At 34.0% G+C, this 72,089-nt stretch overlaps 5 protein-coding genes and 2 long non-coding RNA genes across 7 annotated transcripts in view; 3 read left to right on the forward strand and 4 right to left on the reverse strand.

Annotated features, from left to right (window-relative positions):
- Positions 1 to 1,241, forward strand: part of LOC111411194 — a 5,406-nt gene extending 4,165 nt beyond the window's left edge. Inside the window, exons 3-4 of the long non-coding RNA XR_002705830.1 lie at positions 626 to 676; positions 924 to 1,241. This is a non-coding gene — a long non-coding RNA (uncharacterized LOC111411194). The remainder of the gene's footprint in view (positions 1 to 625; positions 677 to 923) is intronic.
- A 3,469-nt stretch (positions 1,242 to 4,710) lies between these two features.
- On the reverse strand, positions 4,711 to 6,774 carry LOC111411205 (ectonucleotide pyrophosphatase/phosphodiesterase family member 1-like). The gene has a single exon (XM_023041760.1). It carries the CDS (start codon positions 6,472 to 6,474, stop codon positions 4,996 to 4,998), a length of 1,479 nt encoding a protein of 492 aa, XP_022897528.1. The 5' UTR covers positions 6,475 to 6,774; the 3' UTR covers positions 4,711 to 4,995.
- A 10,592-nt stretch (positions 6,775 to 17,366) lies between these two features.
- Positions 17,367 to 18,449, forward strand: LOC111372452 (enhanced ethylene response protein 5-like). The gene is made up of 4 exons (XM_022994807.1): positions 17,367 to 17,381; positions 17,640 to 17,773; positions 17,853 to 17,952; positions 18,062 to 18,449. Exons 1-4 carry the CDS (start codon positions 17,367 to 17,369, stop codon positions 18,434 to 18,436), a joined length of 624 nt encoding a protein of 207 aa, XP_022850575.1. The 3' UTR covers positions 18,437 to 18,449.
- A 3,340-nt stretch (positions 18,450 to 21,789) lies between these two features.
- Positions 21,790 to 23,291, forward strand: LOC111372463. The gene is made up of 2 exons (XM_022994816.1): positions 21,790 to 22,003; positions 22,048 to 23,291. Exons 1-2 carry the CDS (start codon positions 21,790 to 21,792, stop codon positions 23,289 to 23,291), a joined length of 1,458 nt encoding a protein of 485 aa, XP_022850584.1.
- Positions 23,292 to 24,671: 1,380 nt separating this feature from the next.
- On the reverse strand, positions 24,672 to 28,950 carry LOC111411215 (glutamate-rich WD repeat-containing protein 1). The gene is made up of 12 exons (XM_023041773.1): positions 28,782 to 28,950; positions 28,505 to 28,668; positions 28,047 to 28,125; positions 27,508 to 27,687; positions 27,309 to 27,407; positions 26,462 to 26,630; positions 26,256 to 26,362; positions 26,032 to 26,171; positions 25,877 to 25,949; positions 25,353 to 25,468; positions 25,137 to 25,254; positions 24,672 to 25,051 (listed from the first exon to the last, which is right to left on the reverse strand). The coding sequence occupies exons 1-12, from the start codon at positions 28,827 to 28,829 to the stop codon at positions 24,920 to 24,922; spliced, it is 1,425 nt and encodes a 474-aa protein (XP_022897541.1). The 5' UTR covers positions 28,830 to 28,950; the 3' UTR covers positions 24,672 to 24,919.
- Positions 28,951 to 47,719: 18,769 nt separating this feature from the next.
- On the reverse strand, positions 47,720 to 51,311 carry LOC111411226 (IQ domain-containing protein IQM1-like). Its single transcript, XM_023041782.1, has 9 exons — positions 51,021 to 51,311; positions 50,246 to 50,730; positions 50,045 to 50,159; positions 49,842 to 49,907; positions 49,604 to 49,692; positions 49,290 to 49,377; positions 48,945 to 49,175; positions 48,737 to 48,838; positions 47,720 to 48,636 (listed from the first exon to the last, which is right to left on the reverse strand). Exons 2-9 carry the CDS (start codon positions 50,572 to 50,574, stop codon positions 48,199 to 48,201), a joined length of 1,458 nt encoding a protein of 485 aa, XP_022897550.1. The 5' UTR covers positions 50,575 to 50,730; positions 51,021 to 51,311; the 3' UTR covers positions 47,720 to 48,198.
- An 8,814-nt stretch (positions 51,312 to 60,125) lies between these two features.
- LOC111411234 lies at positions 60,126 to 62,199 on the reverse strand. Its single transcript, XR_002705831.1, has 2 exons — positions 61,673 to 62,199; positions 60,126 to 61,512 (listed from the first exon to the last, which is right to left on the reverse strand). It is a non-coding gene; the product is annotated as an uncharacterized LOC111411234 (long non-coding RNA).
- Between the last annotated feature and the right edge of the window lie 9,890 nt (positions 62,200 to 72,089).

Here is a 72,089-nt window from a genome sequence, read left to right on the forward strand (position 1 = left end):
TAAAAGCTATGCCAAAAGGGTACGTATCATCATTGTTATTTTTTCGTTTTTGGTGGAACTTAGAATTTGATATATTTGAGTAAAGTAATGTTTCTATTCAACATCAATTTGTGTCATTGAAAGATGGATTCAATTAAACGGGTCTTAGATTCTTAACATTTAATGGAACACATCATTTAAGCCTTGTTTGGCCCCCATTAATATTGATTATAATGTGGAGAATAGTATTTTCTTGAAAAATGGATGATTGTAAAAGAATGAAAAATTTTTGATTTACGTGTAATTTTATTTTATTGAAAATTGTGTGATTGAAAATAAGAGAGAAAAAAGTAAATTTAATTTGATGAGATTTAATGGGGGCCAAACTGGGGTTTGATTCGGTCTCACATCATTGGTTATACGGTTTCAGTTTACATATTTGATCGGATGAAAATTATAGTGTACCTTATGTTTACTACCAGAATGGAGTGTTTAGGAAGAGGCATATGAGAACGAGCTTGCTTATCTTAAGAAAAATGTTGTTCCATTCTCCCTGAAATATTAGTAATTATATTTGAATGAAAGAATGTGAATATGTGATGATTAGAATTTCATATTCCCATTTTAATGGACTTTCCTACTTCAGGTTGATGCTGGAAATTGCTGAAATATTACACTGATTTATCCTATTGAACCCGTGAGTTTGGACATTTATCTGTTGTTAATTTGCTCACATTTACTTGTCAAAGCTATAAGTTAGATAAATGTGGGTTTTCATTTCACAAAGAAAGAAATGTCTAATGGATGTTGCACTAAATAAGCGTCCAACAATTTACATCTATTTTATTCTCGGATAAAAGTGGGCTGTAAAGTTGGTTGGCTATTTTCCTTTCCAACTCCATGATTCTTTCTTTTAATTAATATATATTCTTGGGTTTGAGCAGGGCCTGCGAGCACATTGTTCTTGTTCACTACAGAGATATTGGGGCGGTGAGCCTTCCTGAGCCTAATTATGGAGAAAGTACATAAACTGATTTCACTTACCAGTACATTTATTCTTTTTCCCTTTTTCAGTTTCTTTTTCTTTCTGTAGTCTATAGTAATTGAAATGCCCCTATGACACACATCCATACAGTTCTGTTTTGAATTTATAATTTTCTATTGTTTTGTTTTCTACTTAGTAGAACTCACCGCTTTTCACAATAGGTTGCAGTGACTTAACTGACAGCTTTAAGCAAAATTGCTATTCTGTTTGAATTAAATTTGGGGGTGAGTTGATTTTCTTAAGAGCCTGATTTAAATATTTAATTTTCAGAGTGGAGTGATTGGTGTTTCTAGATTCCCAGGATAGTGTATTAAAAAAATGTTGAACCCCAACCTCGAGGGCCCACCGTCCCGTCCTTGGAGTATCGTAAGAGAAGTAAATCGCGGGACGTACCCCAGTAGGCTAGGGAACAAGTGCTTGCCCGTACACTGGTGCCCACAAAGAATTCAATTCCATATCTCAGAAATCGAATTCTCACACTACGACTGTCAGCAAGACTGAGATTATCTCACTCCTGTCCTTTGCACCATTGGATTATGCCCCGAGGGGCTCTTAGGATAGTGTATATTTCACTTCTTTCCTTGTCAATGTGATGATCTTAATGGCAAAAGATAACGAGGATGAATTGCACTTATAAAGCAACATCGAGCAACTGTGCGGCTAATAAATTAAAGTTTGATGACTAATATGAATCAAGCTTATAAATTAGAGTTTGATGACCAATATTGAACCACTTGATTCTTCTCCAACTGCTCCTCTAAAGTTTAAACTAACGTAATTAGGTTCCTAACATGAACAACTTTAATCTAAACAAATAATTAGCTAAAATGTGCCGAGCAGGAGCAATTAACTCTTCATTTAAGCTCCTAAAACACACATCCTAATATAAAAGAAAAATCATTAAAACATTGTTTATATTAGTTAAGAATACATTTATAACGAAATGTTCAATGCAATTAATTCCAAATGTTCATATGAAAAATCGTAAATATACGAAATAGACGACAAGTAAGTTTATTCAAACTAACACTAACTCATGAATATCTTTCACGTTTACGAATGAATTTTTCTAAAATTTACATATATTTATTTTCAACATTAACCAATTAACGTTAAAAATATTATTCTTTCTAAATTTAGGCCATCATCAAACTTTCTGACTACTTCAAAATTTATCTAAAAATCTATCTCAAAGCTTCCATATTGTAAAAAATATTATTCTTCTCACTGCAGTGTATCAAACAAAAATGGATATGTCACATTGCTTCTTCACAATTATCACTCCTTCATTAAACCATAACATCCGTCTGGTAACTTATATAATAATTTCTTCTTTTAAATTTGTATAAATGCTTTATTGATATACCACTTATATTTTTTTATATGTATACACATAGATGCTTTCTAGATCTTTTGTCAATTACTGGAGATACGAACTAGGTGATATAGTACGATTAACTGCATACAATATATAATTGTCATAATACGATTAGAAAGAATCGATGGAAAAAAAATATCGGGCTAATGGATGTGAGTAATTTTTCGACCATCATAACTTATGGGATGATTATATTGTGGAATTTGAATATAATGAAAATTTCACATTCAATATGAGGATATTTGATCATTCTAGATCAGAGATTACATCACTCCGATATTGAAGAAGAGGACGAGGACGCTTCACATATGGATAATCCCGCATTCGAAGTAACACTAACATTCAATCACAACAATCATCGGAAAATTGTAGGTGTTATCTTTAATACATCATTCTATATTTACTTCTTTCACATAATTTTGATTTTAACATTAGTAAATCATTCATCTATGTTTTCTACTCTATACCAAGAAGGTTTGTAAGACACCATCTGCCAAAACATGTGTGCAGTGTTCAAACCCATGACTCTTTACATCATAACTGGGATATCACCATAAATTCAAGATCAAACGGTGTAATACAACATCTTACTGTTGGCTGGGCAGATTTTCTGAGAGAAAAAAAGAACTACAAATTAGCGATGATTGTGTTTTTGAACTATTAAATAGCGAATCTTCAATGTTTATTAGCTAGTTAAAAAAAAAAAATACCAATGGAAGTTTAACACGCCTATAAAACTTTTTTACTTAACTATATTCGCGCACAAAAAAAATGTTTGATTTTTATGTTCATTCATTTCACTTTCTCTAGCAGTTAACTGTCTCAAAAATGTTTTCATAGAAATTACACTTTTTCCTCTCTTTACGATTCAAAAATACCGCAACTTTTCTAACTAAAACATGACATTCATCTTCTTCCAAACTATTCCACTACATTACACCAATATATATATATAGTTACACCTATACATTTGTCGAATATATCCATCAACAACCATCGCATTCTTATATTTCATATTCACCCACTAACGTGCAACTCACGTTTCCTTACTAGTAGAGATAAAAATCCGAACCGAGAACAAGAAGTTTCTATTTTTTTTTCCCCATGTTTGATTTTGCTAAAAATTAAATTTTTAATAAATCTTGATAAAGTAAAACAAAATATGTGATTTGAAAATTGATAAAAATTGTAAATTTATCATTTTTATTATTAAAATTAATTATTTACTTTGACTTTATAACATTTTTAACTAAAATAATAGGGACTAAGATGAAAATGTAAAAACTTTGACCCCAGCTTCAGTAGATACTTCAGAAACTTAGTTGAGATACTTCAAGAGCTTAGTCGTATTATGATTTCATTTGTACTCTACAAGGTCACCTCCAGTGCTACACCAACTTTTGCACAATTTTGCACCAAATTTTACATCAAATCTTGTACCAAATTAAAATTCATCTCCAACCATTACACCAAAATTTACACCAAATGAACAGTATTTAACTATTTTCTTCCCTTTTTTATTCTTAATAATTTATTTATTTGAAATATTATTCATATAATTACTTTATAAATACATAAAGTACTAAATAAATAATTACGTTAAATTACGAAAAAAATTAAATTCATTAATAAATATAAAAAAAAAACATAGTACAATTAATAAAAAATTACAACAATGAAAATATTAAATCATGCCATTAAAAAAAAGTGCAATGCATTTCGAATTAGGATATTACGATATTACGAAGTAGAAATGTTGTTGAAATTTAATTCTGGGAATTCATATTGTTTTCTTTAAATAAAATTAGATTATCGTATGTATGTCGTCGTTTAATATATTTCGTTTTAACTTTAAGAAATAATCGTGTTTGTTATATTAATTTTTTTCTTCTTTTAATTAATTCATTAATTATTATTTTTTATATTTAAAATTTATTATAAATGCAAATAGTAATATTAATAATTTATTGAATTAAAAAATTTATAGCACAAATAACAAAAATACCCTTAATCAATTTGTTTGGAAAATGAAAAACAAGGGCAAAAATGATATTATACACTTTGCACCATTTGCACCAAAATGGTGCAAAGTTTGGTGCTACATTCGAGGAAATTTGAACTAAAATTTGGTGCATTTTGGTGAAATGGTGCATACATTGGAAACGGCCTAAGTACTTTATAATATATTTCAATGAAGTGATAAGAAACGAATGTACTATAATTGCAAGAGAAGTATGACAGAGATACGAGGAATGAAGTCAAGAAGAACCTAGTTGAGGCAATCACAAGACAAACTGATCAAATCATGGAACCTTTAAAATATTCTTAAATTTGACTACGAATATGATGTTCAATTAAAAATGTACAATATTTCTATTTGGAGACTGGTTCATTCTTTCATATAAAGCACGTGTACAAAATAAGTCGAAAGTAAGCAACAAGTTAACGAACCAGTATTCCTCCTCGTGTTTGCATAGTCAAAATGTAATCTGCAAAACCCCCCATTGTATCAATATGGAGATATATCAGCAATTACCTCACCAGATGGTTTCACTCAATATCCAATTCAGTTTGGTATCTCAGTGTCAAAGTTTCAATGGCTAGGCAAAAGAATAGATTGTGAAAATGATGCTGTCCCATTGTTAGGAGCTCCTGTAATGTTGAGGATGGATGTAACCAAGTTATATATCTGAACATTCTCGAAAGAAGGGACCTTTCTCCCCCGAGCAAATTGAGGTCCATGACCAATAAAAATGGACCTCATGGAGAAAATTGCATTGTCATATCCATGCGATCCTCCACATTCTTGCCTTTTGGATCTCTTCTGTTCTACCTTAAAACCTTCTTCGATTAAGCCTATAATTGGTGGGATTCGATCGCTGTTTGAATAATGCAGTCGACTAGGAAGCTCCTCCTTTAGGTAAACTCTCAAATACTGACCATTATCTACTTTCCCCGACTTCAAGCCCTCGTTCATCTTGGCCACAATATCGTTTGGTTGAGAACCGGGTGGTGGACGAATTGCAAGCAATGGACTGTAAGATTGCACCCACTCCTTCGGAATCTCAATCCATTGAGCCAAATCATCCAGAAAGATTAACTTTTTATCACAGGTACCAACCATCCCATGATCACCAACCATGATGATATTCACATCCTCAAAAACACCTTTCGATTCTAAACCACGAATTAATCTGCCGATCATCTTATCGATTCTAGCAACTGCCTCAGTAATCTGAGGATCATCAGGCCCAACCTTATGACCCTGACGATCAGGATCTTCAAAGTATAACGTCATAAACACAGGAATCTCACTATCAGGCAAATCGAAGTACTTCAAAATAGTATCAACTCTCTCTTCAAAAGGCACAGAACTATTATAATACATGCAATAATCCTTGGGACAATTCCAAGAACCTTTTTTTACCTCAGAACCGGGCCAGAAATAAGTCGAAGCCTTCAAGCCATGATTCGTGACTGTCTCCCACATCGGCTCTCCCAGCCACCAGTTGGGATCATGACTGGCCATAGTGAAGGCACCACCTGTGTCTGGATCGAGAAAATAATTGTTGATTATTCCATGATAAGCAGGATACAAACCCGTGACAATTGAGTAATGGTTCGGAAAGGTCAGCGATGGAAACACTGGAATCAAGCCCAACTCGGCTTCGGTACCATTTACAATCAATCTGTTGATATTTGGAGTGTGGGTCTTGAATTGGTACCCGAATCGAAAACCATCTGATGATATTAACAAAACAACTGGGTGCTTGAGCTTTGTGAGTGGCCTTGAGACTTGATCAAGGGATTGAGAAGTTGCTGATGGTGATGATGAAGCCAAAGAGGAGAAGAATAAAAAGGCAAAGGCAAAAGCAGCGGAGAGAGCAATGCCTGTGGAAAGAATTAGACAAATGAATAGAACCTTATTGGTCGATTCTTCGGATGACGGGGAGATCAAGGAGGAAGATTCCGTGTCGAAGGGCAAAAGAGCAGCGGTTGAATTTGGTAACTCGTCTTCCTCTTTGGATGGAATTGGTGCAGGCTTTAAATTAGATATTGAATCTGAAGTCATGACAAATTTGCTAACACCCAGAACACCCTTTTAATCAAGATTCTTGGATCAGGTTATTTTCGTGCGAAAACATGAAAATTCAAGTAGAATTCATAAGTGTTTGCAGATACGAAGAATCTGAATCCAGGGTTTTTAAGATTTAATCTTTTTGTTCTCTCCCTGTCCTCTCTGTGACTGGGGGAGAGAGGATGAGATAGAAAAGGGTAAACCGGTAGCTGATAGGTAGCTGTTGGGGAAGGTAAGTGGTGGAGTCAAAACGAAGGGTATATGGCCGAAATTATTCTCGTATGTAGGCTGGTTGTCTTAAATTGAACGAAACATCAGCGGTTATACCTACAGTCTGTCAACGAAAAGTAACGTGAATAGAGAAGGACAATTTATCTTCCAAAACAATTTGATGAATGTGGGCGGGATGATCGCATTGAGTTAATTGTTCCAATAATCACTATAATTTCGATTACTTGCTCAAATTTAAAATATTGAGTTTTGACCATTAAACTCATACAAATATTGAATGTTACTCAATGACATAATATCCATTTCAAACATCTAACGAAATTGGTGACGTTACTAATGGAATGAAAATGTGGCGCTCCATCACGCCATTACCATATTGTCGTGTAAGAAAGTGTCTTTCATTACTAACTTTAAAAACGTCTTCGATTGGTTATTTTACTTTGAAAATGCCTTCTATTACTCCCTAAAACTTTGAGGTGATCAAATTTTGGTCACTAAATTTATAAAAATGACGTTGGTCTATTGTTCGCTAAAAAATGTATACCGCAAGTGCACGTGTCACGTACAAGTAATAAAGTTGACAACCGAGTTCAAGTTGTCAATCTCATGAGAAATGAGTACTCTATCATCCAATAGTATCTTATGTTAGTGATCTTTCATTATTTTAGTAGAATTTTAAGTAGTTTTCATCATTTGCAAAATTCAAATTTATTGTGTTTCATTGTTAAAATTAAAATTAATTATTGTGCAATTGAGTAATCAATTCATGTGAGATCGACAATTTGGACTTGTTTGTTTACTTTATTACTTGTACGCGATACGTGCACTTGCGGTACACATTTTTTAGCAAACACTTCATTTTTACAATTTTAGTGACCAAAATTTGACCACCTTAAAATTTAGTTAGCAATCGAAGACACAAACATAAGGTGATTAATGGGACAATTAACTCGATTGCATTCATTCTGTTATTTTATTGAGTAATTCCATTTTCTTTGGTGACTATTTTATTTCTCTTTTCTGATTTTGCTGCTGTTGTTACTTTTGGCAATTATAGCTACACATATGGACACTTGCTTTTCATGATCAGAACTAATATCTATTTTACTATTCGATAGCTAAAAATTCAATGCTTAAATATAAGTTTGAGATGTCGAAGTAGACAACTCATCATCACTATGATATTTCACATTAGAATTCTTATAGTGATGGTTTCATAAGACAAAGAATCTCAAACTACAACACTCAATCATCCTCATTAATTTAGGAAAAATTAGGTTCACTGTCTAATCTTTCGATTAATGTTGGTTTTTCTAATAAAGCACCATCACAGCTTCAACGTAATTTTTAGGCTCCACTAAATAAAGACAAAGGGTGTTAGGATTCCCCCTATCATATATAGTCGGAATATAAGGGTGCATGCTCTTTCCCGTTTTTTGGTCATTTTCTGTTTTCGGTTTTTCAAAACAGTGAAAACGCGTTCTCTTCCCTGTTTTCGAAAACACATTTTCGAAAACACAAAAAAAAAAAAAAAAATTGTGAAAAAAAAACAAAACGACCAAAATGTCGTTTTGGCTGTTTTCTGTACAAAACTCGAAAAAAAAAAAAAAATTGTGAAAAAAACACAAAACGACCAAAATGTCGTTTTGGCTGTTTTCTGTACAAAACTCGAAAAAAAAAAAAAAATTGTGAAAAAAACACAAAACGACCAAAATGTCGTTTTGGCTGTTTTCTGTACAAAACTCGAAAAAAAAAAAAAAATTGTGAAAAAAACACAAAACGACCAAAATGTCGTTTTGGCTGTTTTCTGTACAAAACTCGAGAAAAATACAAAACACGGAAAACACATTTTGAAACACAAAACCAAATCTCATCACTTTCTTCCAACCATTCTCTGCCTTCTATCTCTCCTGGACGTCGGCTGTGGATGATCGACTCCGGCTATGGATGGTCGCACACTTCAATTGGTGACGAAGGAGATGCACCGGCGCCAACTTGGGGACGCGACGCTGCTGTGAACGCAGTGTGGGGACCCATTCATCGAGACCCAAGGGAGGCGACACTGCTGTGGTTTGGGCCCATCTCTGTCGGCAGTCGAAGAGAGGGAAGCTGCAGTTCATCGCGATGGGGATTTGACGGCGATAGGTCACCTGCAAATTTGTCCAAAATCTGCCTTCTCTCTCTTTTGGGCATTTTTTTGTTTTTTGGATCTGGGAGGCAATGGGTGTTGATGGTGGCGGTGGCGGTATTAATGTAATGGTGTGGTTGATGGTTGGTGGCGGCAGTGGTGTTGATTTTGGTCGATGGTAATGGTGTGGTTGTATTTGCCGGCGGTGGTTGACGGTGATGGACCTGGTGGTAAACACATTTTCCAAAATTTCAAAGAATTTCATAGTGAACATATTTTCCATTTTTCTGTTTTTAGAAGCGTTTCTCAAAATGTTAAAAAAAAAAAGGTATTTTCAACAATTTCAAAATACACACTCAAAACACAAAACTAAAACAGGAAGATAACACACCCTAAATGAATACAAAGGAGAGAGCGTAAATCTGACCTCTAATCAAAAGCATAAAAGATAAAACAATAAATGAGAAGAGACTAGCCCTCTACAAATAGAAATAATGAAATAATAAAGTCTAAAGACGTACGAACATAGAAAAGTCATATCTATCCATCTATTCAAGGACAAAGTTGCCAAGGCAAGTCAGGAGTCAGGATAATATCGTCTTTGCATCTCTTTGTTGTGAGTTAGCAACCTAGTTTTCCCTCATATTAGATGTGAAAAATTGTGTTATGGTCGAAGGAAATTAAATGCCTAATATGTCTGAGAGTAGCCTAGATAGACCACGTTCCTCCATCATGAGTGGTGCAACGATCGGCTAGAGAGGAGTTCACCTACATTTTTAAGCCCAAAAGTCCAAGTCGACGACAAGAATGAAATGCAGCTCCACCTCGTGATATGGCAATCACTATAAGATGAGAAGAATGCATGAATACAAAGTTCAGACTAATATCATGATATCCTCATCGTTAACAAAGTCATCTTGACGCACCATATGCTTGATTAAACTTTAATAGATTGAATTGCTTATTTATGTCTTACAGCTTGAAATTCCATCTTAAGAAATCATAATCCAAACTTTTATGTATGAAATTAGCAATTTTAATATTTACCCTGTTTGAGTTCTCTATTCTTTTAAAAAATAAACTTGAATTGATTTTCAATTATACATTTTCAATAAAATAAATTCAAACATACTCTTCGTAACAGCTCAATTCAGTGTAGAATTTGACCACAATTGTTCCCCGTTTGAGCCCCATATTTAACAAAGCATGAGTTTTATAATAATTTTTTTTTTTTTAAGATTGTATGATTAAAGTACAAAAAAGTTTTAAATTTACATGCTAATTATTTATTTGAAGAATGTCTAATTAAAAATGAATTCGAAAAAGAGAAAAAAAATGTATTTTGAGATTATGGAGCTCAATGGTGAAATATTCAAGAGGAGGCTCCGTTCTTCCTTTATTTGGAGATAATGGAGTTCCAATGGGAAGTGCCCTTTTCGAACAAATTTCGTCGTCAGATAAAATGCAATTGCACACGGTTCACGAATGGAATTAGGCTTTATGAGAAACGATGTTGTATAACTACTTCGTCTTTACAAAGAGGCTACTGATACTATTACTCCATGTATTAAGTTAGCCATCAGAAAGCGCCACGTGGAATATTCACTAATGTCATCAGAAGAGTCAACCCAAAACATACAAAGAGACGAAGTAATAAGATTACAAATTGGCTCCAGAAGTCGAAGTCCTTGTTCTGGCCGATGTGCCATTTAACCAGATGGGTACTGAAGCCCTAACGAAAGGTTTGTACCGAAATCCTCATATTCACAACTAGCCAAGGTTCTAAAAGATGAAGTCGAAGTCCTTATTATGGTCAAGGTGCCATTTAACCAGATGGGTACCGAAGCCCTAACGAAGGGTTTGTGCCGAAGTCCAAAGAGGCAAAAGAGGTTGCCACGTTTGCTAACTTGAGAGGAAATCCTCCCAATGGTCACTGAACTTTGCAGAAAATCTCCTAGGAGGTCACCGAACTTTAATACATCCCTGAATGGTCATTGAACTTTTTCGAAGTCCCACAAGAGGTCAACGAACTTCAAAACATTCCTGAATGGTTACTGAACTTTGCAAAAAGTTCCTGGCAGGTCACTAAACTAGTTATGTATGGGGTTCCAATTCACAACGTTGAATGACCTCTCTAGAGGATTTCGGCAAAGTTCAATGACCATTTAGGGATGTTTTAAAGTTCGGTGACTTCTTGGAGGACTTTGGCAAAGTTTAATGACTATTTAGGGACGTATTGAAGTTCGGTGACCTCTTAGGGGATTTTTTGCAAAGTGCAGTGACCATTGGGAGGATATCCTCGCTAACTTGACGAATATCTTTGTGAAAGACTAATTAAACCTCTAATTTATCTTACGTCAGGAATATCAACCTAGAGGTATAGGGCAGCTGGCTTTCTATCAATGTAATAAATGTATGTATTAGAAGGATGTGATGTATAAAAGAAGGGGGTAGGGGCACGTGATTTGGATTCAATGGCCACTACGCCTTCCCCAAACTCTATATATAACCTCCTCTTAGAAAAAGGTGGGAGAAGGAAAAAAAGGATAGAAACAACACGTATAGAAGGAGAGGGAAAAAAAACCCCTGGAAAGAAGAATAAGTAACAGGTACAAAAATTTTTGGCACATTTTTGGAGAGGAAAATAAATATAACTCCATATGTCTCTTGCCGTTTGATTGTGTTCCTATCTTGCTCCCTTTTATCATTTAATTGCAAAAGTTGTAATGGTGTTTGGGTGAGATTATCACTATTTGTGTGAGAGCTTTTCGGTCACTTCGCCGGCTTTGAACTGCTTAGTCTCGCATCAAATAAGCATCTCCTGTATCCATTCTATCATCCGATCAAATCAACGATCCAAACGCATTGAAATTTGCCCACATGGACGCAAGTGGGCTTGGTATCTATTGGTGTCATTTTCGAATGTCAAAAGATTGGCGCTATCTATGGAAAGCTTGGAATAGCTATATAGCAAGCACCCTGTAGGGTAGGGCCTTCGAACAAAAGGCGACGTTCTTGAAAAAGAACAATACGGGGAATAACCGAGGTGCTGAAAGAAGCGACTCAAAAGAAACTTTGCTAAATCCTTGAGCAAAGGAAAACAACCCCAGAAACAAAGCCAAAGAGAGGTTATCTGTCGAGGAGGGGCAGCCATGATTTTGACAAAGGAAGAAATTATACATAGACAAATTAAAGAACTCTTTGGTGAGAAAGCGTCCTCGGAAAGTACCCCAATAATCCAGGAGCTGTTGCCAGCTGCCCTCGCAGTTCACCACCGAAGAAGTCGCTCGAGGAGCAAGCCCAGGCTAACGCAAAGCTCGCCAGGAGTTGGCCACCATCACCGTAAACGTGAGGACGATCTCCCGACAAGACGTTGCAATGCAAGAACTGCTAGAGCATATGCAAGGTCAAATGGCTAACTCCTCACAAAACAAGGAAGTCGTTCCACTAGAAAGAAGGTGGATGCGGACACAGTTGCCGACTACGCCACCAACCAAATGATAGGGAAGACTGTCGTTCTATCAGAATACAATAGGACAATCGCGCCAAGGAGGTTGGCCAGTGTCTTTGACAGGCTTGGTCCTAAAAGAAACAGACAGAACCGACCCCGCATTTTGCCCACTCAGGCCAGACTCCCTCCTATCTCCTTCAACCCTCCATCAATGCGAAATCAGCATAGACAACCTCGGTCGGGAGCCGCAGCTAGGCTCGACCATAGATACATGCATCCCTTGCATAGAAATAGGCATGAAAGACGAGCTGCACTAACTCGAATAAGGGCCAATCAAGATTAACAACACGAGGAGAAAAGGTATAAGCTCAGGGAGATGTCTACTTAAAGACCGGCCATTTGAGTTGAAGTCCTCTTACGAAAAGAGGCGCTAAGACATATAACTATCGGGCGGGGCCCATGACCCCAGAAAACATGAGACAACCTTCGCAGTAAATCAGTGAACCAAGGGCACAAGCCCTACAGAAAAATGATTTCCTATCTTTTCCATCCCATCCAAAAGATGTAGACGGACATAAGTCTTAAGAACTACCCCTATGAGTAAGACAAAAGGCCTCGCTAAAAAGATGAGCTCGCATTTTGGCCATCTCAGACTGGCTTCTCTTGCGAAAAGAGGCACTAATGCATATAATTACCGAAGCGGGCCCTATAACGTCAGCCAATAAAAACTGACCACACAACAACAGCGACGAAAAAGTGCGATCTACTGTCTCCTCTAATCAAAGCAGCTCAGGCATAAGTTTCATAGAATTATGTTACCTACGGAAGCTTTGGATCAAAAGGTGAAGGCCGACCTTCGTGTTAATAGGCTAAATACTTTAGCCCCATCCAAAAAGGAAAAAAGAGGAACATCAGAATAGGTCAAAGAGGGCATAGCCCTACCCTATCTCAAACTAAACCAAATACTTGTAAAAGAAGTCTGTTCAAAGAAGAAGTGAAGATGAAACTACCTTGATAAAACTGCCCACGTGTAGAAAATGATAAGGGAAGACCCCATAAGGGACCACCCCCAAAATACGTAGATCCTGTTTGACTAACTGAAAAGGAGGACTATGCACGAGTCGTCAGCTCATCTTCGCGAAATCGAAAGATATGCGGTTACAAGTGTTAAGACGTCGGCTTGGGCAACAAGATCGACCCTCTTGCCTTCGAGAAATATATATACACAACAAGCCAAAGAGCTTCGAAAAATAGGGACCTCTGTTCTCGTCATAAAATAATAACCTCGGGCAAAAGGGACCTCGGCTCCTTTCCTCGGAGATTCAACGAAACATTAGAAGTAGACAGCTTTGACACTTAACTTCAACTCCTTTATCAACAAAAACTTATGGGAAACGACACCATATAACTACTTCGTCTTTACAAAGATGCTACTGATATTGTTACTCCCTGTATTATGTTAACCATCAGAAAGCGCTATGTGGAATATCCACTGATGTCATTAGAAGGTCAACTCGAAACATATGACGAGACGAAGCAATAAGATTACAAATTGGATTCAGAAGTTGAAGTCATTGTTCTGACCGAGGTGTCATTTAACCAGATGGGTATTAAAGCCCTAACTAAGGATCTGTGTTCAAATCCTTATGTTCACAACCAGTTAAGGTTCTAAAAAATGAAGCCAAAGTCCTTGTTGTGGCCGAGGTGCAATTTAACCATTTGGGTACCGAAGCCCTAACGAAGGTTCTGTAACAAAGTCTGAAGAGGCGAAGAGTCTGCCACCTTTACTAACCTGACGAATATATTTGTGAAAGACTGATTATACGTCTATTTTATCTTATGTCAAGAATATCAGCCTAGAGGCATATGACAGTTGGCTTTCTATCAATATAATAAAATGATATATAAGAAGGATATGATATATAAAAGAATGGGGTAAGGGCACGTGGTTTGGAACCAACAATTACCACGTCTTCCCCAAACTCTATATATGATCTCTCCTTAAAAAGAGAGGGGGGAGGATAAAAACAACACGAATAGAGAAAAAAGAGATAACCTAGAAAGAAGAATAAGTGTTGGGTACATAAATTTTTGGCACGTTTTTTAAGAGGAAAATAAATACAACTTCATACGTCTTGTCATTTAATTGTGTTCCTATCTTGCTCCTTTTTATCATTTACTTGTAAAAGTTTAATAGTCTTTGGGTGAGATTATCACTATCCGTGAGAGCGTTTCAATCACTTTGAACTGCTTGAGTCTCACGTCGAATAAGCATCTCCACCGTCCGATGAGATCAATGATCCAAACAGCACCGAAATTTGTCCACTGAACGCGAGTGGACCCGGCAAACTGTTGACATCATTTTCGAATGTCAATAGATACCCAGGCAATCATTTGCAGCGGTGCAACGGCAACATGGCGGCCTATATGAGCATGGGAGAAGCCCACCGGCGAATCGCCGAGTACCTAAACGGCTTCTCAGGACGGAAAATCTCTCAGCCGCCTCCTCTCCATCTCCTCCTCCCTCCAATTTCTCGCTGACGCCCTCAACACCTTCCAGCTATTCATTCGATCTCAAGAAATTTCGGTAATTGAGTTTGATTATCGGGATTATGAAAAAGGGCTCATGTCTATACTCGTTAGTTAATTATTAGGTGTAAATCTTGATGCTTTGAAAACGAGAATCAAGTGCTGCTCAATGTATTTGTGTTAATATCGAACCTAGTTCGTTGGGATTTTCCCATTCGAGAAGACAACAGCGTTTCAGGAGCAATTTGTGAACCAACCATGGCAAATTCTGTTCTACATTATATAGCAAAAGAACCAAGCTTTCTGTTCTATTATTCTGTCTTGGCTATATGTTAGCTGTCAACTAGTGATTTTACTGGATAAAAGTTTACATCTTTTCCATAATATAATGCGGTTGTGATTTCCTACATCTATACATTTTTCCCTAGTATGTGATGGTATGGTATCTTCTTGTTAAAAAGTCTTTGGTTAATTTGTATGGGTTGATACAATTAGTTAAAGGTCCAGTTGGAAGGTATGAGTTGAAAGGTGGAAGTAATTAGAAAAGTCATGGCTTATATTGTTAAAATCTGGGATCTACTTTGAAATTGAGAATTTTGTCTGCAGACTGTAAATCTATCAAGAAGAAATAAAAGAAATGAAGGAGAAATGTGGGTACTAAACCCATGTTATTAGGCACCCATCCATACTACGAAATATGCATAATACATAAGTGAAAAGTGAGCGGCTGTGGCAGGTCTTTGAAGGGGTGGCTGTGTGTTGGGTGGACGGGGGGTGTTGTGGAAGGGATGGGCAGGAGATGGCTGGGTTGCAGGTAAGTAGGGTCTGTGAGGAAGTTGACCTTTGTGTTTTGGGTAATTCTTCTTTTTCCATATTTATGTTCTTTTACTTATTTAAAGATTATATAGTGTTTGGATATTAATATCCTTTCCATTTTCATCATGTGAGGCTCATATGACTAGTTAATTGAATTTTTGGACAGTTCGTGTCAATAGGAATCAGGGGAACTAAAATGAAAGGATCCAAGAAGTGAAGGTTTGGGACAAAACTGCGAAAGGTGATAAAGGTTGAGGACAAATGGTTGCAATTTCCCTTTTAAATATGATTGGGGCAGGACATGGATGCTAATTTCCATTGGCAGTTCCTTTCTGTGTTATTTGAATCCCCTTGTCCAAAGCCAATAAATTCGAGAGCCTGTTAGTTTACTTTAGTTTAAGGAAAGATTTTCTACATAACCTGGCCATCCCACGGTGCATAATTTTCTCACGTATTCTAAATCCAAATCAGAATATCTGATCACTTTAGCATTTGCAGCTGTTCTACATCTCAAATCTGCTCCTTCACATCTTGCTACATAATATCCGTAGACCACCTCTTTACCTTATTTATGTGGTCTCTTGTTGTTTCCAAGTGTTATGGTGGGGAACCCTAAATGCTGTTGGGTCAATAATTACTTGTATTACAGTGGGACATATAATCTCTTGACCTGAATGCTTCTTGTGGTTGGCTTTAGATTATTAAATAATTCAGGAAAGCAAAAGTTCAGGAAAATGCACATACATAAACACTCACTCTCATATTTACATCACGTATATACAATATAAAATATCCAATTTGTGTTTGAGAGAAATGCATAATGTATAGAAGAACACTTGCAAAATATAGTAAAACTATGAAATCAGACATAAACAAAATCAGCTAATTCTGACTTTCCCATAATATAAGCAAGTGGGCATCTAAGTGTTAGTTGGCTTCCCCGTGCCAGTGGCAATTATTGAAGAAAAGGAGAGAGGTATGACTAATAGGTTTTTTGTCGTAGTGCGTGTTTATTGAAATTTAGGATGTGCAGTGAGAGGAGGTGGAAAACAGGAAGAGAACTTACTGATTGTTCTGGAGTAAACTTCTATTTTCTTTACTATGCCACGATTATGCGGACCTTTGAAGTTTATTTCTTGTGGCAATATTCATTTTTGTCTTAAACCAAGTCAATGCTTCAGAGGGGCCTGTGTACCTTACCTGAGGTTTTTGTGTCCTTCACCTTTTATTCTGAACATTTGCACAAGTAGTAAGACAAAACTGGAATTGTATAACTAGTTTTGGAGCAAGTTTAAGCACTGTTAGAATGAAAAATGAATTGGTGTAATTTAGCCCCCGTTTTGCCCCCATTAAATATAATTTTATTTTTCTCTCTCTTTATTTCAACCACACTATCTTTTATAAAATATTATTACAGTAAATCGAAAACTTTTCTTCTTTTTCAACCACCAATTCTCCAAAAAATACTATTCTACAAATTAAAATCTGAAATAATGGTGAGGGCCAAACAGGGGCTTAATAAGCTGTTGTAGTTTTTTAGTATATGCTTTTTCATGTCATTGAGTGAAACTATTCGAGTCTTTTTCCCTGAGTCATATTACTCTTTGGTCCATTGGATAATTGATTGTATTTGGAAGCTGACTTGTACGTTTAAGAATTTCCAATCAAATTTCTATTCATTATTTTTCTGTCTTTGAGAACTACAAACACACATGTAATGTGTTTATTTCGATGGAGCTTATTGCTGTAATAATTTGATATTGTATTGCCAATTTTACTTATTACTCTTGTGAGGATGGTGACCTCTATTCATTCATATTCTTTTAATTTTCTTTCGAGCAATTTTGTCACTAAAGAAACTGACTTGTGAGGGATAAAAGGTATACTGTATGCACCATTAAATATGTATATCTTTTTTCACATACATGTGCGATAAGCTTGGCATTTACCTTTTCTGAATTATGGCTTTTCACTTTCCCTTAACTTTGGTATTCATATCAATAGGCTGCTAACAGAATTATTAGACAATTGGAGAGCTCTCAGTATGCAGACATTCTAGCTCCTGCATTCCGTGCTTCGCTGAGTTATCGGCTAAGAAATTTGGTCGAGTCTTACCTGGCCTTTGAAAAAGCTGCCAAGTATGTATCTTTAGATTGAATTTGCTGCAAATGTGAATTTTTCCCAAATAGTTTAAGCCTTAATGGTGGAGAATTACAGTGCTTTTATTCTGGAATTCCGAAATTGGGAATCAGCATGGGCTTTGGAAGCCTTATGCGTGATTGCATATGAAATTAGGATTCTAACCGAGCAGCTAAGAGTTATATTTTTCCCCCACTTTTTCCTTTTGAGTAAGTTTTGCAAGTGCATGTGTAATGCTGCACTGAAATGGGCATTAAATGGACTGATTTATGTTGTTGTAATTGAAGGCTGATAAAGAGCTGGCTTCAATAAGGAAAACCCCGGAGAAATTGAAAAGTGCTGGCTCTTTCCTCATGAAAGTGTTTGGTGTTCTTGCTGGAAAAGGACCAAGGCGCATTGGAGCTTTATATGTTACGTGCCAGCTGTTTAAGATTTATTTCAAGCTCGGGACAGTCCATTTATGTCGCAGTGTGATAAGAAGCATTGAAACAGCTAGGATTTTCGACTTTGAGGAGTTTCCTGTAAGGGATAAGGTCACCTACATGTATTATACTGGTCGTTTAGAGGTGTATAATGAGAACTTTCCGGCTGCTGACCATAAATTATCTTATGCATTAAGTTATTACAGTCCTCTGAAGGAAGCAAATATAAGGTTTGGTTAGGTTCTGCTTTTAATTTTTGCTTAATATTGTAGACATAAAAAAAGAAAAAGAAATTTCGTCATACAAATTTCTTTTGAAAACCTGAATCTAGATTAAAAGTTTGAGAAAATAATCATTTACGAGTGCTATTATTTGTTTAACCTACCACTGCTTTTTACATCTATATACTTATGGTCAAATGTACTTATGAGAAGTTGCTTATCTGGTAAAATAAGTTAAATACAGTAAAATTACCAATTTTTATTTATTTTAATTTTTTGACATAAGACTGTCGAGATGTTTTGATGATTTTGGAAAATAAAACTAAAGCAAGGGGGGGTTTTTTTTTTTTTATTTATTTATCAAATTTTATTTAAAAATAGTTTTATAGTATGAAAAGATGATAAAACTCAATATTCAGTTGTTTTCTTATTTACTCGTTGTTATTGTTTGAATAGGAATTTTATATTAGTATAATAATATATTAAATTTTTTTTTGTATTTTCTAAAATTTATTAATGCTTGAATTCAACTGTTGGATAATTTCCCAATGTTATTTCTGAACTTTAAACATCTAAAGTTATTTATGTTAATTAGTTACACCTAAGTGCCTCGACATTGCAGTGTAAATTGATTTTTGTTATTTAAGAGTGATTTTTTAGACTTCATCAGACAAGATATTATGGATGCAGCCGTAAAATCTCCCAACTGGGTTGAGGAGCTCCTCTCGTAAGGACCCAAGGAGTCAAAATGCGTGGATCGATTTGCAGTCAAATTCAATTCAAACCCATTAGAGCATTTTCAAAAGACTCTAATTATAAAGAGCATTTTATGTATAATAGAGAACATCTTTAAATTTAAAGAGTAATTTTTTTTTTATATACTCCAACAAGATCTCTATTTTGATTTTTTATTTTATTTTTTCCAAGGAACATTTAATAATTTCTTCACATATTTTATTTAAATATAATTTTTTTTATATATTAATGACCAATCAATTTAAATATAATTTGAAAAATTTAAATTATAGAGTATTGAAATTTGTAATGTATTAAATACAATCATTGTACTTTAAGAATAGAGAGTAAGCGACTCTCTAAATTTGAAGAGTCAAACATACTCTCTACTCTAAAAAGTTAAAAGGGTAATTAGCGCAAAACGTCACTACTTTTCAGTTTCATTGTGGAAAACGTCCACATCTTTCATTTTTTGACATTTTTGCCCTCAAATCAACATTTCGTTGCGATGAAGGTCCTTCCATCCAAGTTCCATCCATTTTGCCGTTAATTAAGAGAGAGAGAGAGCCATTTTTTGTCCAGTCAGCAGGGGTAAAACCGTCTCACCTATCAAAACCCCTCATTTTCTTCCTTCTTCACACTTCACAGCTCGAACGGTTCCCTTCGACTGTCTCTCGCTTCTTCAAGAATTTCCATTTATCTTCTATTTCAACAATTATTGCTCCATTCTCCTCTCGTATGGTCGCATACCAGCAGCCGGCATAGTGGAAGCTCGCATTGGGAGTTTGTCCAGCGAGCGACGTCAAGTAAGAATCATTACTTGTTAGTATTTTCATTTTCCATTTCGTATTGTAGTGCTTTGCATGATTAAGTGTACGTGTAGGGTTTTGATAGTGTTTGTTGTTGTTACGCATGCCTTCAAGGAACATGTTTCTTCCATATTTGAGAAACCCCGGCGACGAACGACCCAGATATGGTATGTAGTTCATCCCCTATTTTTTGTGTGAATTTCTCTTATTCCAGTGTGCATTCACAAAATTTTGGATTGGAATCCCCCAATTTATTTCTGTTTTCTGTCACTCGTATTTCCCTTTGGCATGCATTCGTATCTATTTTTGATTGATTTTTTTTTTTTTGATGTTGAGGTTGAGTTATGTCACTCTAATTATTTTCAGTGAGCTATAAAATTTTAGTGGAATGTTGTTAGTGTTGTATTTCCTGCTTTTCTGTTTTTGATGTATTACTGCCATAGAAAATATCCATGTTTCAGTGTTGAGGTTGAGTCTGTCAATGTCCACGTGGTTGTTAACATTATACGATTGAGTTATGTCATCTTGCATTGAGTTCTGTCAATGTCGTCCTTAATTTGTTGGTTGATTTTGATGTAAACTTTATACGATTGCTTACAGGTGGTAGGTCTGAATATTTTACTATTGAAGTGCATTATGGGGGCCAATTTTATGATAAGCCAAACAATGTGGTTTATGAAGGGGGATCCGTTCTTTTTGTCGACTTCTTTCATGCTAAATGGTGCAACAGAGAGAATTTGCGTAAATTCTTAGACGGGACTTGTGATGAAAGTGTGTTACAATTTTACTATAAGAAGCAAAAATTGAGCTTAGGGAAGGGGTTGATGAGACTAGAGAGTGAAGAGGATATTAACGAAATGCTTAGGAATAGGGATAGACGTCCAGATGTGAAAATATATGTTGTAGCCCAAAAGCAATTATATGCATTGCCGTGGAATCCTTCACATTTACAAGTTGACGAAGACCAACCATTTGAAGGTTGTTATATCCCTTCAGTTGTTGAAAACGAAGGAAATGAGCCTGAAGATAGTTGGTCAGATAAATATTTTGATGAAAATGCTGACGAGTTGTGGTCACAATACGAGCAAATCTTACAATACCAAAATGAGGGAGATACAAATGTAAGTGATTTGAATCCGGAGGAAGATCAAAATGAAAAAACAAGGGTGGAAGAAGAGGAAGTTGAAGGTTTGGTGGAATCCGATTATGAGATGGAGTCGGAGCTTGTAGATACTGCTGAAGTAGGGAGTGAAAGAGTTCATTTTGATTTCGGATTTGGTATGTCAAATGAGCAGCCTGTTAGAAATTCAGATACCGACTACGGGGACTCCGATAATTTACGAAGCATTCATAGTGAAGAGAAAGGCAATAGAGCTTCAAGAAGGAGGCTTCCAATGATGCTTTCAATGTGGGGACAGATATGGAGGATCCAGTGTTCAAAACAGGTAATTCGAACACTATTCTTTACTTCAAATTTAAACTTGCTTATGTACTTTAGTGTCATAAGGTCTGATATGCATTGAATTTTTTTGACTATGCAGGCTTGATATTTGAGTCGAAGGCCGTACTAAAGGCTACAATCACCTCACATTCAGTTACAAACAATAGAGAGATTAAGTTCAAAAAGGATGATGCTCATACATTGAGAGCCAAGTGTAAGGGAGATTGTCCGTGGGTGTTGTATGCTACAAAGGAGCATGGTGAGGCAAGTTGGGTGATCAAAACTTTTGTGGAGGAGCATACTTGTCCCATGGTATACAAGAACTTCAGGGTGACCTCATCCTATTTGGCAGATAGATATTTAGCTGATTAGAGGGCTGAGCAAAACATGTCAGTTACTGTATTTATGGAGAGGGTTAAGCGAGATGGTTTAGGTGATATCTCAGCCTGGCAGGCATATAGATCGAAGGAGAAGGCGCTCAAAAAAATTAGAGGGAGTGTGGTGGAACATTACAAATTACTGTGGGATTATTGTGGGGAGTTAAAGAGGACAAATATTGGGACCACTGCATTGGTTGAGGGCACGCTGGAGAATTTCGACGGTTGTATATTTGCATTGGGGCATTGAGAGATGGTTTTATTCGAGGTTGCAGAAGGGTGATTGGGGTAGATGGCTGCTTTTTGAAGACAGAGCTTGGTAGCCAATTGTTGATAGCAGTTGGTGTTGATGCGAATAATGGTATGTATCCGGTGGCATATGGAATTGTGGAGGTTGAAAATGGGGATAATTGGAAATGGTTTTTGGAGTTATTGAAGGATGATTTGCACATACATAGCAGTCAACATTGGATATTCATTTCAGATAAGCAAAAGGGATTGACAAATGGAATTGGGACATTGTTTGAGAATTCGAAGCATAGGACATGTGTCAGACATCTATACAACAATTTCAGCGTCTGTCACAAGGGTTTAGCATTGAAGAACTGTTTGTGGGATGCAGCCAGGGCCACTACTATATCACAGTGGCGTCAGCACATGCAACAGATGATGGACTTGGACCCGGACCCGGCTGCTTATGGATGGCTTGAAGAAAAACCAGCTTCCCATTGGAGTAAATCTCACTTTAGAGAGTGGAATCAGTGTGACATGCTTCTCAACAACTTATGTGAATCATTTAATAGCACAATTGTGGCTGCAAGAGAGAAGCCGATCTTAACCATGTTGGAGGATATCAGGGTATATTTGATGAGGAGAATTGTGGCCCGTAGAGAGTCTTGTGATAGATGGACAATAGCAGTTGGACCTAGAATTCAGAAGATTTTGGACAAAAATGGTAAACTTGCAAGGTTTGAGTGGGCTGAGTACGCAGGCAATGAAAAGTTCCAAGTTCGCCACAATGCCGGGATTGTGCTACATGCTATGGATTTAAGGGCACGAACTTGTACATGCCGTGGTTGGCAATTATCAGGAATTGCATGTAGCCATGTCATTGCCTCAGTTGTATCTAGAGGCCTGAACGTGTCGGAGTTCGTGGATGACATCTATAAGAAGGATGCATACATGAGAACATATACTCCATCAATTTCTCCCATCACAGGTCCGGACGCATGGCCTACCCCAGGTTTGAATCCTCTCACTCCACCGGTATACACAAAGAGGCCTGGGAGGCCAAAGAAAAATAGAAGAAAAGAGCTGAATGAGGTGGCTTCTTCAAGTCAGCCAAAGAGGTCCAGTCAGTCTAAGAGAAATGCCAATACTTCACAATCAACTTCAGGAACAACAGAAGGTCAACGAAAAAGATCGGGGCTAATAATGACATGTACGAAGTGCGGTGAAACAGGACACAATAGGAGAGGCTACAAAGGGGCACCACCTCCAGCACCTTGTTAGGATGAAGCTGTTTGGGGTCTGCCAAGTTCACTTATTAATTTTTTGGCTTTTGTTTTTGTTATTTAGTGCACAAATTGTCTGCATGTAGTGGATATAATATAGCACTTTGGGAACCTTTTTTGGTGTTTATGTACTGGGAGAATGTAGCAAGTTAAGGAATTATGTCTCTGTCACAGTGGATATTTTGCACAGTTGAAATGAATTGTATCTATTTTTGCTTCAGTTTTCAGTTATTTTTGCTTCAGCAGGTACTGGATATTTTTGTTTCAGTTTTCGGTTGATTGGTGGATGAATTGTGTCTCAGATTCTGTAATAAAATTGTGTATTTAGGGACTTTTGAGTTGGTGTGTATCAACGGGTGGTATATGTAAGAAAACAGGGAATTCTCTCGCCAAATTTTTTCTAAAAGTCAGGGATGTTATTCGCAAATATGTCTAAAAGGTAGGGACTGTACTCGCAAAAAATTTTATAGGTAGGGATGTTTTAAGCCAAAATTATAACTACGTAGAGATTATTAGCGCAAGGTTCATTCGATTCCGAACAGGACCCATTCATCTTCTCCAATGAGCCAAAATGGATCATTCACCATTGAACTGATACATACTTCACAGCACCCATTTTCACTCAATCTCCTCAATTTACCCCATGGTCACAATAAGCATAAACTAGAAATAAATATCAAGCAGTCATCTCTATAAATTCACCAACCATTCAATATATTTCTTACTAAATTTTTCCAGAAACCTAACATAGGACTTGTTTGGGAGTGATTTTTTCTCTCAAAAAATTAATTTTTTGACCGTTATTTCACAATTACAGCCGTCATATTTGACTTCTTCTCTCACACGTTGACCCCACTTTTCTCCTAACGGTCAAAAAATCAATTCTCAAAATCACTCCCAAACAAGCTCATAAAAGCAACAGTGATGGTTGAAATTAACCCGCGATCTGTTCTTTACTTAACGACATTTTTTTTCCTTATTTAATGTAATAATTTAAAGTATTTTCACACCCATTTTTCAACAATTGTTATATATATAGACTACGTAGAAGGCGGGAATAAGGGATTCAATGGGTGAGACGATTTACTCCTGCTGACTGGACAAAAAATGGCTCTCTCCCTTTAATTAACGGCAAAATGGATGGAACTTGGACGGAATGACCTTCATCGCAACGAAAGGTTGATTTGAGGGCAAAAATACCAAAAAATTAAAGGTGGAGACGTTTTTCACAATAAAACTGAAAGGTATGGACGTTTTGCGCCAATTACCCAAAGTTAAAATATAGAGTTTCTTGAAACTTATTTTTAAGTATTAATTCTCTAAATTTGAAGGCTACTTCAAATGAAAGAAATGAAAGGAAAGAAGGAATTACCACAGGTTGTCGAAGAACAATGTAAAACAGAGTTCTATTTGCCATTCTCAGACAACAGCAGTATATTTTCGTCACAAAACGTTCCATCATGCTCTTAACACCAAAAAATAAATATTTTCTGGACAACTTTATGCAAACTCAAAATCGTCTGACTTTACAACGGCAAGGGAAGAAGATACTCCAGAACAAAACTGGTGCAAAGTTAAAAACACATCAGCAGATGCAAATTCCCATGGCATGAACTGCTGAATCTTTTAACCTTCATTTGCAGGAAGAGCGGTTTCAATGTTTGAAGGCATTAGTACGTTGAAACCATCTGCGGCGGTGGATATGATCATTCCTGGTATCTGTGAATGCCAATGAAGTTCTTTCAAGTCCTTTTGACCCTGCAAACGAACAAGGGCAAGTTCAACATAAATGTACGGCTGAATACATAAACTCTCGTACAAACAAGTTTAAGAGTTCTCTCACCTGATGAACAAAGAGAAGTTGCGGAGGCAAATCTGATGGGGCGTTCACTTGCTCTTTTGTTTTGGCTTTGAATTCGCTCTCCTCTTCCTCATCCCTCTCTAGAGAAAGGTCCCATATTCTGAAAATGTGAATAAAGAAGCAGAAAATGAAATTTAAGTTAGAGATGGAACTAATAAAAACTGTCGTCTTAACATGGTAGTCATCTAGGTTTCTCACGTTAGTTGATTGTCTGCTGAAGATACTGCCAAGGTGGAGGCTTCATGTGGACTCCACTCAATGGATGTAATTGGATGTTTATGGTATTCAAAATGCGCCACTACAGCATCTCCTTCCTGAGCAGCAGAAACGGGGAAAAAATCAGAAAACAACAATTCCCATATTAATCTGACGTGAAAATATGCTGACTCCTATTATACTTCATTTTTTTTTTCTTTTTTGCACAGATTTTTTTAATTTTTCCACTCCAAGTCAGGTCTGAACTCCGGAAGCCCTTCTTTTGCATCCCCCCAACCCCAACCAGTGAAAAAGTTTTATCTTCCCGGGGAAACACGCAAAAGAAATGACCAAGATTATACTGATGGTATGAGGTCTCATCCCAATTCAATTTATAGAAATATTTAATCGGCTTTAATTAGAGACAACTAACTGTGATGACTAACTGTCATATTTCATGCAATACAAATCGCCATCAATCAAAAAATGAAAAATTCTATCTAAGTGTCCAATATTAGACCGAATACCTTAAGCAGTCTAAGATCTCGGATGGAAAATGTCCCATCATCACTACCAGACGCCAGCATGCAACTTGCGAGCCTAGTGAAAAAATAATGGCATAAGAATATATTCAGTAAAATGTTACTAGGACAGCATTGAGTAATAGATCATGTTTAAAAACCTGTTCCATGTTATCACATTTACATCTGCTTTATGTGCCTTGATTGAAGCTGCAGGAGACTTCCCCAAACGGCTATCCCAAATTGCAATATTTCCATCCACAGAGCACGAGGCAAACACAAAAGGTTCTGTAGGACTCCACTGCATTAAAAAAAATAATAATAAAAAAATTCATCATTTTGAGAGTCAGATGCCTAACAAAATCATCATTGTCCTGCAACATACCTGTAAATCTTCAACACTATCAGTATGTCCAACAAAAGGATTACTATCTATATTCCATGTTGAACCAGATGCTGGCTCCCATAAATGGATATTATTCTTGCAGTCCCCTATTAAATGAAAGCAAAATAAACAATAAGAAAATTTATAAAGTACTTCAAGAACTGCCAAAACATGATAGCATGTTATTAAAATCTATCTCGCAGTACCTGACACAAGCCTTCCAGCAACAAGAGGACTCCAGTCTATAGCATAGCCTTCATCCTTATGCCCGCCAAACTTAACCAGAGGAGGTTGATTCGACAAAGCAGATCCTCCACGGCTAACTTCAGTATCTGATTCTGCCAAAGCACTTAAATGCGAACTGAAGTCCCATACCTGCAAAGCATCAATTTGTATGAGGAAGAACTTCAAAATTCTGAGCATTTACAATGCCTTCAGAAGCAATGGGTAGGACCAATTGTTACTACAAGATCCAGTTTCATACAGCATCAGCATAAAAATAGAATTTCAGCTAACACGTGTGAAATAATTATGAGATCCAAATAACAGTGACTATAATGCCCAAGTTTCTGCATGGAGTTTACCTATCCAAATGAAAACCAACAGTAGAAACTTATTCTACTTATTATTAGACAAATTACCAATGAGAACACTTTCATTTTCCAAAGACATGCAGGAAAGTAATAAGTTATTAGTAAATTGCATTCCAAAGACATGAGGTATACAAGCTTGTAAATTGCATTGTGTAAACAACTTAAGTTATCCAAAACCATCTGTAATGCCAAACTTGTATACCACGTTTTTGGATTATGTAAACACAAGCAACTTGTTAACTTGCGACTAAGAGTCTGTCTACAACTATTTGTAAGTTGATACCTCAATTAGATAGTGAATAAAGGTTCAATTGTCTATTTTACTGGGTGAGGTTTGAAGATGCCATCATGTCCAACGGGCCCCATTGGCGTTACATAATTAAGACCTAATAATTCAAGTTTCTTGGAATTTTTTATATTGTACACTGCCAATGGAACTTCCATTAATCAAGAGTTTAACCTGAACATGACCAGTATCTGCCCACGAAGCACATATATGGGGGTTTTGTGGCATTGCACGTATTCTGTTAACACATCCTTCGTGGAAAACCTTGCGTAGCTGTAGATTCATCAAGAAAGAAAAAGATGAAGTGAAAATAGAATAACTCAGAGAAACTGGATACAGCTAAAAAATCTCATATATAAAAATAAAACTGTACCTGCAAAACAGGTGTCCCAGATATGCCATCCTTCTCTTCATCATCATCGTCGCTGTCACTGCTATCACTCTCCATGTCAGAGCCATCAGTATTTGCATTTTTCGGCACTAAGTCACGTCTCTTTCCTGAAATGTTTGATAGTTTAAATATTCCAATGGAGTTCCACGAAGCTTTCTCTGCCTGCAGAATGAAAATTGTAAAATTGATTAATAACAACACGTTAAAAAAAAATACAATGACAAAATTAAACACAAAATTTATTGATGATATATGTATATGTCTGTTCCCTGTAGGTGCTTCCAATGAAACTTTACTTAACAGACAAAATCAAAGAGGCTTTTATCTGCAAGTTACAAAGACAAATCTTGCAAATGGCAAAACAAGGAAGTATAATTGTCAAACATAATCAGCCATCTTCTTCTTGGAAATGCATTAATCAAATACCAAGAGTTTTCCATTTCATTTGGTCAACGTAAAATTTTACACAATAAAGAAAAAAGGCTCAAATCATTCACATATAGGTAAAGATCAGCACTCACTTGTGTTCCTGAAACACAGTATACAGTATGGGGAAACTCAGTTCGCACCAACCCGAGCGAATCACGCAGTACATCAAAGCTGCCCAAATCCAAATAGAAGATCAATTACATAAACTCTCCAGCCAAAAACAAAAAAGGATAAAATTCACCAAGGACCCTGATAATAACCAAATCACAGGTATAGGCGTGTTGCAGCAAAGTAGTAAAGTTATGCATAAGAATATTCAGAGATATATTCCCTTGAACCTACTTTTTGCAATAAATATGTCAAATCCAGCCAGAGAATTATGATAAAATTCGAAGGCAAGAAGCTGTGTTGGTACACAGTAATTGACAACACTGAACTTGAATAGACACACTAGCTTCTTCTTCTTGGTTGAATAGTGAAAAGAAACAGGCATGAGCATGTAGTTTTAACACATACATATGGCCCACAGAAAATGGAAAGGAACACTAACCTCAAGCAGGGCCAGCCAATGTTAATGGCATGGAGAGAATTGTAAGCAGAAGGGTCGCACTGCAGCTCCTCTCCTTCCTCCAGCTTGTCCACACCCGGTTGCCATACCTTCGCCGGCATTGATGGCATGGCATCTGACGACGACCCTTCGCCTTTTTTTGACACCTATTTATTTTATCCAAAGAAAGAAAAGCGGTTCAATCAAGCAACTTGAATTGTAAAAAAAAATAAAAAATCAGAAAACAAATTCAGCAAAATAGAAAAGAATAAATTTTTACCTTGTTTTTGCGTTTTGCCTTTTTAGGGTTCTTTAAGCTTCGCACCATGTTTGTAATGTGAGTTTGGGTGGAGAATTATGAAAACTAAAGGAAGATTTTCTCGATTGAGTTTTATGAGCACTGATTAGGGTTTATCGAAACAGCTGATATATTTTCGGTGGAGAAGAAAGAAATTATACGGCCATAATCCAATTGAAGCCCAATTCTGAAAGAACAAGATCCAAAAGTATATTTATAGGCCCAATTGGAAATTTGAACTCTAGTTTAAGATCCATGATCTAGAGGAAAATCTCATGTCCATCCAAAAATAAAAATAATGGAAAATTACATAAAATCAGGCATTTCAAAATTACAATTCAAAAATCAAATAATAAGTTTGTTTAATCACAAATCAGGTACCCATCTTATCCATTCAAATTTCAAACCCTAAAATTTTCAATTGAGAATCACCACACTATCTCCTCAAAAAATTTTTTTTTTTAATTTTTAATTTTTTTTTGAAACTTTGAGAATCACCACACCACCTCCTCAAAAAAAAAAAAAAAGTTGTTTCCCGCGTTTTCAATTTTTTCAAGTTTTACACTGAAAACGCCCAAAACGACAAAAAAGTCTTTTTGTGTTTTCTTCACAAATTTTTTTTCGTTTTCGAAAATTCGTTTTCAAAAACGGGAAAGAGAACACGTTTTCACCGTTTTGAAAAATCGAAAACAGAAAACGGCCCGAAAACGGTAAAGAGAACAGGGCCTAAGATTTTCATTTTCACTCCATCTTCTCTCCTCACTCTCTCCACGCCTCGGCACTGCCGCCCATTACCGGAGACCACAGTGATTGCTTCCCCAATCCCGTCTCACTCTTCTCTCTCTCTCTCTAAACACACGCAGTCACGTATCTTCTATTCTTCCTAATTTCTCTTCTCTCAACAGTAGCAGCTGTATGAGCTACAGATCTGCTCACTTACTTCTTTTTTTTAAACTTTTGAGTGGTGGTGATTGATGGTTTGGTAGTGGATGTGTACGGTGCGGTGGTGGTGTCAGGTGTGTGGTGCGGCAATGATATGCTATGGTGTCACAGTGGTGGTGCAGTGGTGGTATGATGCTATGGTGCGGTGGAGGTAGAGGTGTAGGTGTACGATCGGTGGGTGTGATGGTGGATTGCTGTTGCCAGTGTGAATGGTGTTGACTGATTTTCGTGTTGTGACACGGACGGCTCTGGCAGTGGTGTTCAATGGTGGTGTGGTAGTTAGGGTAGATGACGCTGGTGGTGGTTTAACGACCAATGTTGCTGTGAACAGCGATAGTCGTGGTGGTGTTGTATAGGGTGATAGTTTTTATTGGTATAAATGGTGGTGGTGGAGATGGTGAAGTGGTGATGACGTCGCAATGATGGCTTTTGTAGGGTGTTGATGGTTTTGTATCTGTTTTGTTTGTGGGGAGGTAGTATTAGTTGCGGTGTCTAAGATGACAAGGCTGTTAGAGATGGTGGTGGTGGCAGCGACGATTTTGACGGCGATGTGGTTGGTGGTAGTGGTAAGATGGTGGTCATAAGTGTTGGCGGTGGTCACAGATGATTTGATTGTCTGTAACCAAAAAATTGACGTATGTGACCAACCATTTAGTTATCCGTGACCATCTATTTAGTGTAACCTAAAAATTTAATAATCTGTAACCAAGTAATTTGTGACCTCGAAATAATCTGTGATCTCGAAATAATTTGTGACCAGTTAATTTGATGATATGTGATCAGTAAATAAATTCGTAACCTATAATCGTGAATCTGTGACCATTTATCGTGTAACTGTGACTTTATTATATTTAAATAATAAATATTTTCAATTAATTATATAGATGCCTGAATTTTGATTTTTTAAACTATGTACTTGATTTGTGAATTGGCGTAAATAATACACCGGAATTATGATTTTTTTCCCTAACAATAAGATCAGGCCCATTTGCACCATTGTCCATAAAAAAAAATTTGGAAAAAATATATAATTACCAACCTTAAAGATATACTCTCAAATTTGATAAACTTGTGAAATTCTTTCAAAAATCAGGTAGCATTAATTAAATGATAAAAACAAGTTTTATTAATTAAATAGATTAAGGTCACAATAACATATAATTTATGATCACATTTACGTACTAGTCATAATCACAGTCATAAATGACAAATTTTATAAATCACAACTTATTTTTATTGGTACTATTTATCAAAATAATTGATTACGATTTTATTTATTGATCACAAATCATAAATGCATAGGTCACAACTTATTTATCAATCTTAAATTATCAAATTAATTGATCATGAGTTATTTATGGGTCACAATTTTTCAAATTAATTTATCACAACTTATATTTCGATCATAAAATATTAAATTAATTAATCATAACTTATTTCTCGATCACTTGGCGATATGAAAATTTAATTTATAGAAAATTAAAATAAAATGACGAATTATAAACATAAAAAACTTCATATTATTTCTAACGATGTTTTTATGGATGAGTGATTAAATATTCAATTTGCTTCCTTCGAGATGAGGATTAATTCTTGATCTATCTTATTCGAATCATTATTTTTCTACTTTTCTTTGGAAATTTTGTACAGATAGTTCTTAACATTTAACAACTCCAGAAACTCATCCCTAACCTCTGAAACAGGACATTTCAATCCCTAGTCTTATGTTCTTTTTGAAACATTACATTCGTTTTACATAACTCCATCAACTTCACCATTAATTTTTTTTTTTTTTTGTATAGGTTGTTACTTTTAAAGTAGTACAACATTATAATTAATATTTCAAAACAATATTATTTGCTCCTAAAGAGCTCATTATTATTGTTATTTTGGAACAAAATAGGATTCAGACATTTAAATATTCTAGAAGAATATTGCAAAATTGTTTGAATCAATATTCTTGAAATATATTGTGTTGCTCTGAAATAAGCACAATTTTATATTTATTAATATTTTTGAAGAATATTATGTGGTTATTTCTTAAAAATCACAATATATATATATATATATATATATATATATATATATTGTGATATATTAATACTGTATTGATTCTGGAAAATTGTAGTTTTAATTAAATTGCTTCTAAAGAAACAATAGCTTATTTATATTAATATTCCTGAAAAATATTATTTTGTGATTCCAGAAGAGCCAATATTGTATGATATGAAAGGATAAACTTATTATTACTAGTAATTTGTTATCCGCCAAAAAAAGAGAAACATACATAGTTTTTAATTGTATTTCTTAATTGGTTCATTACATTAAACTTTAGTTACTATTTTGATAAATATTGTATTGAACTAAAAGTTCAGTAACTCTTATATGTTATTGTTTGACATGTCAAGTCGGACCATTATTGAATCAATAATTATGTGAAATTAAAAATTCAAATAGATATTCAATATAGAAACAGATATTGCTATTCAAAATATGAGCATAATCTTTAGATTATACAATAAGATTGTGTGTCTTGTTAATCCTAGTGAACCTAAATCTCAACTTTTTAATAAGTATTATTTGAGATGTCGATAAATGTATCACTATTATTTGTTAAACGCTTTCAATTAATTTAATTAAGAACATGTTATTTCTCATTTTTGTTTAAGGAATGCTATTACACATTATGACAATATCATAGTTTTCTCTGTTATAATTGGCTTATGATCAAAGCTTCATTTTTTCATTTAATTATTTTGATAGTACAATATATATAAAATTGATCCACCACAATACACTAAGATGAAAAATATAGAATGTTGAAAATAAATGCGTTGCTTAAATCCTTATGCAATATCTCACACAACTAGTTAAATTTATGACATGCTTAAAGCGTGATGATATTCAATTTTAATACAAAAATCTCCAAATGAAAATAGAGCAATTAACAAAGACGATCCCATTAGAGAGTCATATACTCTTGATGAGTATTTAAACATAACAAATTTTAAAACTCCAGAAGAGGTTCAAATACTTGATATTGAAAATTGAGATATCTTCATAAGTTGTGTCTCTATAGAAAATAATTGAATAAAAAAAAAGAAAAGATAGTCGACAACATGTTTGAATATGATGTACCGCATCATATATAAATAGCAAAGAATCAAAATGAATTCGTTGAAGTATATCGATTAAAAAATAATTGGCCAAACAAATGGGGGTAATTCTAGCAAATTGAATTATTAGATAAACCTAAAATTTTTGGATCTACAATTCAAATATCTAAAGGAATACTACTTATGCAAAATGAAAATAGAAGAAGTAAAGTTACAGTATGAAATGTATAACTCTTTAGTTAATGAATTTCGTGAAGATTTGTGTAAATAGATAAATTATCATGTCGTGGATGTAATCACAGGTTTCTATTTTATCAATCTAATAATGTTTGAAATTTGATATTCATAAATAAATTTGCTTATAGCCTACTCATCTAGCATGGCAATTAATATTACCTTCAAAAATTTAAATGCTTGAAGCATAATTCAAGTGATATTATTATGGAGGGATTAAATGCGCATTGTACTCTTTTTCTCTTGACCAAGATTATGTCCAATTAAATTTTCCTGACAAGATTTTTAATGAAACAACTTTTATGACATACTCAAAAGAATAAATGTACTCTTTTTCTTTCATTAGAATGTTTCATGTAGATTTTTCCTAATAAGATTTTAATGAAATATATTCTTTGTATAATAAATATCAATAACATACAAGATATTTTATCCTCAAAATAATACTATGATATGTAAGACTACTAAAGAGATCAATGAGAGCTATTTTTTGAATCATTATGTTACTATCATCATCAAGTTTTGTCTCATCAAATCTTCCAAAAAAACATTAACTCACAAGATATCAATATTGAATATATTAACATACATGACAAGTATCACATGATATAAGAATTGAATCAGGGGATAGCTATACTCTTTTCTTTCGATCAAGTTTTGTCCTACAATGATGCAACGAAAGAAAGAAATTCAAGCGAAAACCTTGAAATCACGAAATTTAGAATCCAAAGAGAAAATAAACTTCACAAATTTTATAATGAATAATAATGAAAAAAACGAACTAACCCGTTATTTATAAGGGTTTACATAGAAGCGTAGTTTAAAACAATTAAAAGTAATGAAAACAAAGTTTAAACAAACTAGAATAATAATAATAATAATAATAATAATAATAATAATAATAATAATAATAATAATAATAATAATAATAATAATAATAATAACCAAAATAAACGAATTGACAAAAATAGCGCCAAAACTTTAAAATTCAGTTTTTGAGTCCTAAACGAACTCGAATGGTCGAAATTTATCGTACATCATGGTATAGCGGTGAATATTATTCCCCCCGTCATTCTCTTTCCAGAATAGACTTATGGACTTGATTCGAAATTAAGATGTTCTATTTCTACTAGTACTCTTTTTCAATATATCCATTATGTCCTACATCAATCCCTTTTACCTTCAAAGAGCTCGACCCTAAGTTAAAATCTGGATACAAAAGCTTATCATCTTTATGGAACTCATACAAATCTACCACATTGAACGTTCGAGAAATACCTATAAAATCTGGTAAAGCAATAATGTAGGCATTGTCGTTAATCTGTTTAAGCATTTTGAAAGGCCCATACTTTCTTAGTTTCAGCTTATTGTAAGTACCAACGGGAAATCTCTCATTTCTCAAAAATATCATTATTGAGTCTCCTTCCTAAAATTGTTTATATCGTTGATGTGAATCTGCTGCTGTCTTATACTTTTTATGAAGTAGATGCAGTTATATTAGCAGTAGACCAGGACATTAATATTCAAAATGGTTTATAAGAGTGGTTAATCATGCTTTTTGAGATGTCTAACATTCCTAGTACTTTCACGAGACCCCATGTTGTATTCATTTATTGGTAAACTCTCTTTACTGGCGGACTCACATGGGGTCATGTAGGGTCAAATAACGTCGCAGTTTTTTTGATTTTTTCCTCCTTGCTTAAAACGTAATTTTTTGCCAAAGTACTGTGCCAACCCAATTAATTTTCCTAGCCCAATGCCCAAAAAGCCCAAACCCAAATCTTATTGTAGTAACATATGATCTTATTTTAATTAATAATACGTTGTTCGAAAAAAAATTCATTTTTGAACCCACAGTTTGAACTGTCTAAGTCCGCCCCTGACTCTCTTTCCTTATTTTGATGACATTTTCATGTAAAGTTGGTTGAATAAATAGCATTTAGATTGTCTTATGTAGGTTATTTATACCATCAGATCCGAGAAATGGTACGCCAACATAAGAATTTTTTATGCAACAGCAATTTTTTGTCTTATTTTTCATTTTTCTCAAAGAATTTCTATTGATCCTAAAAATATTAAGGCTATTCTAGGCTATTGGAGAATAGCCCAATCTAAGACATTAACTAAAGCTTGTCATTTTCACGGTTCAATCTCGTTTGATAAAACATTTGTTAAGGATTTTAATATCATTGCTGGCCCCGTTAGAGAAGAAGGAAGAATTTCATTAGGACCCCTTCAATCCATACAATATTCCTAGAAATTCAGAAAAAATTTGTGAAATTCGATCTAGGCAAGTTGTTGCATACAAAGATATTGTTTTTCTGTTATTGATGGAACTACCTACAACCTAAAGAGTTTTTCCTTCATGATGACCATCAATCCCAAAGATACTTTTAGAGGAAGATGCGTTAAGGTAACTGCAGTGGAACAATGAAGAGGAATGGACTCCACTCGTATAGAAATAACAAAGCAGCAAGTTCAAGCTAAATCACTAGATAAATATAGAAATGCAAGGACGAGCACGACCTCGCTGAAGTGGAAATTTAACAGTATATTCTTATGTCTAATTATCACATACGGAAATAATACAAGCCGCCATGGAGCTCGAGTAGCCAGGTAAGTGATAAGAGACGATCTGGAGAGAAATCTATAGCATGCGAGCATATAACTATTCTACCAAGCATCCTTTTCTCTTTTTGTAGAGGCATATATAGTTGTTATAAATAATACAACATAGTTTTGAAGCTTACCCATTTCCAGCAAAATGAAAGCGAAAAGCACTAATTCCTTCATTTTTTAAAGCCACAGCTAGGTTCTCCATCCTCCTGTTCTCCTGAATTTGTGAGAGATAAAATCCACTATTAGGTAAAATAATATGACTAGTTCCCTAATCTACCCAAGCTATTCGTAAAAATATTTTACTGGTTGAAGAACTACAAAAGGATGGCTGATAATCTTGAGATTTCCAAAGAAAATACAATGAAGTCATCTCTAGCCTCTAGTCGCCCACAATTTTTTTTTTTTTTTTTTCGGCTTTTTCACTCATTATGTACAATCATGTTTTCTGCTTTAGATAGTCCAGTTTTCTCACAAAAGGAAACAAAAGTTTCTTTTTTTCAATGAAATTGCGGATTATATAACTTCTTACCAAATAGCTTTACTCTTGGCACAAATTCTACATGGAACAATAATTTTCAAAGCTACTATAAAAAAACATATTATGCATCAAAGCAGTCAGCGGGGATTATCAAGTTTATTAATTCAGCAAGCAAGAATAATGCAAGCATTATTTTTATCACCAAATTTTTTGTCTTTCTTACTTTTCATTCTAATTTGCCACTAGAGATTTGATTTTTACCCATTAAAGAACAACCAAACATCATTTTTGAAAAGTTTCGTTATTAATTTGTTGTAGGCATATAGGAAAGAAATTATTGAACTAAAGAAAGTTTATAACCAAATAATTAGATTGCAGATTGTCAGTAGAATATAATAATATGTAGGATCAATATTTCTCTATGACAGTTTTTCGATAGTGTAGGATTATTTTCCTTAATAATTAATTGTGTAATTATTACACAATCTTTCCTTTTACAGTTATTTGTAGCCCTATAAATGGGTTATTCTCCTTTGTAATATTTACAAGAGTTTATTATATACAATTTACAATTTTCTTGACATGGTATTTGAGCAAGGTTTCTAAGGTTTGGTTAAACTTGTAAGCTTTTGTTCTTCGACGAGCGGCCTCGTGCTACTCGTCCGGTCAAATTTTCCTGTTAACGTCCAATCTTTGTCGAAATGAGTTAATTTTCTTCTCTTTCGCTATTAATGTTCCTTGAGCGTGAAGGAATCACCCCAATCTTTCTTTGCGTAGGCGTAAATCCCTAATTATCTGCAGTAATGGGTCTCTATCACAGTAAGAGTTGGTAACTTGAACTATATGACTTTGAACAGAGGTTTGTTGTTGGTGGCTATAGTAGCTGGTTTCGATAAATGACAGAGGGTTGTGGTTTGTCGGCGATTGAAGGGTGTCCGACAGTTGATGTTGGGTTAGTGTTTTGTAGAGGTGGCGGTGGACTGAAATTGATTAGGTAATGGCTGCCGGTGAAGATGGATGACGATCGACAGTGTGATAATGGTGTGCTGTAGGCCGTCAAGCCTGAAGGTAACGATCTGACACGACAAGAAGCTGGGGTCTTGGACGTGGCTGGAGTTTTGTGGTTTTTGACGAGTGTAGGAGCAAATGATGAGCTCGACGATGAGATGGCTGCCGATAGGAGGTGTGGTTCCAACGAGATGAGACACCGATGACTTAAATTCAGAGGAAACCTTAAGCATGAGCATCGGTTCATCTTCCTGGTACAATTGGGCTGTGATTTGTGAGGTTTGGGCCTATTTGTGCTGTGGACTCTTTTTGTGGGCTAGGTAATTTAATTGGTGTTGGAGTTTAGTTGGGCTGGTTGATTTAAGATATATGGGTTGTTTATTATTGTTGCATAGTGTTGGGCCTACTGGGTTAATGGTTATTGGGTCGGTCAATAAGTTGAATTTTTAACAATATGTGGGTTTTCTGGACTTATCTTGGGTTTTATAGGATCAGAAATTTGAATTTGATGAAAATTAATTTTGCTTATGGTAATTCGAGAAATTCAGTTCATCTGGTCATTTACTGAGTTGTTGAAAATTTAATTTGGGCTATAGCGATTTGGTTTGGATTGTTTCTTCTTAGTTTGGTGTGGGCTTCATTGTGGGCTAGTTTGGTTGTAATTGAGATGAAATTTTGGTTTGGTGTTGGTCCAGTGTATTTGGAAGTTGGAATTTGGCATAGTTGAATTTTAGAATTGGTATGTCAAGTTCAATTCCAAAATTATTGTTAACCTCGGGATGCAAGTCAATATCCATGAACACAAAGCATTTATAGTAAACCCCTATTTGATAACCATTCTTTCAAAGCTTTCTTTTATCTTATACTCATTTTCAGCCACTCATTCTCACCTTCACATAAACTCAAAATTTTTTCCTACACTTTAATCACATATTTTCCAAACTTTACTATTCAAAAACTCATTCTTCCCAAAGAATGGCCGTCAAACAGGGGCTACGTTAATGAAACAAATGAATGAATTATCAGTTTCTGTTCCACTTCATATGCAATAAGGTAAAATATTTCTTGTCCGCAAGTGACAACTACGAGAGTGTAAAACTTCATTCTCTGGTTTGAATCCCAAGCGTACATTCAACTGCATAATGAGATGGAACTCACAAAGAAAAATTTCTGTCTGTTGGTTCAAATGAGACATTCACTCAATAGATAAAACCTACTAACACATGCTATCAAGTTTGGTGAAACTTGAAACATGCTTTGATATCTTCCTTTTTACTTCTAGAAGTTATTTTTTTTACTGAAATTAACTCTTATGTTGGTGTCAAAATAAGTAAATTATTCTTAAGCTTCATTAAAGACGAACTGTGAAACCCTGTTTCTTCCACGGGGGATCATCTAAAACTCATGACTCCTATATTTCCCAACTCATTAACATTTCTCGATACTACCAAAATCAAGAAATATAATCGTTTACCTCTAGTATGATCCAATTCCAAAGTCATAAACTCATTAGTAGTGATCCATAATCTATATATGCACTAGTCATCCAATGCAAGTCTTTTAAAAAATTTATTAAAAGAAAAATAATCCTAAATTTCATTCATCGGGATCAAATCACTGAAGTTTAAAGCATAAAATAGGACTTGGGTCACTCTAATTCACAATATTTTAGTAAAATCAACTTTCGTATGTACAGGGACAAACATAGGTTTCAAGCAACAATTTCTCTTGGCGTACAGAATAGCTGTTCACAGAGGTCTTACATAATGACATGGCAAGAGTGATTTAAAAAAAGAAAAAGAAAAGGGAAGGTCAGATACGAGGGCACCCCTGATTCTTCTCTTTTAATTTCACCCTAAATGAGACAGAACCCTTCCCAACCTCTTCATTCCTATCTCCACCTTCCCTCACTAACAACATCGGGACAACATAGTTGAAATCAGCTCCGTCTTCAACCAGCGGCGAAGTCTACGAAGAAGAAAAAGTGTGACTCGTGAAGTTGAAGATTTGTCGACATCAAAGAAATTCGAACCTTGCTCCGATCTTCGACCGCCGCGAAGTGACCACCACGTCCAACTGAAGAAGACACCCATTTCCGTCTATACATCAGAGGTAAGTGCTTTACGCGTAATCTCTGATCATAGGCAAAAACTTCTTACACAGCCATGACTTTACTAAACTAAATTGAAGATAACAGTTTGCGAAAAGGAATGGAAGGATTTAAATGGTTATTTATTGTTTGTGTGATTAAAAGTCGAAGAACAAAGGGGAATGATTAGAGAAATCAAATATGGTTATAGAACTGTAAATTAATGGATTGAAATATTTGAAATTGAAGAACAAATGGGATTGATAGATTGAAAATTGACGCCCAGATTTATTGTAGGCTTAGTCATATATGTTGTGGATTTGGTGAAAGCTTGTGAATCGATTAAGAGAGTTACAGCAAAGCTATTGCCAGGTCCATGATTATGAGTTATCAACTAGGTCTGGTTTCAAAGTTTTTGCTAAGTAAACAAAGAATGCTAAAAGCTTTTACCATGTGACGGTGATTTAATTTTAAATTAGTACTTGGATTGCTCTTCCTCCTACAGGTTTGGTTAAGATAGAACAAGGATTGCAATGAAAGTATTACAAATGCAAAAGAAGATTTTCATTATATTATTTAGTCGTGTAGAGTACTGCATATTGAACACACATTAAATGTGCTAAGTTATGCAATATGTCGTGGTCTGTTGAATTCTTCTGCATACTCTGTTTTGTTTTTAATTTTCAATTTCACTTCTATTTCTCTTGTAATTTTTTTAGCTTGGTAGTTTTTTGTTGTAGATATGTCTCTTTGTTTTCTTTGATTTCCTTCTTTATCCGAATCTGTTATTCTTATCTTCTATTCATTCTATAGACCTTTGTTCATATTTACTGGTCCTTGATTAACGATTGGATTAAAAGAAGAAAACATAGAGAAATTGCTTGAACAAACACATGCTTCTGTCTAAACTCGAACAAAGAGCAAAGTTGTCTTAATGAGGTGGCTGTAACTCATAATCATGGACTTGGAAATTTAATTACGATGCTAATGTTTATGTTATTGATTATAGTTTATTACAAGAGTTGATAATTTCGTTTGCATGATTGTTCACCATCTCAGCATGAGAGAAAGGAATGTCGGAATATGTTACAGTTGTCGAAGCAAGTGGCACTCATTCGGGGAATGCATGAGAAAACGTCGTTGCCCATGGTGTCCATATGGATTTCAGAAATGCTTCGAGGTTGAAAAACAGACACATAACAAAGGGCAATTATTCAACATTTGCAGTAACAATTGTGGATTTTCGATTAGGTGGCTGAAGGAAAATCAAGTGAACAATATAGTGATGTTAACGAACTGATAGCTATTGCAAAGAATGAAGAAGTTCAAGATTTGCCAAGCATGCTCGAAACTCTAGCCCGAATAACTGAGAAATGAGACGTCAAGGTGTCATTGCAAGTGACATTCCGCAAGGGAAATGGATGCTTAGAATCGAATGAGAAACAAAAAGGATCGGCTTGGTTATTAGTATTTTCGTCAATGGGTTGTTTGGGTTATATATTTAATTTAAAGACTTGTGTAGCATTACTAAATATTTTGTATGCCATTAGAATTTATGTTAAATGCACTTATGTTTCTTTGTTACATTTTGTGAATTCTATGTGTTTGTTCGTAAACGATGAATGGTAGACATAAGCTGCTTATGTTAGCAAGAATGAAGTTAGTAGAATGGTCGAGGTAATTCGAATTGGAAATAAACTTCATTGAACACTTGACAGAAAGTACATATACAGTTATATGCAATTACTAAGTTATAGCTGCAAAAACTCTACAGAAATACAAATAGAAATTGATAGTGGATCAACACTATTATGAAATGAATTACTATATAACTCCATCTGCACAAACTATACAGACTACAAGTAAAAGATAGGAAGTGTTCAAAATTATTTAAAGCTACAGACTCCTCTCAATTACATAGCCACCCAATTCAGCTTGCAGTCTTCAAATGTTGTGTATCTCCCCTGTTAATGCTGGAATGAAAACAAAAAATGGATTAAATTTTGCCACAATGCAACGAAGATGCACAACAAAGATTAAAACTCCAGAAACATAACCCATTTGATCCTATATGAGACGAGGAGATTAAGTTGGCAGTGTGCCAAATTCCACATAGTACGAAGATAGAAAATACAAAACTAGAGACATTAATATCTCAATACAACACTGTAAATGACAATAAATGAAGGCAAAATTATAAAATTTATTTGCACCTCCTTTTAACATAAATGAAGGCAAGTAGTCACTACTCAGAAATACACTCACCAAGGATAAATGTATGTTATGCTAGTAATCCAAACTAATTAAATCCGAGCATAGTGAAAAGTGGTCCTTGCATAGTTACCACATAAATAGGGGGTACAGAAGCGTCCAAGTGGCTCTAATTTTACCTCTAATCTTGCTTTAATTATTTGCATACTCCCATTCAACACACATTGATGAATACCATGGCTACTTCTTTAACAATCTCCATGTACAAACTCAATTTATGGTTTCATAAAGCAATCTGGAGAACATCTTCTATCCCTTTTAACAATCAACCCCATCATTTCTCCTTCCAATTCTTGATTTCTAATACTGCTTCAAGATTTAGTCTGCCAAACTGTAAATTTTCCATTTCTAATTCACTAGTGGATAACTGTTTAGTTCTTGGCGATGCCCATAAAAGCACACCAAAGTTAAAGTAAAAGCTAGGTAGTATTCTTTTGTGTAATTTACTTAATCATTTTTTACCCTTTAATTTTTGTATAATTATTTTTTTTGCCAGAAATGACTACATTGGTAACTAAAGGTTGATAATTTTGATGTATGCATGCAAATTATGACCGATACTATAAATTAAAGATAAACTAAATGCAGTAATGAAATTAATAACACAATTGCATTGCATTTCTCTTTATAAATTACAGAAAAATGAATTTTATTTCTGAGGTTACGAGCACTATGAATGCAAACATCTATAAAAATCATCAACAGTAATGATGTAGTTACTAGTGCAACAAAACAGCGAACTGCTACTTTAGAGGGCTTGATAGTTGATGATTGCATCCATGTCTTTTTTATCGTCATTCGTTTTGCAAAATGATTGGTGGCAGAGATGTAGCATATGCTCAAAATTTTTGATAGCAGAATATTACTCACATTCATAAGGTTGGACCACCTTGTGGCGGCATAGGTGTATAGTAGTAATGAAACGGATGAGCTGTCAAATAGTACAAAAATTAGTACACGTATTTGAAGAAACCATATAGAAATGTAATAAATTAACTTTGTCATCACCTTGTGGACTGAATATGACACTCATTGGCAATGGAGGGATCGCATTCGATGTTCGCAAGGGTCGTGTACATGCAAAGCTTTCGGCATCACCCTACGTAAAAAAAGAACATAAATAACACCTAAAACAAATAGTTTAATCATATGATGGTACTCATCAACAATAGTTGTGAATAAGAGAACGGTGTTTGCGTCGAATATTCTTGTTGCGACACTACAAATTCACGGGCAGCCTCTTCATTATTACTGTGCCTTTGTCTCGGTCTCTTCTCCTTGCTTGCCCTCGAACTTGTCTGCATGTAATAGAATATTAATTCGTGGTCGTAGAAGATTATAGATGTGGAAAGATGAACAAACCCTTGATTTCTTTAACTCCAATGGACTTTTTCTCGAAGCGTTCGGGGTGCCCCTTTTTTCTTCGCAACTTTCGAATCCTGTTTGTTGTTGGTTGTAGCAGTTTGTGAAGAAGTACACTGAGATGATAAATGTATAGTATGCTGCAAAACGATATTACTTGCACTACATGACTTTGTAGACATAAGCTCATTCGCTTGTACTTGTATTCAGTCCAATATCGCACGTGTCCGGCACTCACCATTTGCAACAAGGTCAGCCACCTCCGTAAAATCTTTACACATATTGTCACACCTCAACTGTCCGGGAGTACTGAGCAGACCGTCGTAATTCACTGCAACCCTTATGCATGCTTTAGTAACATCTCTCCTTCACCTTTGTAGTGTATAATGCTCAGGCAATTGTGTGATGTCATTACGAATCAATACCGCAATCGCATGTCTACAAACAATGCCTAGAAATTCAAACAAGTGGTAGTTGCATATAAACTCAGATGTCTCTCTCTAATGAGACAAAAACAAAGTTTTCTTCTTTCCCTGCTCATAATAGAGGACATTCTCACGTACCTCATACGTGGTCTCTGAAAATCCCTTCGAAACATATATGAGATCACAATATACCTTACCCTTGAATTCATCCTGTACTTCTTTGAATTTCGAAATAGTATATACTGATTGAAAATGCTTTTCGATTTCATAATTCGTGGCGCACGGTACAGTTTGTGAGTATGACTTGAAATCAGTTTGAAACTCTTTTTCGACCTTACTTATGAGTGCTCGTTCATATTGTTTCACAAACTGCTTCAAAGAGATCTTCAAATGGACATAACCGTTGAAAAACACACTCATACTCTTAATTCGTTAAGTTGTGGACGTCCCTGCCCAAAAAGCTATTTTCAAAAAGCAAAGCACCCAACGACCTCCATTAGTATACAACCCCGACAATCATTCATTATCCATCAACTCATATGTCTCGATCATCTCTTTCCAACATACTTCAAATTCTTCAATATTCTGTGAATCATACTCCAACTGATGTATAGCCGAAAATATGGAAGCCTAATCAACATGGTATCCAAACTTCTCCAGCAACTTCTTCAAAATGTGCCACAAACACCACTTATGCTTTGTGTATGGGAAAACGATCTCAAAAGCATTTTGCATGGCCCTAGCTTGATCAGTAATTATTCTACGAGGAGCTTTATCGTGCATGCACTCAAGCCATGTCCTAAACAGCCAGACAAAGGTATCTCTATCCTCGTTCGATAACAATCCACAACCAAACAAAGTTGATTGACCGTGATTATTTACACCAACAAAAGGTGCGAATGACATGTCATACTTGTTAGTGAGATATGTTGTATCAAATGTGATAATATCGCCAAACTTCATATATACCTGCCTACACCTATTATTAGACCAAATCATGTTCTTGAGGCGAGACTCGTCATCTACATCTATACTGAACTAAAAACCTGAGCAACGTTCATTTTTGAAAAATAACTTTGTGTGACGGTTGCATCTCCTTCTCCAAGTCGCAATTGCCTCAATTGTTTAATATAATTGTGACAGTCCTTTTTCATACACGTCATGTTCTCACATCCTCCCACTTCAACTACTGCGGAGTTGAAACTTTTGTGTAACGAAATTTCTGCCAAATCATTCACTTCAAGTTTTTGTTTTATAGTTGCACTCAACTCTCCGTTGTATCGATACAACCTAGTCTTAGAAGGGCTAGTTCTATGGTTATGGTCAAGGTGAATTGTATTAATTCTCCACATTCCATAACTATCCGATGAACCAGAGATCCTTGCTTTACAATCTGTTTGACTGATTGGTTGTGGATTTAAAGAGCCGCTTGCATTACTTGGTCTTCGACCTTCATGACTACATGTCAAGGTCACATATTTCAACAGTCCATTGTCCCTCCTTTTTGAGTTTCTTTTTTGAACTGGAAAACCAACATCATAGGCATACCTCTTGTAGAAGTCATACAATTTTTTATCGTCGTTGAACATCATACTCACCTCAGATACAATCGGCCTCTTTTGTCCTAGTGTTTCGTCTTCCACCCCAATAACATTCTTGGTAGCATTATCATTATCGAATTCTAAAACAAGTTCCTCATTTTCGAATTCTAAAACAAGTTCGTCATTTCCAATTTCCATAATTTCCTATGCTAAAAGAAAAGAAGCTATAATGTTAGTCATCACATACACCAATTCCACGGTAAAATTGAAGTTCACAATTCATATATAAGTGTCCACGGTAAAGAACAAATCCCAGATCAAGAAATTGAAATTAAAGACCGACAAAACAAAAGACCGAATGTTTCAAACACGGGAGAAGGCAAAATCGATAGAATAAAAAAATGAAGGAAATTTTAGAAAGCCAAGGAGATAGAAACAGCAAATGTTATACTGCCTACAAAGAGCCATTTTGCTAGGTTTAAAAAGAAACTTTGTGTGCGCTTTTTCAAAGCACACAAAATGAAATTTAACCTTACTGATTTAAAGAAGGAAAATGAAAATTCACATTGATCTTCAATTTCATCTATTTTATTCTCAATATTTAGGATTTGTCTAATGAAACTTCTAATTATATGTGCATCACTAATTTTAGTTAATACAACTGACATTCAAGTCCAAGCCTTTGAACAAATCGAAGACTTCGTAGTGAGATACCTTCAACATCTCCCGAATTTTAGTAGAGGTAAGTGCTTCCTCGTTCTAATTTTGATGGCCGGCAACATAATCCGAACTTGACACGGGTACATGCAAACCCTAGAAAACCCGACTCCTGTAGTTTATCGTCATCTTATAGTGCGACTGACAATTGAACGAAAGGATGGGCTGAGAATATGGATGTAATTTCCTTTTTGCCAAAGATTGGAATGGAATGGGAAAATTGGAGGAAATGAGGAGGGTTTTCCCCCAGAGGTATAGTACCGGTTGTCTTACCGTCGACGGAGAGGACTTTTAACCACACAAATATGTAATTCTCAGTCAGATAAAAGAAAGGAATGGACGGTGAAAAATGGCGAAAATGAGGTAAGTTTTCCCGCTTTTGTTTTAGTCCTTCCTTGCCCTTTTTTTAATGGTAAAAAATATTGAATCTTGTATTTTGACCTCTCTAGCTCAGCATTTTTCAAAATTTCTGTAAAGTACCTATGAGCCTCTTTCGGTATAGCCAACATTATTCTTCAAGCATTATTTACCTGGATTTTGAGCCATCATGTCGGTACTTGCTTAAAGAATTGAAGCATGCATGACGATTGGTGAAGAGTAAACTAAAATGAGTCAGAACTTTTTGAAAAGATATCTCTAATCTTGGAAGGAAAATATTGGGATTTAACAAAAGTAAAAAAATATGTATTTTTCTTACGACTGAAATGAGCAATGGAAACTAAGTCGGCCCTATTTTGTGGAAATAAAAATGGGTGAAATAGTGTTTTTTTTTTTAAAAAAAAGAGTTTTTAAAAAAGAAGGAAAATTTTTTGATTTATGTGTAATATTATTTTATGAAAGATTGTATGATTGAAAATAGGAAAGAGAAAAATGAAATGAAAATTAATGGAGGCCAAACAAGGGCGAAGAATGAAAAGAGATGACGAATAGACTTGAGAGGAGAGTTGTTCAATTTGAATAGTCTTAGTTTCTTAAAGAGTACAAAGTGATAGTGAACCGGTCAACAGAAGACGGGAAAATTACAAGTGGAGTCCTCAACCGTCAGAAAGTATAGCATTGAGGCCTAAGACTTTTCGAAGTCTTTGAGTTCTCTCTACCTTCACCAAATTAAGCACATAAATCCCTACAACATAGGAGCCACTAATTTTTTTGTCTAAACGAGCTTGATAAGCCAAGCTCAAACTCATTCAAGCACGAGCCGAGCCGAGTACACGAGCTCAAGATTTAAAATTTTTTTTTTTTACTTTTTGGTTTACATTTTTTATGAGCCCTCGGCTCATGGGCTCGTGGGCAGCTCGACGAGCTGAACCTCGCTTAACTCATCAAACAAACCTCCATCTCGAGCTCGAGCCAGAGCCCAAGCCGTCCGTGGACCGAGTTTTGATGAGTTGAGCCGATGAACCATTAAACCACTATTAAAACAAAGATTTCTTTATCAATCAAAATTGGAAATAAACTTGATTATATTAAAAAAAAAACCACTATCTCAGGTTAACATAAGTGATTATTTTACTTATTTAATTAAAAAGAAACTTATCTAAATATATTTGCAAAGTAAATTTGACTCAAAGTGAATTTGATTTACCTCTAGTAATTTGCAATTCTTCGAACCTCTTTCTAGATTTGCTCCCTATGTTATGTTGGCCAATGACAATTGTGCTTAACTTTAACCCTATTTTTCAAAGCTTAACCATGTTTAACCTCATTTCTTAAAATTCATTTTTCTTCAAAGTCATTTTGAACTACGCATTTCATGAGATCCACCATTTCTATCAACTTTTCTACTATACATTTTACTAATTTTCATCAAAATTTACAAAGAATTTAATTTTTATACAAGCCAAACATTGACTTAATTCTTTTCATGAAAACTATAAATTCTTCACTTACATTTTTGTCATTAAATATATATATTCCAAGAGAGAAGGATCCATAAACATTCGGATAAATTCTTCACTTTACATTTTTGTCATTAAAACTGTTGAATTTGATGGTAATAGCAAAAGATATTTTTCACCCATTATCATTGAAACCATTCCGTCTCCTCATTTTTGGAAATTAACAACTGCTATTGATTCTATTCATAAATAAATAGGAGGATCTATTCCACGTAACATATAAAAAATTAACATTTACAAACTCATTCATGACTACTAACTAGACTTTTGTTTACAAAAAATTAAATGACGAAACAAATCTAGCTTGAGACAAATTAATACGAGCCAAAACTCTTTGAAAAAATGATTTATTGCTCACATGAGCAAGCAAAGTTAAAGTGTATGAAAGAATGAAGATTTGAAATAGCTTCCACGATAGGGCAGATTTGGAGCACAAGAGGTGCTTCTAGTGATGGTACTATCGGTTGTGTTACATAATGATTTACATATAAATTATAAATGATGTGGTGAGATATGACTGGGTAAAAATTTCTTTAAGAAAAAAAAAAAAAAACTTTCCCACTCTTTTTTTGACACCTCATCTATATATAAACCATTATGTAATTCCTTATGCACAAGTAGCATTATTCTAGAACCATTGATTCAGCAAGGGCTAAGCATCTGAGTTAAGCCCTGGTTATGTCCACTTCCTGTCAAACCTTAGGTAGCTGCTGGAATGGGGGTCCTTGGACTTGACAGTCCCATACATACAAGCCTAGGAGAGAGTCGAACCTTAGGACTTGGTCGTGGCGATGGGATTGGAACGTAGTTGCTGACAGGTCCACAAGGCACCCTAGGAGAAAGGTTAACTTGTTCAAGAGCTCGGAATTGCAGATCTGCAGGGTATTCCCGGACACATCCAATGCGTGGTCCATTTCCAGTAGTCCATTTGCAGGACATGTGCTTAGCCAAGTTATACACTGGTTTATCCATTTGATCAGCGCCTATAATTTCTGTTTCCTGGGCTTGGCCATCTACATCAGAAGTGCTTACAGCTTTTGATTGACTGGCTTCAGAACCACCTAATGATGGTCTTGGAATTGATTCCTCATTGGCACCCTTATTAAAAGGAGGGCAGTCATCATCAATTGCACATCTCTGCAAAAGATGAAATTGGAGAAGGTCATGCTTTTATGCAAAGGAACTTAAGTTTGCAGATCAAATTCTACCATGACAGTGTAGATTTTGTAACAATTACCTTTACATTAGCAAGATCTACACGGTGATCCTCCAGGAAGCTTATGAATTCGCTGAAGTTCTCCTCTGTTGGATGATAGTGACCACTATATGGCCAAATTGCCTGTGAAATTGTGCAAATTATTTAATCCACTGGTACAGTACAAATTCAACAGTATTTCAAAAACTGAAGATTATTGGGTACTCTTTAGAATTATGTATATATATACCTCAAGAACACCATCATGAGCAACCAATCTTCCAGCTGCTGTGATGGCCCCACCAGCAAGAAAACTTGAATGCTGAAAAAGACCTTTCTTCTTCTTTCCTACGTACAGAATTTTCGACGTGCTAAGAACAAATATCCATTTTGAACCTTCTATCGTGTCCACAGTGGTACCACTTTCTTTGTACACGAGCTTCCCATTTTCAACCACGACTTCAAACGATTCTCTCTCTTTCTGTTAGAGGATGATCAAATACGCTTGTGAGAAAGCTAGTTAATTGAAAATATAAATTCACGTACAAGTTCTGCTTGTGAGACTGCTAATAGGCTTCAATGACTAGAAACTTACTGGACCTAGATATTTGATGCACTCCCGTTGCAAATTGACCCGTGGGCACTTCTCAAGATTTAGTTCTTTTCCATCTCCCACATCTAACCTTCACATGACAGAAAAAATATTGTATGAGCAAGTCAGTCAGAAACATTTTGTTCATTAACATATCATAAAATCGATACTCCAATTTAGAGGGAAAGGGAGAAGAAAGCTTTGAATGCACTTAATAGTTAAAGATGGTAACTATTTTAACTTGCTACTCCCATAATTGTTCCACAATTCTCAAACCAAATAAGTTATCAATCTGAAATAGTTAATTAGGTGCTCACCAGTAAAAGAATGGCTGCGCGCTTTCACTTTTGAACCAGATATCATAATAGAGATGTAAATTGTGCCCGTACCTATGGCGTGGATCGATCTACAGAAAAAAGGTGAAAATGAGTGATAATAAACATGCTTTACACTTTAGAAAAAATGGAGATTCAGAAAATGGATAAAAGGAAAAATACAAAAACGATAGCTTCTTTTTATGGAAAGGATTTGGTTCAATGGTTCTTGAGGACTTACAGCTTCAAGCCAGTGCTGTAGAGCTAGTTGCTGAGCTTTCTCGTCCTTGGACAATCCCTTTCCAACCTGCAATTGCATAAACTAAATCCCTTATCCAAAAGTTCTTTCACAGTAGAAATTCAACAGAACAAGTAGTTCGAAAAAAGAAAAAGAAAGAAACTCGGAACTCAATTGAAGAGTTAAAATGCATTTTGAATATTGACCTTGGCTGCTCTCGTTCTTGCTCTAGCCCACCGTGAAATAGCAGTTTCCGGTTTCTCATCATTGAAGAACGACACAGAGCATCGCTTGAGAGCTGCAAAGTCCAATGCTTTCCACCTATATATGTCGAAAATGAGAAGTTAATTTCAGTGAATTAATTAAGCAAGGACTATGTGAATTGACTAAAGGGTCAGCCGACAAACCATAGCTCCTCAATGACTACTGCACAATCTGCAAGGTTTCTTCGTGTCCGGTAGCTCTTGTATACTTTCTGAAGCTTGATGGCAGCAGCATCAAGCTCACTAACAGGTCGTGGAGTAAACATTATAGCAGGTTCCGGGAGGGAAACCGCATTAACTGATTTATAAGTAGAACCATCTGTTTTTTCATATGCATCATCATATTCTGATTTTCTAATGTCTTGAACGAGATTCTTGAACGAAAGCGTCGTTTCAAGCATTAATTTTCTGGGCTCGCAACTCCTCAGGTTTATCGAATTTTTCCTACATAACTTATTGCATCCTTTTGCCATAGTAATGGCCGAATCTTCTTTACCAAAACTGTTGGTCCTTAAAGTCAGCCAAAAAAAATAAAATAAATAATAACTGATAACAAGGGGCAAATCCAAAAGAATGTCTCCCAATTTCTTCCCAATAAACAGCAAATGATTTCAAGGCAGGCTCCCTACCTGCACAATTTGTAAAAAACTCCCATTCAATTATGAAATACCATGAAAGTTTTGAATATAATATAACCAAGAAATGCTTTATAATAATCTCTGTTTCTGTTATTGGGAATTACCCAGCAAAATTCAAATGAAAACTGCAAAACCATTAATCTTTTATACATAATAAACATCATATAACATAACCTTCTCAATAAAACATAGAAACTCAGAGTTCTCATTGTAATAACAGAAACCTCATTCATATATGAAATAAAGAAATTATTTTACTAAGATAATTATGAAAAACTCACCAGAAATAAAAGACCTAAGAGTAGCTTAAATATCCCTTTATTGTCCGAATTTCATTACAGTATGCTCGTAATTATGATGAACACCTTCCCTCTATATATACACACACGAAGCATGAGCTCTATTTTATGTACCGAACTCTTGTAAATGGAGCTTCAAATACGGATAGGACGTGTGGACAGAAGACTCCACAGCGGTTTTTGAATTCTTGTTCAACACAGAGATTTCTTTTAATTTTCTTATTCAAACCTTTCAAAGGCACGAGTTTGATTAATTCAAAGCTTGATATTTTGAACCCCAGATTTACGAAATATATATGCCAACTTTTTATGAGCTTTTCGGTTAGACCTCTGGTTTTAAAGAAGAATAATGAATTCAAATTATAAATAAATAATTTATTGTTTAACAATTAAAAGTAAATTATTTAACTACTAAAATAAGTGATTTCTTATCGTATAATTAAGAAAAAATACATTTTCAAATATTTTTAGAAACAAATATTTAACTAGACCTACTTCCAAGATGAGCCTAACGTGCACTAGTTCCTTTCTCTGTTCTGCTAACCATAGATCACAAGATTTTAAATGAAAATACAGGATTCTTCGAATTGGCTCGACTTTTAGATAAACCCCCGTTTGGTCCCCATTTTGTGAAATGAAAATGGATGAAATTTTTTTTTTTTTTTAAATATGAGTTGTTGAAAAGGAAGGAAAAATTTTCGATTTACGTATAATATTATTTTGTAGAAGATTGTATAGTTGAAAATAGGAGAGAGAAAAATGAAATAATAAGTTTGTACTATATTATTGAAGTTACGCAAAAATAAAAATACGTGGATTAAGTCTCATTTAAAAATGTTTTTCACATGTTAGACATGATCAACACAAAATGAGGTGTTAGAGATGAAATTTAAATCAATATATATAACTCCTCTCTAATAACTTAGAGCTTTTAAATGAGCCAATTTGCATGTAGGAGTTTTATTGTATTAGCCACTAGGTCATGAGATTTTATTTTATTCCGTGTGTACGAAATACTTGAGATTTCTTTAGTTGTGCTTTACTTTCATATTTGTTTTACTCTCATCATATTTAGCTTGGGATATGTTTGATGTAGAATATTTTAGAACGTAATTTGTGAAAAGTATTTAAAAAAAAAATGTGTGATCAAGTAGAAGTAAAAAGTTATGAGTTCACATGCAAAATTATTTTTTACAGAATGTATGATTGAAAATAAAATTGTAGAAAAATGAATTTTAAGGAACATATACAGCTTAAATAGATGGTCAACGAAGTAAATTCTGAAGGTCATGTGAGCTTAAATAAATGGTCAAAGAAGTTGAAGGTCATTAATGCGAAAAACCTCAATATAACCAACAAATCGTGTAAACGCCTCTTCCGTGTTATGAAATATTCAAACTTGAATACTTTAACACAACAAATTGGTCTTTCTAGATAATTTTTGTTTGCAAATTAACTAGTTGGGGGTGTGTGAGAAAGAAGTAATTTTATTTTATTTTTCTTCATTTCTTTGACTAAAATATATTTTTTATTCAATTTATCTTTAATGCTAAAACCGTTCATAACGATCAATTTGCTTTGAAAATATCAAATTGCTTAATTTAAGCATGGTTTGGTGACATTTATGACAGTGGTCTAGTAGGTTGTCGCATGGTCAAAGGTCAAGAAACGCGCAAACACGAAAATGCTGATGTTATTAATGTTTGGTGCCATTACTAAATCGACGGTCTTGGTCAATGATGCGTGCATCCTTCCTTTCTATTATTTTCTTTTCCTTTGCCTTCTTTTTGAGTTCGTTTTAACATAAAACGACCGCTACACGACTTGGAATACGCCCATTTGTCATCTTAAGATAGGTTTAAGGAGTTTTCAAGAAGCATAAAAATAAGTTTTAAGAGATTTTCTATTCTAATTTTTTAAAATACTCACTTTTCACTTTACAATAATTGTATTTAATAAGCTTCAAATTTCAATACTTTATTTATTGGATTATTCAAATTTTGATTGATCATTAACATTCAAAAATATGTTTAAAAAGAAGGAAGAAATTAATAAATGAATCTTTAAAAGAATACTAGTTCGCGTCTCGTGCGTTGCACGAATTTTATATTTATTATGTTATTATTAGTGTGGAATGTGTAGAATTTAGAAAAAGTGTTTACGAAGTTTAATGGCTTTTTTTTAAACTCCCTTCGGGATTTGTATTTTGGGTCTATTTTTTGTTACTTTCTTTTACTTGATTGCAAGAATTCGATATTTTGAGTCTTTTTTATTGAAATATTGGGTGGGTACATTAGATTCTTATAATCACATTATGTTTGAAGAATCACATGATTTTTGGGTGATGAATGTGGGTGGTCGGAAATTGGTTTATTTGGAGATTTCTACGATAAAAAAAAAATAAAAATGCTACAGTGTTATATTCACTCGTTACCTTAATGCCTGCGATGATTTTATTTTTTTTAAATGGAAAAAATCAAGATAGTGACTAAAACCGTTCCTAATCTTAACGATTATTCACCAGCAAACAGAATTCAAATTCGATTTAAATTTAACGAGATATAACCAAAACAATATTTACTAAAAAAGGAAACAATCCATAAACGAAGAAATTTGTCCAAAATTGGCCCCACTTCAGAGCAAAGCTGCTAATCTTTATTCATTGGCACGTTTTCAATCAAAATGACTAAAATTTCATTAAAATGGACAACCTCAAAATTTCTCCAAAACTCGAGAAATTGGAGTTAAGAAATGAGAAAAACGAAATAAAATTCTCCAAAAACCACGCACTCCGTGCATTCTGTGACATGGAGTGGGAGTGGCACTTCGTGCACGGATGGGGACTAATTTTTTATTTTAATTTTTTTTAAATTTTTAACAAAATAAATCTGAAACATTAAATGATTTATATTAAAAAAATGAGATTCTTTGTCAAAAATCTGGGTAGGATGAGTGCGTGTGGATTTATTTTTTATTAATATTTTTTTTTTCATAATTTTAAGTTAAAAAGACTTCATTCTATATTTACCTCTTCCGCATAATTTTGATTTTAAGATCAATAAATCATTTATTCATGGTTTTTCAGTGTATACCACGAAGGTTTGCAAGACACCATCTGCCAAAACGTGCGCGCAGTGTTTAGATCCACGACTCTTTACATCACAATTGGAATATCACCACAAATTTAAAACCAAACGGTGTAATACGACGTCTTGTTATAGGCTGGGCAAATTTTCTCAGAAAAAAAAACTATGAATGGGCGATACATGTGTGTTTGAATTATTGAATAACAAACCCCTGATGTTTATGGTCAACAAAAAAAGACTGGACCAATGGAAGCTTGACAAGTTTATGAGACTTTTTTACTTGTAATTGCATTTGTGTGTATCGAAAATGTTTGATTTTTATGTTAATCGATTTCGCTATTTCTAAATCTAATTCTATTTACTTTCTTATTTACCTACATATTTCATACACATCTCAATAACTTTTAATTATTTACAATTAAACAATACTACACCATTCCTTACTTGAAATTTCTTAATTGAAACATAATCTTTCTTCTTTGAAAAAGAAATTATTGCACTTTCATTAGGCCAATACCTATATCATTCCACCACAACATTTGTTGTATATTCAATGAACACCAAAGGCCTATATATAATTTTAATAAATATTTAATTTTAATATGCATCCATTGCACACACCCACAAAGAATGAAAAAGAAAAAGGTACCAACACGAATACTTTTAAATGAACAATTCACATATAAAGCAAGGAAAATAACTTGATCGCATTCCCTTAAATGAATTTGAGCTGTAGAACATCCACAAATTTCGAACAAAACAAGAATAAGAGCTTAAGTTCAAGACAACCAAACCTCAATCAATCTATCAAAAATAAAAAAAAGAATTTTAATTAATTTCACATTTCCTATATAACAAATCAACATCCAAGCTAAAATCATACAACACAAAAATAATAATAATAAAATAAATAAAAAAATCACATGAAAGCGGATTTCCCCTTCAAAATCATTGTAAGAAAAACCCTTTATATACTAATGTCATCACGAACTACGGAGAAGCACAACTCTTAATTCAAACATTTTCCACGCTTCCCTACAAATTATAATCAGACTAGCAAAAATAACATGATTCCGTCCATTAAGAGGCATACAAATATTTGCGCAAACGATCGAATACAAACAGAGAGAACAAAGACAATAGGTGTAAAGAGAACAAAGACAATAAGTGTAAAAATTGGAACACAAAAATCACAAATCTTAAATCTTTAGTTCTAACTCCGAAAGGAAATAACACAAATCACTAAAAACAAAATATCACATTCGAACCCTTACTCATCATCTCATTAACAAATAACAAACCAAATTTTATAGAACCTAAACCTTCGATCAAATATAGAAGACATAATTTTTTTTTTACAGAAGTCCCAAAATTTTCGCACCTTAGAAGGCTATATATCTCAAAATCCTGAAAGAAAAGAACGTACAAAAAAAAATCGTAAATAAACTAATTGGAAAACATAGATCCTAAAAGTGTACACTACATAGAAGCCAAAAAACAGTATCACGAACTACAAAATGGAAAAAAAGGAAATTTAACTGATTGGTTGGAAAGAATCAGCCCGGAAACATTGAATCAAAAACCTGAAAAATAAATACAAAAGAAATTAGTTTATAAGCAAAATAAAATAGAATAGAAAAGAAATAATATACATGGAAAAGAAAAGACCCAATAAACTTTAGAGAGAAGAAGAAATTATAGGTTATTTATGTGGTGAAAGGGAGAACCAAAAAGGCAATAACGTATAAAAATGGAGAAGATATTAAAAAGATATACGCGAATTGAGAAAGAGGGAAATTGTCACCGTAGCATGTCAGGGAAATAATTGAATAGGAAACGATTTCATTTTTGCTCACATTCGACGAAAAAAGAAAAAAAAAGCTACAATAAGACAAAATGGAAGAATCCACCGTTGCCTCTACAATACCTCCAAGATTGCCTTTTTTATATAGTAGGGATAATGAAGCAAGGGTGGAGCTAGGATTATTATTCAGTGTGGGCAAAATTTCTTTTGATGTGTTCGTATCCTTTACATGTAGGGATGTCAATTGGGTCGAGCCGGCTCGCGTCTCGTCCGCTTGGCTCGTCAAAGCTCGGCTCGTTGGCTGCTCGAGCCGAGTGGGGGGTCCCATCCAACTCACCAAGCCCGCTCGCCCACGGGTCGACTCGTCCAAAAATGTGAAAAAAAATAAAATTTTATCAATAAAATTTGAAAAATTTGCAAAAAATAAAATAAAAATTCACGAGCTCACGAGCCGCTCGTGGGCTCGGCCCACTGCCATCCCTATTTACATGCTCTAATAATTCTTTCTCAATTGTTGTCGTTATGATAAACATAGCCGTGCTCGCTTTGATTACCTATTTTTATAGAGCCATGATTTTCTCTAGCTATATCGTGTCACTTCCGTCAACTACTTTCTATGGGTCCTGTAGTGACCAAAAAAAAAAAAATGTTTTGTTTCATTTTAAAATAAAACTTCCTTGTATAACTCGAATATAATTTGGTTTATATTATTACTTCGCTACGACCCTTCCTTAAGTGTTCAAATTAAAACTTCGGTCACGATAGTAAAATTTCGTGTACTTTTTTTTTTTTTTAAAGTTTTGTAAGGTGCCGAAAATCTCGTTTAGACGACAAAAATTTATTTTGTTACATTATTATTTTTTTTACTACACATTTTTTTAATTAATTTCTACCTTAAATTTTAAATTAGATACACTTGTTATATTGTACCAAATAACCCCAAATTCGATTCCATCATCTTGAATTGTTCTTATGTTTTTTTTTCCATCCACAAAGTTTATTAACTACCCCACTTACTAAAACCTCCACTTTTTTTTATTTGTTAACTACCAATATATATATGTATGTATATATAAACTGCCATTTGATCAAATTGGGAAGTTAACGTGCATGTACTTGTCCATCCATTTAAGACTAACATTTCAAGGTCATAACCACCCCCACTCATATTATCATTTGCAACTTCCATTTTAAATGCATTGTCGATCACCACTTGATTTGAAATTTAAAATAGTAACCGTCCTTTTTGTTTTTAAAAGTCACAAGTTTATTTTGAAAACTCAAATTTAAACTCCTTTAGCCACGTTTTCTGTCCCAACTTATTTTGCCTTTTTCTCATAGACTAAAGGAAACCTCTAAATCTGAAAATTATTTGAAGAAGAGGCTTAGGGTACGCTACATTTTACTTCAAATTGGACATAAAAGGTTATTCACACTCAACGCATTTAAGGTAGGGGTGTTACAACCTTTTTGTAAGTGATGTAAGAATTATTTATTTTCGTTTTGTATTAAACGTGTTATTGTGTTACTTATGAAGTAAATGATTGAAGGTGACACTAATGACCAAAGTTGGTATTTGTGTTGCTATGTTACTCATGAAGGAAGCACTCTTTGGTGTTTCAAATAAGAGAAAGAGATTGACGGTGACACAATGACCATGGTTTGCATTTTCAAAAATATATATTATTTTACCACTTATTTTAGCGCCTTCCTTCCCGCTGAGCATTATTCATGGTACTCATTCCTACTAAAATTTCACAGGTTGATTCGAGGCATGGACATGGTTTGACATAGTGGCAAGTGCTTGGTGATTTAAAAAGTTGTCAACTTTCTAGTAAAATTTTCGGTGCGTGTAAATGTGTTTTGAATACTTAGATGACACTTTTAAAAATGTTTAGATATCTATTTCATCTAGTTTTATATGCATTGTACATCGACTATAATTTAAAAATGTTGTATTAGACTATGTATGAAATTTAAGTATTGCTGTAATGAAATTTCAGATTCTGCCCTTCTACTCAAAGTAGCATCACTTGGGCTACATTACATTTTTAGAGTGAATTTAATTGGGTTTGAAAGATTTACAAGTCTTCTAATAGCGGCCTTTGAAATTATCCAAAAATATTACCTAGAGAAAAAAGTTATGCCCGTTTTAATAAACTGCGTTGGGTTAGATTCGAATTTTATGTCCAGCATAGTCGAACAATATTTTCATGCTTTGGGTCGTATGGTATTAAATTGCAGTCGTATGGTATTAAACCCATGCGGTCGCATGGTTGCCTTCAGAAAAGTGAAAGCCATGTCTCAATTGTTCCATGCAGTCACACAAAATTATACCATGTAGTCCCATAGTTCATTCCGGTAGTGAATTTTTGGTTTTCTAATTTAAGTCAGACTCTTATGAAAATACATCTATTCACGATATTTAAACCTTAGAATGTCCTAAAAAAAAAGACATACCTCCATACCTATTTTTCTCTGGTTTTGCGCAAGAATTTCATGGAGAACTAAAAATCTTGGTGAACCTACGAAGGGATTCAGTAGGTTTTGGTGACTTCAACATCTTTTGATTCATGTAAATTGATTTTTTTCATTGTCAAACAATTCTAGGGTCTAGATTTTCTTCTCATAAATTTGTTTAGAAATTGGCTTAACTTTTATTAAGTTTTTCATGGATTCAATCATGCTTTCTCAATTAAACAACTGAAATATTTATTTGAGTTTCAATTTTAATTAATTTTATTGGTGTGATTCAATTACTACTTTATGCTCGATGTATATTGTCATTTTTTGAATCTTATTTCAATAAATAAAAATGGGAACGTATTTTAGGAAGTTTAAACTTTGGAATTACTATAGAATTAAATTAGGTTTCCATGATATATTTTTTGGTTAGGGAGTTCGGTCTAACGTCTTTAATTGAGTTATAAGAATGAATTGATGATGTTGAATGATCCAAATTGAGGGAATTACGATGCTTCACTAATTCGAACATTGATATTTAAATTTTACTTTGCTAAACAAATCCTAATCACACAATTCACGAGAACCCTAAGCTATTGAATCCTGAAAATAGTTCAACCATCTCCCCATGTAATTGACACCTCAAAGCTGTGCTAATTACCGCGCTATTCTTGGGGCATAATCAGAATTGTTCGAGCTCTAATCAGAATTGTTCGAGTTCATATAAGAATGAGCCAATCACCAAAAAAGGGTATATAAGTCAAGAGAGCTCGATTCAACTTGGCATGACCAATGTGGTCCACAAGCCAAATGACACAACCAAGCCTAGGATTTAAACGTGATCAAATATGCCTACATCTACGTTGACGATAAGAATGAGATAAAAAAAAAAAAAAAAAAAGTTAAAGATACAAGTGTGATAATAAGTAATGGTTATGGATATCTGCTGTAGTAATATGTTGATTAATTATAATTACGAATAAATATATTTATACCACAATTTTTTTATAGAGTAATGATATTTGTCCAGACTCAAAGAAAGGGAAAAAATAGACTGATTTGGTGATTCTATAATTTCAACAAAATAGAGTAAAAATGACTTGTGGTAAAATATATTCACACCACAATTTTTAATACCTAGACTACATTGTAATTGCACAAAAAGTTCATAAAATCTACATATTATATCCTTTCTGTCTCAAACTTTTTTTTAACACATTATTATTGTCAAATTAACATAAATTTTTCTAATTGTGGTTTCTCTTCAATATTTTTTTTTTTTAAGATAGAGTAAAAATATTATTTATCCATTGCATTTTAAATAAGTAAAATATATAATAATACAACAATGCGATTAAATATTTGATTTTCATTTTAAAGAAAATATTTTTGGATGAAAATCATGATTAAAGACAATGTTTTTTGATCAATAAAATGTTAAAAATAAGAATAGGCTGAAGAAAAAATGTTAAGGATATATAAATGTGATAATGATTAAAAGTTTATCATCTTTAATGTAATTGAAATGTGGTATGAATATAATCTATGTTATATTTTTTAAATAAGCCAAAAAAATAAATACCAAATTAAGATGACTTATTTGTCCCTTATTTTAAAGCACGCTAACAATAATTTCAAATAAAAATATTAACTGAGAACAATGTAACTAGTTAATAGAGATTTAAGGATAAGAATATGATAAAAAAAAATGTGTATGGGATAAAGATAAGAATATGATAGAAAAAATTTATGAATATATATGTAACAATGAACAAAGGTCAAGGATAATTAAATATATAATGAGAAATGTGGTGTAAAACTATCGCTATCACTACTATATTAAAAGAGAGAAAGATGCATGTACTGTTCATTTGTGAACCCTTGTCGTGATAGCCACAATTGTTGATAGATGAAATTGTGGCGTGTAATTATGGGATTAACAAGGTAATGCTCCATTGTCAAGCCGATTCCACTAAGTTGTGTTTGTCATGTGACTAGCTCTTGCACACAGCTAATGCCCGCTCCAAGAAGCATCTCCACTTGCAGGTCTGTGACAACTGTAGTTTGGAGCCGTTTTTGTAAGGTGTGTCATCGACAACTTGGTGTTGTGCTAGGAGTGCAATTGGGATGCCTATGGTAGCTGCAACATGTCCGCCTCTCATGATCGGGTTCCGATCAAAGAATTTTCGAGTTGTCCATCGGCACTAGAATTGGCATTGGATCGGGGATCGGAAACTAAGGACAAGAAACCGTTGAGTTTGACTTCGGGTTCGAACTTGGAATGATGGGTAGGTGGTTGAAAGCTTGGATAAGTAAGGACAGTTTGTCTAACTCGGTGATGCAGCACAGTGGCAAATCCAGGATTGGAACTCAGCTAGGGCGAACGTTGACCATCGACAATCAACGTCCATAATAACGAGGATGTTTATTAATAATATTCAATTAAATAATAGTAAAAATTCTTCAATCTATAAGTAAATGTACTGAAACTTAAAAATCTACATGAAAATACAATTCAATACAATCTGAAATAATAGTACACAAAAAATACATGATACAATTTGATTCCAACTCCTTAATTTAGTAGTATAAGTAAAAATATTCAAATCCCTCAACTCCTTATACTAATTCAATTAACTGACGGGAATTTCTCCATCTTAATCAATTATCTTCGATCTATTGAGTTAAAATCATCAAGCAATCCACATGTTGCTTATTCTACCAAATTAGTGCCAATTCCAATCCCTAAATTCTCTCAACCCTCTACAATGTTGTCTTCATTCAATTCACACAGAATTCGTGCTATCTAAAGAAGTGATTCTATCCAAATTCAAAATCCCTAAATATCACATACTGCAATTTTACTTTTATTCCTATTGTTATTTTTCATAACTCATAAAAAATAAATCATAACTCATAAATAATAAATCAAGAATAAATTAAGTGAACAAAAATAAAAAAGGAGGGGGGGAGAGAGAGAGGCACTCATAATTAGTGTAAGAGTCTAAGACTGGAGGTTGGAGAGGTCAGCAACGACTTGTCGGCAAGCTACAGTATTGACTTCTGAATTCGCACTTCACAAATCGTGGGGAAGAAGGAGAATTGGAGAAGGGTTTCCTGTCTGCAATTATATGGGCAATCAATAATGGATTTTCAATTAAAGATATATATTGACATATATCAATGGATTGGGCCTAATATTTTCAAAAAATAAGAAAGGCCCATCATCCTAAACAAAAGGGTCGAAACAGAGAGAGAGAGAGAGAGAGAGAGAGAATAACCCAATTCAGTCGTCTTCTTTCTTCCACAATTTCCATCCCTGCAACTGCAAGACTGTCGCCTGACAACTATTTAAAATTTCGATAGAGCAGCACGTACGGTTGTTTAGGTGAATCTAGCTAGGGCGGCCTTCCCAGCTCGCCACCACTTAGATCTGCCACTGATGCTGCACGATTTGATTCTGCTGAACTGTAATTCAATAGTTTACTCGATTTGTGGTAGAGATATGATAAAGAAGGGAAGTCGTGATTTTAAAGCAATTACTGGAGTTGTATAATTAGGAATTGTCTGCGCAGGTCGAGACGGCTGTGGAGAGGTTGTTCAGCCAAGTACATTGAGGTACACGAGAATAAAAATAAGGAATACTAGGGGCAACAATAAGAGAAGCATCAGCATCCGAAAGAGGAAGTGATCATGATATGGGATACAAGCAGCACATCAGATCATGGCGCACATGTTTTTTTCCCCCCCACAAAAATGTTATCTTTTTTTGTTTTTACAATTAATATTTAGACTTTCCTGTCATGTTGACTAATAATGGACATATTATGGTTATGTTGACCCAACAAAATCCCAGCCACCTCCCCCTCCTCGTAGACATCACCTGCGTATTGAAATACCCTATTAGGAGGCAAATGCTACCAATTGAGTAAAACGTCCGACGATCATTTGCTCTCCAACGGTCAAATGGGAGAAAAAGAGTGTAAGAGACGGAAGAAGGAGTTTGGCTAGGCTTGTAATACTTATCTTTTGTGAAATAAGTTCAGCTATATATAGGAGGAAAATTGGGCCATAAGAGATAATGGGCCGGACTAGTCTAGTCCCTAAGATGTTACTTGATTAATTAGCTCGATACAATTGAATAATCAATGTCGAGTCTATGAATATAGGCTCTCCATCATGTATATGTCACATAATATATAGATATAACAATATACAAGTTAGATTATTGCTAGATAGTTAGTGGACATGGGATCATCTTTAGATTGAATGGCTTGATAAAGTTCATTTTTTTAGGTTTTTGAAGGTCTATACGTAAGTAATTAGAGATTGGTCATGAATTAATGTACTACTATAATGTTAATGGCCTTCCTTTTGGCATTTTAGATCAGAACAATGCTTTTTGGAAGATATTTTCAACATATTTTGTCATCAAATACTAAATAAGATATGTGAGGGGATCAAAGGAACAATGGTTTTTCTTGCCAGTTAAAGATTGCTCTTTCTTTTCTCTTCCCCCTCTCTTCCAAATAATTGTCACATATCACTTGTCATTTGGATTTGTTCCATCACTTTTTATTCCTTTTTTTGGTTGAAATTAGTTTACTCAGTTTTATGTTAGATTGAGGAGATCCAAGATGTGTTTTTGTCTCATCAACCTGAGTTTACATTTTCACTATTCCACGAAGGTTGTAAAATTGAATCTTTTGGGAAAAATAAACGTGCATCAATTATATCTAAATAACATACCTTTTACATACATAATATTAGACACAATTTGACTTACCGAAGCTAAATACGTAAAGTAGAAATGAGAAATGCAAGAATATGAATTTGGTCGAGACAAGATTTTGACTCTTTCTCCTTAAAACGATAATATCGCACACAAGTATTGACGGTTTTTTAGCATTCATCTACGTAATTTACCAACAAGTTAAGTATTTAAGTGACTTAAATTTGCTTTAATTTTTCATTCACCAAATAACAATTTTCACTTAAATAATTAAGAATTTGTCAAAATCAATTTTATATATGAAGTTTCAATAATCCTGCATATGAATGAAAATTAATGCAAATGCTAAAGAGAGTTCAAGTGAAAAGCTATTGCATCTGGATAGGTACCTTATAGGTTTGAACTTTCCGTACTTGGCTAATTAGTGAATCCGATGTCTTGAATTGTCAGTCGTTGATGTAAATCAAGATAATAGTAATCACACAATAACCTTCATAACATTTTTGAGTTCTCACTGTTGTGTTCATTTTGACCCTGAACAACTCTTGAGGTTTTATAAGTGCCTTAGAGAATTCAAACCTTGAAACATTCTCGTAGAAGCGCCCCCACTTCACACTTATATAGGTGATCCTTTGTTAAGAGTATCTATCATACCCTACTTGGTTTGTCCAAGATATAGAAATCATTAAAAGTATAATTTAAACAAAAACTTTTTGAATATAGCACTTTTCTTATCATAGGAATGACTAAGAGTTAATTCCAAGTGCTCATTAAGAGTTAATTCCAAGTGCTCATTGAATCTTCATAAATTAATTTTCCCATTGAACTAAGATTTTGGGATCTCTAGTCAACAAATTTGGGTTACCACTAAAAAAATCCTTATGCAGTAGGCTTTAAGCACATTTCCCTCGATATGCAATATACTTCATCTCTCGATAAATATTTTCTTAGTGGATCCATGAGTTTACACTAATTGAGATCAGCTGCTTTATAATATTATGTCTACAACATATATCTTGACTTACCATTGACAAACTCTGTATCTTATTAATAATAGTTAGCAATCACAATAATTCATTTAATAGATATAAGTAGTCACCAACTTAGAAATCCTTCCATAAAGGCATCAACCCACATGCTTTTATCTAGCTTTATCTAAAGCTATAGATTTTCCAATCGACAATTTATTTGCAGGATTTGTAGCATACATCACTGAATTGGCCTTTCCCAAAGCCTAGTTGTCGGATCACAAGATGTTATGGATGTGAATCACCAATGATTTTCGCCTTGGTTCTCTTGAACAAAGATGTGTCGATGTTATGCAATGAAAAAATAATGTGGCAATTCTTAAGAAAAATCATCCATGGCTTCTGTGTTTATATTTGAGAGCAACTACTTATCATGGGCCGTGTAAAATTCTCTAAAATGAGACCTAGAGTTTGGTTGCATAACATTGTCGGTTGATTGACAGGTCGGTGAAATGCAAGCGCCATGGGACCAAAGAGTGAGCTATGAGCTCTTTGCTTTTTACGCTCGAGCATTGGCCTAGCAAAAGATTCTAACAGATTTCTTCCATTTTTCAAAACTCGAACCCTAGCCTTCCAGCTATACATAATTGCACCCTAAGTCCTTGATTTTTACAACAATGTTTAATTGAGTCCCTTTTGTTCACAAAATCACCAATTACAATATAAAACCTAACAAACTTCCTCTTTGACATTTTGTGATTAAATTATACAAGATAAGTCAAAGGATTACAATAAATAAAAATAAGCTAAACTACCCAGCATTCTCAAACACTGAGTCTTGCATTCCTTGTTGTACCTATTTCATGAAATTCAAAAACTCACATACCCAATGTAAAGTGCGTGATATAGGAAAGATAAAAATTAAAGCACTTAATCACAAATCAACATGCCAGTTTGAGACGCGACATTGATGCCAATCAAAATACCAACCGAAACACCAACATCACTAAACATCAAAGCTCAAGCAGCAATGGAGATAATGCGCACATGCAAATGCAAAGTCGCTCTATACTCTTATTTCTCCCCTCAGTTACACATTTCTCTCCCCCTTTTATCACAAATGTTGAAGGGGATACTATTAAAATCAAACAGAGTAATAACGTATAAAAAAGTACAAAATGCACTTGATAGCAAGCACAAGCAAGGGTGTCAACAAATTGAGCCGAAACTCCTGGCTCAAGCTTGGCTCGAGCTTTTTTAAAGCGAGCTTTTTTTGGGAGCGAGCCGAGCAAAAGCTCGGCAAAAAAATTAAGGCTCGATCCTAGCTAGCTCGATTTTTTTTAATACACTTTCCCCTCTTAGCTGCCAAACAGGCAACTATAAAGCTGTACTAAATGATTGCATGTTTGTTTTAATGTTTCTTAAATGAAAATTCAATAGCCATTGTTCCTTGTATATGTTCAACTTCTTACAAGCTACTTTCTTGCTATTGAAATTAGTTTGAAATCATTGATATCTCCTCTTAAATTTTTTGATTTGGATGTCATCCTTGCAAATATATCTTCTATATTATAAGTATTTTCTTTTATGCAGAAAGCATTATTCCCTTTTATTTATTTTTTAATTCTTTTTTCCATTTTGTTACATCTATTTTAGGTCTAGTGATCATCTTTGATATGAAGCTAATTTGTCCACAAGTATTTTACATGCCATACTGGTTGGATGTACAAAGTTATTTCATTAGGCATACACTTATATTGATTGTGAGTATATCCAAGCTCATGTTCATATCAGTGTGTGATTTTATATATACAAATACTTCTGTGACTAAAATATCAAATACGTACCATAGATCATGTACATATAAAAACCTCAATCCCTAAAAGAATCTCACATAGGCATAATGAAATCTATTCACAAAGTGTATGTATAAATACTACAGATTAGTAATTGTCCAAGATTTAAATGAAAACTCATTGAACTTTCAAAATAATTCCATTCATATTCTACACACTAACATTACATTGAATCTGTAATTACCTGTTTAATACCTTGCTTTTAGGGGTGCGCGTGAGTCAGTTCAATTCGGTTCTAAAGAGAACCGAACCGAATCAAACTTTTCGAGTATCTAGTAAATGGAACCGTCGGGTCCAAATATAATTATGAAATCGTTCGGGTTCGATTCAGTTTGGTTCGATTCGGTTCTGTACTATAATTAAATTTTTTAACATTTATAACAACATTATATAAATACAACTAATGATATATTCAATGGTTTGGAAATGTCAGAGACTAGTAAATTACTTTGTTCAAATGATCGCCACGATCAAAGCTTCGGTCGACGAATGTCACAACTTCGATCGGAGGTCACAGTGTCGGCCGACGATTGTATAGGTTTTGGAATATTAGCGAGACTGCGAGAATGAGTGCGAGAGTCGAGACAACGTTATGCACTTTAGTGTAGGTGTTTAGGATTATTTAGTTGATTTGATCTTGTTTGGCTAAGAAATGAACAATAAAATGAGTAATTGGGCCAAAAATTAAAAAATTAGAAATGAAACAAATTATTGGGCCAAAAATTTGGATTTAGAAATCGTTAATTTGTTTAGAAAAAATTAAAATTAAAATAATTTGATTTACTCAATATAAAAAAATAGAAAGATTCGGTTCTTATTCGATTTTTCAGTTCTTGGTCTAGAATCGAGAACCGAACCGTACCCTTCGGTTCTCAATTCACATACCCGTTCGGGTATTTAATTTGACAAGAACCATCGGGTTCGATTCGGTTCGGTCGGTTTGGTTTGGTTTGGGAGATTTGCCTAACCCTACTTGCTTTGCACTCAAAATCTCTAATTCCATTTAACAGTAGTATACAATAAATTTTCTCATTACGGCTATAGTTTTAAAATAATTGTGGTGCATTTATTAAAAACTTATTCAACTAAAAAAAGAATAAAAAAAATAATAATTCCCCACATGGCTTTACACCGATTTGCATCTGGGGAAAAAAAAAATTGAAAAAAAATCATCATAAAGAGGAAGAATGAGCCTTAATTACCTTCCCATTTCTACCACAATTTTTTGTCTTCTTGATTAAAGTACACACACAGAGTCAAGAAACTGTTACAAAGAAAGAAGCTAATGTTATTCAATTCTTGATTTTGTCGAGGGAAATAATCATTATTATAGCTCCCAAGCCAGCAGAAAAGCTACTCACAGAAAGATTTAAAGACCTTTTCTTGTAATGGTGGATTTGCCACTGGTATTGAATAAGATCGAGCTATTTTTCTTACGTTTGTAGAATTAATTTTTACAAATTCTACGAGATGGTATTATAACCATCACAATTGTATGAATCTTTGGATCTTTTGACGTATGAATTATTGCATCTTTAAATACGAGATATGTATTTTGTGGTGTATGGATGATGGTGATAGAACGACTAAATATATGGATATGATATTTATGTCATTTTACTTATGATTATTAAATTAAATAAGAAAATTGTGGTGTACCAAACATTGATTGTGGTGGTAATGTCTACCAAATCAACTCTCCGTATGTTGGGCCTTTGTGCCAAGCCCAAGAAAGCAAGCCAATCTCTGGAAATGGGCCTCTGTGTTGGTTCCACTAGCTCCTTTCATTGTTTTTTCCCTGAATACTTTGACTCAACAGTATATTTAACTTTTACTTTTGACAAATAAGGTGATTAACAACAAAAATTGCTAAATCAAATATTGGGAATTTAATTAATTCGAAAAATTTAGAATTTCGTTTTATTTTTCACATTTCTGATTTTGTTTTCGAAGTTAAGATGATTTAAATGATTTGTTTTCCCTTTTTATCATGATATAACGGGTATAGTTATAGTTGAGGAAAAACAATCATTATCTTTCCATTTAACGATCAGAGGGTTACAGATTCGTGATCACAATTCTACAATATATAAAGGATATGAGCAATAATTGTACGTTACTAAACATCCCATCAAATATCACAACAGCCACATTTGACTACAATTTACGTCTTCACGAATAACTATCACATAAATGTGTTGTAAAATATAAATTTTTTTATTTTGATATAACCTAATTTTGCAATTTTACAAAATGTTTATTATTTTTCAAAATGTAAAGTTAATAACAAGAGTTATCATTTCCCCCTTTCTAGCTTATCTCCCACTTATATTTATTTACCTTATATAAGATAAAATAATATTAGTAACAAAATTAGTAAGATTAATGAAAAAAATATAATATATAAAATTAAATAACAAAATTAATGTTCATATTGGTAGAAACCTTAAAAACAATTAAAACTCATCACAAATTAATGAGCGAAAATGTTCCAATTGTTATTAAAGGTTTTTGTTATAAAATTTAAAATCTGCAAGGAGAGATGATAAAATCTCGAATATGGTGGATCTAGAACTAGGAAAATTTTAAAAATAGGTGCAAAAAGCAATTTAAATAAAAAAAAAATTAGATGGAGGAAAATACAATTGTTAGGCGAGTTAAAAAGGCCTCCAACATTGAGACAGTTATAGTTAGTAATAGGTGGCCACATGCAAGTTGCATCCTGACAATTTGGAGCCACGTTAAACGCGATTGATGGGATGTCTTCTACGACGAGGACTTAGAGCCAAATCCTCTCCTTATCGTAGACAAGAAGATAAGGTCAATTTTATTAGACCGAATGTGGGAATGACCGTATACTGTAGCAAAGTGATAGGATGAGGAACATACAAACTTGCAAACAATAATGATAAATTTCTCAAATATCTTTGAGCTGGCAAACATTTCGGTAAAAATTATCAATAAAACAGTTCTGATTCAAGCAAAAGCTTAGTTTGCTTATCCACAATGATGCCTATTAGTGTTTGAAACAATATTTAAATTTATGTCGATATCGTGAAGCCTGTTTGTTATATGAGCTTATCAATTCGAACAAAATACACAATATTCATTTGAAAAAAGTAGACAAATATAATCGAATGTCCCTTTTTTTTTTTTTTTTGGCTATTTATAAAGAAAAGTTACAAGTACAAATTCCATTTCACTAAAAGGGTTATATTCCAAATTGATTAACCTTACAAATATCTATGGAAAACACATCTAAAGTTCGCATAAATTTTCGTGTAGACTCTTGAATTGGCATGACATATATATAAGTTTTATAAATAAATCTTTATCATTGAATCAATCTAACCATTCAAGAGTGGAGTAATGTTAACCATCGAATATGAAAGGGCACATCCACGCAAAACAGTTCAGATCAAGTGTATGACCCCACAAGCATAGAAATGCTTGTACATCAGAAAGCGTATTAAAAAAAAGGAAATTATAAAGGAATCATTTCATCTAAACCATTCGTCAACTGTCATCAATGCATAGAAAGTTGCAATGCATATTCATTATCTCAAATCCTTAAATTCGCCACTTAACGTGATATGTTGAACTTTTGGGACTATTATTGATATTGATGATTCAATCTTACCAAAACCAAGAAATTCAAGAAATATTTTGGGTTCGCCAAGAAATAGTTAAAACCCATACCACCAACAAAATTTAGATGAATCTACCTTTAGGATCGCTTTATAGAGAAATCTGAATTACATAGTACTAAACTTAGACTTTTAGATGAATCTACCTTTAGGATCGTTTTATAGAGAAATCTGAATTACATAGTACTAAACTTAGACTTCATGAATTATTTGTTATCAATAAATATTTACTAAAGATCGTAAGCAAGCATATGTGTCTAAGCTAACATTCTGGAGAGCCCAAAATAGATATGAAACTCAAAACAAAGACTAGTGGGCATTACTAACGTGAAGCCTCCTAAGTAACCTTGAACATAAGGGTGAACCAATATCTATAATCTATAATATATTAAAATATCATATTAAGGAAGAATAATTTTTTGGACGATTTTAACCCTTCTATAATTCAATTATTTCAATAATATCTTACTTTTCATTTTAATAAATACTACATAATTACTGTCATTTATGAAATTTGTGTTATTAAATTTCCATTTAATTATATATACATTAACCTAGATTCAATAAATTTTTACTTGATGAATCTTGAATTAGATGACTCTAAAGTTATTATAGATGAATTTATTCATATTTATGTATCTAGAAATTTTAATGAGTGTTTAAATTTATGTATTAACAATTAATTTTTATGTATCAAATGTAATATAAAAAGATTGTTCATTTATAGTATTTCATCATTACAAAAAATTTGAATCATAGACATTGAATTTTGAGAATACAAGTTGAGTACAATTTTATTCTCTTAAATTTCTATGCTAAATTTTTTTTTCTTTAGTTCGTCCAAGATTCATCAAATCGGTCAACAAATTGGTTCCAAAAATTACTTTTATTTCACTTATAAAATATTTTAAAATAACGTGAATTGCACGTTCAACTTTGACTAATGCTTAACAAAAGCATGAAGACTAGATTGATGAAAATAACTTGAATGGATATATAACAGATTCAGTTAGAAGACAAACCGACCAATAAACTATTGTGTATCATAAAAACATTGATTTACCCATGAGTTCTTGTTAGAAATCTATAAATATGTATAGTTGGGGACCAAGAATGACATGCAAAATTGGGTATCATCCTCCCAAATAGTCATTTATCCCCTGACTCTTTTTTGAGTATTGAATTGGAAAGTTTAGGAGGAGAAAGTCCTGACTATGTAAGAAGAATTTGTTAATCAATATTTTACGGCAAACAAGCACTCTCAAATACCAATTTCTTACTTTGCCCAATAATAAACAGGAGGGCATATATTCAAATTGAAGTATAATGAGCCGCTCGCATTTTGTTTATGAGCAAATATTCAAAGGGCTCTGTGTTATAAATAAGATTATTAATCATGCATATAAATAGTTTTATGTGCAAAAGATATAATTGACCATTTAGATTAGCTTATGTTCGTGGCTAAAAATAAAGTTGGCGTGTCGTTTATGTTGAAAATAAATTTAAAATTTTCAAATTTAAATTTAAATTTTCAGTTTCCTTGTATTTTAATTTCAGTTTTTAATTTTAATTTTCAGATTTAATACAAAAATTAACTCTCATCATTTTATTTGTAACTTATATTTAATTTGATTAATTTTTATTATGAGGGTGTTGGATATTTCCACTACAAAGGGAGTGAATTTTCCATTGTTTCACACACACAAATACACTATCTAGCTATTACATATTATCTTCTTTTATAATTTTGACAATTGATAAGGGCTTGTTCTTTTCCTCCCTATGGTCGTAACAATGGAAGGAGAATAAAACCACGCGCCATAACTATAAGGATTTTATCTTGGAGTCATACAAAGTCGAAAGTAGTTGCATAAAAGTGAGGTCATACGACATTAGGACAATATTTATCGTGACTCTCTTAGACCAACTTTTCTAACTCTATTATTATATTTATGTTATTTGATTCATCCTTATAGTTGATATTTTATTACATAAATCACGTAATTTTTATAACATTCTAAAGTTGCGTGTGTGATCTTTGTAATAATAATTCGTTATAGTTGATAATACATTTATTATTATTATGCTTCAATATTTTATTGGATTGTATTACAATTGGTAATCTCCTGTTGAAATTTACTGCATAAAATTTCATTCTATGAGCTTATATAAATTTTATTGATTAAACATTTCACTCTTCTAAATTGTTTCGATATTTCAATTTATCTTTGTATTCCATTTTGATAACTTAGTGGAAAGTTTTGAAACATATGTTATTTACTTGATTGCTGATTAAGTCAAAAAATGACCGTTTTAATTTTTAAAACATTTTCAGAATTGAAGCATATATCATTGCATATCAATTGTTTTACTTAATTGCTGATTAATTCAACTTAAAATAAACGGTTTTAACTTTTTAAAACATTTCCAGAATTGTAGCTACTGATCAAGTCAATTGGGGAAAAAACCATTCAATGCATATATATAAATGAACA

The sequence above is a fragment of the Olea europaea genome, chromosome 2 (genome assembly GCF_002742605.1).
Source record: "Olea europaea var. sylvestris chromosome 2, O_europaea_v1, whole genome shotgun sequence".
Taxonomy (NCBI): Eukaryota; Viridiplantae; Streptophyta; class Magnoliopsida; order Lamiales; family Oleaceae; genus Olea; species Olea europaea.

Bases quoted from the DNA above. Each gene is read 5' to 3' on its own strand.
- LOC111411205 (XM_023041760.1), bottom strand. From the start codon at position 6,474: ATGACTTCAGATTCAATATCTAATTTAAAGCCTGCACCAATTCCATCC.
- LOC111411226 (XM_023041782.1), bottom strand. From the start codon at position 50,574: ATGGCAAAAGGATGCAATAAGTTATGTAGGAAAAATTCGATAAACCTG. The intron at 49,908-50,044 runs GTCAATATTCAA...ATGCAATTGCAG, and splicing joins CAAGAACGAGAGCAGCCAAG to GTTGGAAAGGGATTGTCCAA. The intron at 49,693-49,841 runs GTAAGTCCTCAA...TTTTTTCTGTAG, and splicing joins TACAGCACTGGCTTGAAGCT to ATCGATCCACGCCATAGGTA.
- LOC111372463 (XM_022994816.1), top strand. From the start codon at position 21,790: ATGTCAGTTACTGTATTTATGGAGAGGGTTAAGCGAGATGGTTTAGGT. The intron at 22,004-22,047 runs GTTGTATATTTG...GTTTTATTCGAG, and splicing joins CACGCTGGAGAATTTCGACG to GTTGCAGAAGGGTGATTGGG.
- LOC111411215 (XM_023041773.1), bottom strand. From the start codon at position 28,829: ATGGTGCGAAGCTTAAAGAACCCTAAAAAGGCAAAACGCAAAAACAAG. The intron at 28,126-28,504 runs GTTAGTGTTCCT...GGATTTGGGCAG, and splicing joins ATTGGCTGGCCCTGCTTGAG to CTTTGATGTACTGCGTGATT. The intron at 25,255-25,352 runs GTGAGAAACCTA...TCACATTTTCAG, and splicing joins TCAGCAGACAATCAACTAAC to AATATGGGACCTTTCTCTAG.
- LOC111372452 (XM_022994807.1), top strand. The intron at 17,774-17,852 runs GTATGTATCTTT...GGAGAATTACAG, and splicing joins GCCTTTGAAAAAGCTGCCAA to TGCTTTTATTCTGGAATTCC. The intron at 17,953-18,061 runs GTTATATTTTTC...TTGTAATTGAAG, and splicing joins TTCTAACCGAGCAGCTAAGA to GCTGATAAAGAGCTGGCTTC.